At 42.8% G+C, this 72,089-nt stretch overlaps 2 protein-coding genes across 2 annotated transcripts; both read right to left on the bottom strand.

The window, feature by feature from the left end:
• Positions 1–40,498: 40,498 nt before the first annotated feature.
• LOC135170771 (uncharacterized) lies at positions 40,499–42,217 on the bottom strand. Its single transcript, XM_064136829.1, has one exon. The coding sequence runs from the start codon at positions 42,215–42,217 to the stop codon at positions 40,499–40,501; it is 1,719 nt and encodes a 572-aa protein (XP_063992899.1).
• Positions 42,218–42,486: 269 nt separating this feature from the next.
• LOC135170770 (uncharacterized) lies at positions 42,487–45,022 on the bottom strand. The gene is made up of 3 exons (XM_064136828.1): positions 44,546–45,022; positions 44,290–44,496; positions 42,487–44,232 (listed from the first exon to the last, which is right to left on the bottom strand). The coding sequence occupies exons 1-3, from the start codon at positions 45,020–45,022 to the stop codon at positions 42,487–42,489; spliced, it is 2,430 nt and encodes an 809-aa protein (XP_063992898.1).
• Positions 45,023–72,089: the final 27,067 nt, after the last annotated feature.

Here is a 72,089-nt window from a genome sequence, read left to right as displayed (position 1 = left end):
CGGTACTACAAAATGATGCCATGCAGCCATCGACGGTGTCGCACAGCGTCAAAATGCAAAATTTCAAAAAATTTTTTCTCAAAAAAGTGTTTTTCAGCTCCTGAAACGCACGATTTTCACTAAAACGGATAACACTGCAATTATTTCCCGGACAACTCAATGCAGCCGTTTGAAAATTTTCTTTCGGGGGTATTTCGACGAGATGAAGCCGATGGAACAACAATTTTAGATGTGCGATCAACGGTTCTCGAGATAACTTCATTCATATCAGAAAATTTTTCATTGTAATGGCTAAACCTGGATCTAACTCACCCGCAACAGTTCACAGCTGTTTCAAACTTTCTTACTGGGTGTATTTCGACGAGCTGAAGCCGATGGCACCGGAATTTTCCAGGTGCGATCAACGGTTCTTGAGATAACTTCATTCATATCAGAAAATTTTTCATTGTAATGGCTAAACTTGGATCTAACTCACCCGCAACAGGTCACAGCTGTTTCAAACTTTCTTACTAGGTGTATTTCGACGAGCTGAAGCCGATGGCACCGGAATTTTCTAGGTGCGATCGACGGTTCTCGTGATAACTTCATTCATATCCGAAAATTTTTCATTGTAATGTTTAAACTTGGATCTAACTCACCCGCAACAGTTCACAACTGTTTCAAACTTTCTTACTAGGTGTATTTCGACGAGCTGAAGCCGATGGAACAACAATTTTAAATGTGCGATCAACGGTTCTCTAGATAACTTCGTCCATATCAGAAAATTTTTCATTGTAATGGCTAGACTTGGATCTAACTCACCCGTAACAGTTCACAGCTGTTTCAAACTTTCTTAATAGGTGTATTGTAATGAGCTGAGGCCGATGGCACCGGAATTTTCCAGGTGCGATCAACGGTTCTCGAGATAACTTCATTCATATCAGGAGATTTTTCATAGTAAAAGATAAAGTTGGCTGTAACTCACCCGCAAGAGTTGACAGCCGTTGCTAACCATCTTACTAGGTGTATTTCGCCCTACTGAAGCCGATGAAACAGGAATTTTTCAGGTTCGATCGCCGGTTCTTCAGAGAACTTCGACCATAGGGCGAAAGATGTGGATCAAAAAACAGCGTGAGATCGGTATAAAAAATGCGTGCGGTACTACAAAATGATGCCATGCAGCCATCGACGGTGTCGCACAGCGTCAAAATGCAAAATTTCAAAAAATTTTTTCTCAAAAAAGTGTTTTTCAGCTCCTGAAACGCACGATTTTCACTAAAACGGATAACACTGCAATTATTTCCCGGACAACTCAATGCAGCCGTTTGAAAATTTTCTTTCGGGGGTATTTCGACGAGATGAAGCCGATGGAACAACAATTTTAGATGTGCGATCAACGGTTCTCGAGATTACTTCGTTCATATCAGAAAATTTTTCATAGTAATAGCTAAACTTGGATATAACACCCGCGACAGTTCACAGCTGTTTCAAACTTTCTTACTGGGTGTATTTCCATGAGCTGAAGCCGATGGCACCGGAATTTTCCACGTGCGATCAACGGTTCTCGAGATAACTTCATTCATATCAGAAAATTTTTCATTGTATTGGCTAGACTTGGATCTAACTCACCCGCAACAGTTCACAGCTGTTTCACACTTTCTTACTAGGTGTATTTCGACGAGCTGACGCCGATGGCACCGGAATTTTCCAGGTGCGATCAACGGTTCTCGAGATAACTTCATTCATATCAGGAGATTTTTCATAGTAAAAGATAAAGTTGGCTGTAACTCACCCGCAAGAGTTGACAGCCGTTGCTAACCATCTTACTAGGTGTATTTCGCCCTACTGAAGCCGATGAAACAGGAATTTTTCAGGTTCGATCGCCGGTTCTTCAGAGAACTTCGACCATAGGGCGAAAGATGTGGATCAAAAAACAGCGTCAGATCGGTATAAAAAATGCGTGCGGTACTACAAAATGATGCCATGCAGCCATCGACGGTGTCGCACAGCGTCAAAATGCAAAATTTCAAAAAATTTTTTCTCAAAAAAGTGTTTTTCAGCTCCTGAAACGCACGATTTTCACTAAAACGGATAACACTGCAATTATTTCCCGGACAACTCAATGCAGCCGTTTGAAAATTTTCTTTCGGGGGTATTTCGACGAGATGAAGCCGATGGAACAACAATTTTAGATGTGCGATCAACGGTTCTCGAGATAACTTCATTCATATCAGAAAATTTTTCATTGTAATGGCTAAACTTGGATCTAACTCACCCGCAACAGTTCACAGCTGTTTCAAACTTTCTTACTGGGTGTATTTCGACGAGCTGAAGCCGATGGCACCGGAATTTTCCAGGTGCGATCAACGGTTCTTGAGATAACTTCATTCATATCAGAAAATTTTTCATTGTAATGGCTAAACTTGGATCTAACTCACCCGCAACAGGTCACAGCTGTTTCAAACTTTCTTACTAGGTGTATTTCGACGAGCTGAAGCTGATGGCACCGGAATTTTCTAGGTGCGATCGACGGTTCTCGTGATAACTTCATTCATATCCGAAAATTTTTCATTGTAATGTTTAAACTTGGATCTAACTCACCCGCAACAGTTCACAACTGTTTCAAACTTTCTTACTAGGTGTATTTCGACGAGCTGAAGCCGATGGAACAACAATTTTAAATGTGCGATCAACGGTTCTCTAGATAACTTCGTCCATATCAGAAAATTTTTCATTGTAATGGCTAGACTTGGATCTAACTCACCCGTAACAGTTCACAGCTGTTTCAAACTTTCTTAATAGGTGTATTGTAATGAGCTGAGGCCGATGGCACCGGAATTTTCCAGGTGCGATCAACGGTTCTCGAGATAACTTCATTCATATCAGGAGATTTTTCATAGTAAAAGATAAAGTTGGCTGTAACTCACCCGCAAGAGTTGACAGCCGTTGCTAACCATCTTACTAGGTGTATTTCGCCCTACTGAAGCCGATGAAACAGGAATTTTTCAGGTTCGATCGCCGGTTCTTCAGAGAACTTCGATCATAGGGCGAAAGATGTGGATCAAAAAACAGCGTGAGATCGGTATAAAAAATGCGTGCGGTACTACAAAATGATGCCATGCAGCCATCGACGGTGTCGCACAGCGTCAAAATGCAAAATTTCAAAAAATTTTTTCTCAAAAAAGTGTTTTTCAGCTCCTGAAACGCACGATTTTCACTAAAACGGATAACACTGCAATTATTTCCCGGACAACTCAATGCAGCCGTTTGAAAATTTTCTTTCGGGGGTATTTCGACGAGATGAAGCCGATGGAACAACAATTTTAGATGTGCGATCAACGGTTCTCGAGATTACTTCGTTCATATCAGAAAATTTTTCATAGTAATAGCTAAACTTGGATATAACACCCGCGACAGTTCACAGCTGTTTCAAACTTTCTTACTGGGTGTATTTCCATGAGCTGAAGCCGATGGCACCGGAATTTTCCACGTGCGATCAACGGTTCTCGAGATAACTTCATTCATATCAGAAAATTTTTCATTGTATTGGCTAGACTTGGATCTAACTCACCCGCAACAGTTCACAGCTGTTTCACACTTTCTTACTAGGTGTATTTCGACGAGCTGACGCCGATGGCACCGGAATTTTCCAGGTGCGATCAACGGTTCTCCAGATAACTTCATTCATATCAGGAGATTATTCATAGTAAAAGATAAAGTTGGCTGTAACTCACCCGCAAGAGTTGACAGCCGTTGCTAACCATCTTACTAGGTGTATTTCGCCCTACTGAAGCCGATGAAACAGGAATTTTTCAGGTGCGATCGCCGGTTCTTCAGAGAACTTCGACCATAGGGCGAAAGATGTGGATCAAAAAACAGCGTCAGATCGGTATAAAAAATGCGTGCGGGACTACAAAATGATGCCATGCAGCCATCGACGGTGTCGTACAGCGTCAAAATGCAAAATTTCAAAAAATTTTTTCTCAAAAAAGTGTTTTTCAGCTCCTTAATCGCACGATTTTCACTAAAACGGATAACACTGCAATTATTTCCCGGACAACTCAATGCAGCCGCTTGAAAATTTTCTTTCGGGGGTATTTCGACGAGATGAAGCCGATGGAACATCAATTTTAGATGTGCGATCAACGGTTCTCGAGATAACTTCGTTCATATCAGAAAATTTTTCATAGTAATAGCTAAACTTGGATATAACTCACCCGCGACAGTTCACAGCTGTTTCAAACTTCTTTGCTAGGTGTATTTCGACGAGCTGAAGCCGATGGCACCGGAATTTTCCAGGTGCGATCAACGGTTCTCGAGATAACTTCATTCATATCAGAAAATTTTTCATTGTAATGGCTAAACTTGGATCTAACTCACCCGCAACAGTTCACAGCTAGTTGAGCTTCTTTGCTAGGTGTATTTCGACGAGCTGAAGCCGATGGCACCGGAATTTTCCAGGTGCGATCAACGGTTCTCGAGATAACTGCATTCATATCAGAAAATTTTTCATTGTAATGGCTAAACTTGGATCTAACTCACCCGCAACAGGTCACAGCTGTTTCAAACTTTCTTACTAGGTGTATTTCGACGAGCTGAAGCCGATGGCACCGGAATTTTCTAGGTGCGATCGACGGTTCTCGAGATAACTTCATTCATATCCGAAAATTTTTCATTGTAATGTTTAAACTTGGATCTAACTCACCCGCAACAGTTCACAGCTGTTTCAAACTTTCTTACTAGGTGTATTTCGACGAGCTGAAGCCGATGGAACAACAATTTTAAATGTGCGATCAACGGTTCTCTAGATAACTTCGTCCATATCAGAAAATTTTTCATTGTAATGGCTAGACTTGGATCTAACTCACCCGTAACAGTTCACAGCTGTTTCAAACTTTCTTAATAGGTGTATTGTAATGAGCTGAGGCCGATGGCACCGGAATTTTCCAGGTGCGATCAACGGTTCTCGAGATAACTTCATTCATATCAGGAGATTTTTCATAGTAAAAGATAAAGTTGGCTGTAACTCACCCGCAAGAGTTGACAGCCGTTGCTAACCATCTTACTAGGTGTATTTCGCCCTACTGAAGCCGATGAAACAGGAATTTTTCAGGTTCGATCGCCGGTTCTTCAGAGAACTTCGACCATAGGGCGAAAGATGTGGATCAAAAAACAGCGTGAGATCGGTATAAAAAATGCGTGCGGTACTACAAAATGATGCCATGCAGCCATCGACGGTGTCGCACAGCGTCAAAATGCAAAATTTCAAAAAATTTTTTCTCAAAAAAGTGTTTTTCAGCTCCTGAAACGCACGATTTTCACTAAAACGGATAACACTGCAATTATTTCCCGGACAACTCAATGCAGCCGTTTGAAAATTTTCTTTCGGGGGTATTTCGACGAGATGAAGCCGATGGAACAACAATTTTAGATGTGCGATCAACGGTTCTCGAGATTACTTCGTTCATATCAGAAAATTTTTCATAGTAATAGCTAAACTTGGATATAACACCCGCGACAGTTCACAGCTGTTTCAAACTTTCTTACTGGGTGTATTTCCATGAGCTGAAGCCGATGGCACCGGAATTTTCCACGTGCGATCAACGGTTCTCGAGATAACTTCATTCATATCAGAAAATTTTTCATTGTAATGGCTAAACTTGGATCTAACTCACCCGCAACAGGTCACAGCTGTTTCAAACTTTCTTACTAGGTGTATTTCGACGAGCTGAAGCCGATGGAACAACAATTTTAAATGTGCGATCAACGGTTCTCTAGATAACTTCGTCCATATCAGAAAATTTTTCATTGTAATGGCTAGACTTGGATCTAACTCACCCGTAACAGTTCACAGCTGTTTCAAACTTTCTTAATAGGTGTATTGTAATGAGCTGAGGCCGATGGCACCGGAATTTTCCAGGTGCGATCAACGGTTCTCGAGATAACTTCATTCATATCAGGAGATTTTTCATAGTAAAAGATAAAGTTGGCTGTAACTCACCCGCAAGAGTTGACAGCCGTTGCTAACCATCTTACTAGGTGTATTTCGCCCTACTGAAGCCGATGAAACAGGAATTTTTCAGGTTCGATCGCCGGTTCTTCAGAGAACTTCGACCATAGGGCGAAAGATGTGGATCAAAAAACAGCGTGAGATCGGTATAAAAAATGCGTGCGGTACTACAAAATGATGCCATGCAGCCATCGACGGTGTCGCACAGCGTCAAAATGCAAAATTTCAAAAAATTTTTTCTCAAAAAAGTGTTTTTCAGCTCCTGAAACGCACGATTTTCACTAAAACGGATAACACTGCAATTATTTCCCGGACAACTCAATGCAGCCGTTTGAAAATTTTCTTTCGGGGGTATTTCGACGAGATGAAGCCGATGGAACAACAATTTTAGATGTGCGATCAACGGTTCTCGAGATTACTTCGTTCATATCAGAAAATTTTTCATAGTAATAGCTAAACTTGGATATAACACCCGCGACAGTTCACAGCTGTTTCAAACTTTCTTACTGGGTGTATTTCCATGAGCTGAAGCCGATGGCACCGGAATTTTCCACGTGCGATCAACGGTTCTCGAGATAACTTCATTCATATCAGAAAATTTTTCATTGTATTGGCTAGACTTGGATCTAACTCACCCGCAACAGTTCACAGCTAGTCGAGCTTCTTTGCTAGGTGTATTTCGACGAGCTGAAGCCGATGGCACCGGAATTTTCCAGGTGCGATCAACGGTTCTCGAGATAACTGCATTCATATCAGAAAATTTTTCATTGTAATAGCTAAACTTGGATTTAACTCACCCGCGACAGTTCACAGCTGTTTCAAACTTCTTTGCTAGGTGTATTTCGACGAGCTGAAGCCGATGGCACCGGAATTTTCCAGGTGCGATCAACGGTTCTCGAGATAACTTCATTCATATCAGAAAATTTTTCATTGTAATGGCTAAACTTGGATCTAACTCACCCGCAACAGTTCACAGCTAGTCGAGCTTCTTTGCTAGGTGTATTTCGACGAGCTGAAGCCGATGGCACCGGAATTTTCCAGGTGCGATCAACGGTTCTCGAGATAACTGCATTCATATCAGAAAATTTTTCATTGTAATGGCTAAACTTGGATCTAACTCACCCGCAACAGGTCACAGCTCTTTCAAACTTTCTTACTAGGTGTATTTCGACGAGCTGAAGCCGATGGCACCGGAATTTTCCAGGTGCGATCAACGGTTCTCGAGATAACTTCGTTCATATCAGAAAATTTTTCATAGTAATCTCTAAACTTGGATATAACTCACCCGCGACAGTTCACAGCAGTTTCAAACTTCTTTGCTAGGTGTTTTTCGACGAGCTGAAGCCGATGGCACCGGAATTTTCCAGGTGCGATCAACGGTTCTCGAGATAACTTCGTTCATATCAGAAAATTTTTCATAGTAATCTCTAAACTTGGATATAACTCACCCGCGACAGTTCACAGCAGTTTCAAACTTCTTTGCTAGGTGTTTTTCGACGAGCTGAAGCCGATGGCACCGGAATTTTCCAGGTGCGATCAACGGTTCTCGAGATAACTTCATGCATATCAGAAAATTTTTCATTGTAATGGCTAAACTTGGATCTAACTCACCCGCAACAGTTCACAGCTGTTTCAAACTTTCTTACTAGGTGTATTTCGACGAGCTGAAGCCGATGGAACAACAATTTTAAATGTGCGATCAACGGTTCTCGAGATAACTTCGTCCATATCAGAAAATTTTTCATTGTAATGGCTAGACTTGGATCTAACTCACCCGTAACAGTTCACAGCTGTTTCAAACTTTCTTAATAGGTGTATTGTGATGAGCTGAGGCCGATGGCACCGGAATTTTCCAGGTGCGATCAACGGTTCTCGAGATAACTTCATTCATATCAGGAGATTTTTCATAGTAAAAGATAAAGTTGGCTGTAACTCACCCGCAAGAGTTGACAGCCGTTGCTAACCATCTTACTAGGTGTATTTCGCCCTACTGAAGCCGATGAAACAGGAATTTTTCAGGTTCGATCGCCGGTTCTTCAGAGAACTTCGACCATAGGGCGAAAGATGTGGATCAAAAAACAGCGTGAGATCGGTATAAAAAATGCGTGCGGTACTACAAAATGATGCCATGCAGCCATCGACGGTGTCGCACAGCGTCAAAATGCAAAATTTCAAAAAATTTTTTCTCAAAAAAGTGTTTTTCAGCTCCTGAAACGCACGATTTTCACTAAAACGGATAACACTGCAATTATTTCCCGGACAACTCAATGCAGCCGTTTGAAAATTTTCTTTCGGGGGTATTTCGACGAGATGAAGCCGATGGAACAACAATTTTAGATGTGCGATCAACGGTTCTCGAGATTACTTCGTTCATATCAGAAAATTTTTCATAGTAATAGCTAAACTTGGATATAACACCCGCGACAGTTCACAGCTGTTTCAAACTTTCTTACTGGGTGTATTTCCATGAGCTGAAGCCGATGGCACCGGAATTTTCCACGTGCGATCAACGGTTCTCGAGATAACTTCATTCATATCAGAAAATTTTTCATTGTATTGGCTAGACTTGGATCTAACTCACCCGCAACAGTTCACAGCTGTTTCACACTTTCTTACTAGGTGTATTTCGACGAGCTGACGCCGATGGCACCGGAATTTTCCAGGTGCGATCAACGGTTCTCCAGATAACTTCATTCATATCAGGAGATTATTCATAGTAAAAGATAAAGTTGGCTGTAACTCACCCGCAAGAGTTGACAGCCGTTGCTAACCATCTTACTAGGTGTATTTCGCCCTACTGAAGCCGATGAAACAGGAATTTTTCAGGTGCGATCGCCGGTTCTTCAGAGAACTTCGACCATAGGGCGAAAGATGTGGATCAAAAAACAGCGTCAGATCGGTATAAAAAATGCGTGCGGGACTACAAAATGATGCCATGCAGCCATCGACGGTGTCGTACAGCGTCAAAATGCAAAATTTCAAAAAATTTTTTCTCAAAAAAGTGTTTTTCAGCTCCTTAATCGCACGATTTTCACTAAAACGGATAACACTGCAATTATTTCCCGGACAACTCAATGCAGCCGCTTGAAAATTTTCTTTCGGGGGTATTTCGACGAGATGAAGCCGATGGAACATCAATTTTAGATGTGCGATCAACGGTTCTCGAGATAACTTCGTTCATATCAGAAAATTTTTCATAGTAATAGCTAAACTTGGATATAACTCACCCGCGACAGTTCACAGCTGTTTCAAACTTCTTTGCTAGGTGTATTTCGACGAGCTGAAGCCGATGGCACCGGAATTTTCCAGGTGCGATCAACGGTTCTCGAGATAACTTCATTCATATCAGAAAATTTTTCATTGTAATGGCTAAACTTGGATCTAACTCACCCGCAACAGGTCACAGCTGTTTCAAACTTTCTCACTAGGTGTATTTCGACGAGCTGAAGCCGATGGCACCGGAATTTTCTAGGTGCGATCGACGGTTCTCGAGATAACTTCATTCATATCCGAAAATTTTTCATTGTAATGTTTAAACTTGGATCTAACTCACCCGCAACAGTTCACAGCTGTTTCAAACTTTCTTACTAGGTGTATTTCGACGAGCTGAAGCCGATGGAACAACAATTTTAAATGTGCGATCAACGGTTCTCTAGATAACTTCGTCCATATCAGAAAATTTTTCATTGTAATGGCTAGACTTGGATCTAACTCACCCGTAACAGTTCACGGCTGTTTCAAACTTTCTTAATAGGTGTATTGTAATGAGCTGACGCCGATGGCACCGGAATTTTCCAGGTGCGATCAACTGTTCTCGAGATAACTTCATTCATATCAGGAGATTTTTCATAGTAAAAGATAAAGTTGGCTGTAACTCACCCGCAAGAGTTGACAGCCGTTGCTAACCATCTTACTAGGTGTATTTCGCCCTACTGAAGCCGATGAAACAGGAATTTTTCAGGTTCGATCGCCGGTTCTTCAGAGAACTTCGACCATAGGGCGAAAGATGTGGATCAAAAAACAGCGTCAGATCGGTATAAAAAATGCGTGCGGTACTACAAAATGATGCCATGCAGCCATCGACGGTGTCGCACAGCGTCAAAATGCAAAATTTCAAAAAATTTTTTCTCAAAAAAGTGTTTTTCAGCTCCTGAAACGCACGATTTTCACTAAAACGGATAACACTGCAATTATTTCCCGGACAACTCAATGCAGCCGTTTGAAAATTTTCTTTCGGGGGTATTTCGACGAGATGAAGCCGATGGAACAACAATTTTAGATGTGCGATCAACGGTTCTCGAGATTACTTCGTTCATATCAGAAAATTTTTCATAGTAATCTCTAAACTTGGATATAACTCACCCGCGACAGTTCACAGCAGTTTCAAACTTCTTTGCTAGGTGTTTTTCGACGAGCTGAAGCCGATGGCACCGGAATTTTCCAGGTGCGATCAACGGTTCTCGAGATAACTTCGTTCATATCAGAAAATTTTTCATAGTAATCTCTAAACTTGGATATAACTCACCCGCGACAGTTCACAGCAGTTTCAAACTTCTTTGCTAGGTGTTTTTCGACGAGCTGAAGCCGATGGAACAACAATTTTAAATGTGCGATCAACGGTTCTCGAGATAACTTCGTCCATATCAGAAAATTTTTCATTGTAATGGCTAGACTTGGATCTAACTCACCCGTAACAGTTCACAGCTGTTTCAAACTTTCTTAATAGGTGTATTGTGATGAGCTGACGCCGATGGCACCGGAATTTTCCAGGTGCGATCAACGGTTCTCGAGATAACTTCATTCATATCAGGAGATTTTTCATAGTAAAAGATAAAGTTGGCTGTAACTCACCCGCAAGAGTTGACAGCCGTTGCTAACCATCTTACTAGGTGTATTTCGCCCTACTGAAGCCGATGAAACAGGAATTTTTCAGGTTCGATCGCCGGTTCTTCAGAGAACTTCGACCATAGGGCGAAAGATGTGGATCAAAAAACAGCGTCAGATCGGTATAAAAAATGCGTGCGGTACTACAAAATGATGCCATGCAGCCATCGACGGTGTCGCACAGCGTCAAAATGCAAAATTTCAAAAAATTTTTTCTTAAAAAAGTGTTTTTCAGCTCCTGAAACGCACGATTTTCACTAAAACGGATAACACTGCAATTATTTCCCGGACAACTCAATGCAGCCGTTTGAAAATTTTCTTTCGGGGGTATTTCGACGAGATGAAGCCGATGGAACAACAATTTTAGATGTGCGATCAACGGTTCTCGAGATTACTTCGTTCATATCAGAAAATTTTTCATAGTAATAGCTAAACTTGGATATAACTCACCCGCGACAGTTCACAGCTGTTTCAAACTTTCTTACTGGGTGTATTTCCATGAGCTGAAGCCGCTGGCACCGGAATTTTCCAGGTGCGATCAACGGTTCTCGAGATAACTTCATTCATATCAGAAAATTTTTCATTGTATTGGCTAGACTTGGATCTAACTCACCCGCAACAGTTCACAGCTAGTCGAGCTTCTTTGCTAGGTGTATTTCGACGAGCTGAAGCCGATGGCACCGGAATTTTCCAGGTGCGATCAACGGTTCTCGAGATAACTGCATTCATATCAGAAAATTTTTCATTGTAAAAGCTAAACTTGGATTTAACTCACCCGCGACAGTTCACAGCTGTTTCAAACTTCTTTGCTAGGTGTATTTCGACGAGCTGAAGCCGATGGCACCGGAATTTTCCAGGTGCGATCAACGGTTCTCGAGATAACTTCATTCATATCAGAAAATTTTTCATTGTAATGGCTAAACTTGGATCTAACTCACCCGCAACAGTTCACAGCTAGTCGAGCTTCTTTGCTAGGTGTATTTCGACGAGCTGAAGCCGATGGCACCGGAATTTTCCAGGTGCGATCAACGGTTCTCGAGATAACTGCATTCATATCAGAAAATTTTTCATTGTAATGGCTAAACTTGGATCTAACTCACCCGCAACAGGTCACAGCTCTTTCAAACTTTCTTACTAGGTGTATTTCGACGAGCTGAAGCCGATGGCACCGGAATTTTCCAGGTGCGATCAACGGTTCTCGAGATAACTTCGTTCATATCAGAAAATTTTTCATAGTAATCTCTAAACTTGGATATAACTCACCCGCGACAGTTCACAGCAGTTTCAAACTTCTTTGCTAGGTGTTTTTCGACGAGCTGAAGCCGATGGCACCGGAATTTTCCAGGTGCGATCAACGGTTCTCGAGATAACTTCGTTCATATCAGAAAATTTTTCATAGTAATCTCTAAACTTGGATATAACTCACCCGCGACAGTTCACAGCAGTTTCAAACTTCTTTGCTAGGTGTTTTTCGACGAGCTGAAGCCGATGGCACCGGAATTTTCCAGGTGCGATCAACGGTTCTCGAGATAACTTCATGCATATCAGAAAATTTTTCATTGTAATGGCTAAACTTGGATCTAACTCACCCGCAACAGTTCACAGCTGTTTCAAACTTTCTTACTAGGTGTATTTCGACGAGCTGAAGCCGATGGAACAACAATTTTAAATGTGCGATCAACGGTTCTCGAGATAACTTCGTCCATATCAGAAAATTTTTCATTGTAATGGCTAGACTTGGATCTAACTCACCCGTAACAGTTCACAGCTGTTTCAAACTTTCTTAATAGGTGTATTGTGATGAGCTGAGGCCGATGGCACCGGAATTTTCCAGGTGCGATCAACGGTTCTCGAGATAACTTCATTCATATCAGGAGATTTTTCATAGTAAAAGATAAAGTTGGCTGTAACTCACCCGCAAGAGTTGACAGCCGTTGCTAACCATCTTACTAGGTGTATTTCGCCCTACTGAAGCCGATGAAACAGGAATTTTTCAGGTTCGATCGCCGGTTCTTCAGAGAACTTCGACCATAGGGCGAAAGATGTGGATCAAAAAACAGCGTGAGATCGGTATAAAAAATGCGTGCGGTACTACAAAATGATGCCATGCAGCCATCGACGGTGTCGCACAGCGTCAAAATGCAAAATTTCAAAAAATTTTTTCTCAAAAAAGTGTTTTTCAGCTCCTGAAACGCACGATTTTCACTAAAACGGATAACACTGCAATTATTTCCCGGACAACTCAATGCAGCCGTTTGAAAATTTTCTTTCGGGGGTATTTCGACGAGATGAAGCCGATGGAACAACAATTTTAGATGTGCGATCAACGGTTCTCGAGATTACTTCGTTCATATCAGAAAATTTTTCATAGTAATAGCTAAACTTGGATATAACACCCGCGACAGTTCACAGCTGTTTCAAACTTTCTTACTGGGTGTATTTCCATGAGCTGAAGCCGATGGCACCGGAATTTTCCACGTGCGATCAACGGTTCTCGAGATAACTTCATTCATATCAGAAAATTTTTCATTGTATTGGCTAGACTTGGATCTAACTCACCCGCAACAGTTCACAGCTGTTTCACACTTTCTTACTAGGTGTATTTCGACGAGCTGACGCCGATGGCACCGGAATTTTCCAGGTGCGATCAACGGTTCTCCAGATAACTTCATTCATATCAGGAGATTATTCATAGTAAAAGATAAAGTTGGCTGTAACTCACCCGCAAGAGTTGACAGCCGTTGCTAACCATCTTACTAGGTGTATTTCGCCCTACTGAAGCCGATGAAACAGGAATTTTTCAGGTGCGATCGCCGGTTCTTCAGAGAACTTCGACCATAGGGCGAAAGATGTGGATCAAAAAACAGCGTCAGATCGGTATAAAAAATGCGTGCGGGACTACAAAATGATGCCATGCAGCCATCGACGGTGTCGTACAGCGTCAAAATGCAAAATTTCAAAAAATTTTTTCTCAAAAAAGTGTTTTTCAGCTCCTTAATCGCACGATTTTCACTAAAACGGATAACACTGCAATTATTTCCCGGACAACTCAATGCAGCCGCTTGAAAATTTTCTTTCGGGGGTATTTCGACGAGATGAAGCCGATGGAACATCAATTTTAGATGTGCGATCAACGGTTCTCGAGATAACTTCGTTCATATCAGAAAATTTTTCATAGTAATAGCTAAACTTGGATATAACTCACCCGCGACAGTTCACAGCTGTTTCAAACTTCTTTGCTAGGTGTATTTCGACGAGCTGAAGCCGATGGCACCGGAATTTTCCAGGTGCGATCAACGGTTCTCGAGATAACTTCATTCATATCAGAAAATTTTTCATTGTAATGGCTAAACTTGGATCTAACTCACCCGCAACAGTTCACAGCTAGTCGAGCTTCTTTGCTAGGTGTATTTCGACGAGCTGAAGCCGATGGCACCGGAATTTTCCAGGTGCGATCAACGGTTCTCGAGATAACTGCATTCATATCAGAAAATTTTTCATTGTAATGGCTAAACTTGGATCTAACTCACCCGCAACAGGTCACAGCTGTTTCAAACTTTCTCACTAGGTGTATTTCGACGAGCTGAAGCCGATGGCACCGGAATTTTCTAGGTGCGATCGACGGTTCTCGAGATAACTTCATTCATATCCGAAAATTTTTCATTGTAATGTTTAAACTTGGATCTAACTCACCCGCAACAGTTCACAGCTGTTTCAAACTTTCTTACTAGGTGTATTTCGACGAGCTGAAGCCGATGGAACAACAATTTTAAATGTGCGATCAACGGTTCTCTAGATAACTTCGTCCATATCAGAAAATTTTTCATTGTAATGGCTAGACTTGGATCTAACTCACCCGTAACAGTTCACGGCTGTTTCAAACTTTCTTAATAGGTGTATTGTAATGAGCTGACGCCGATGGCACCGGAATTTTCCAGGTGCGATCAACTGTTCTCGAGATAACTTCATTCATATCAGGAGATTTTTCATAGTAAAAGATAAAGTTGGCTGTAACTCACCCGCAAGAGTTGACAGCCGTTGCTAACCATCTTACTAGGTGTATTTCGCCCTACTGAAGCCGATGAAACAGGAATTTTTCAGGTTCGATCGCCGGTTCTTCAGAGAACTTCGACCATAGGGCGAAAGATGTGGATCAAAAAACAGCGTCAGATCGGTATAAAAAATGCGTGCGGTACTACAAAATGATGCCATGCAGCCATCGACGGTGTCGCACAGCGTCAAAATGCAAAATTTCAAAAAATTTTTTCTCAAAAAAGTGTTTTTCAGCTCCTGAAACGCACGATTTTCACTAAAACGGATAACACTGCAATTATTTCCCGGACAACTCAATGCAGCCGTTTGAAAATTTTCTTTCGGGGGTATTTCGACGAGATGAAGCCGATGGAACAACAATTTTAGATGTGCGATCAACGGTTCTCGAGATTACTTCGTTCATATCAGAAAATTTTTCATAGTAATAGCTAAACTTGGATATAACTCACCTGCGACAGTTCACAGCTGTTTCAAACTTTCTTACTGGGTGTATTTCCATGAGCTGAAGCCGCTGGCACCGGAATTTTCCAGGTGCGATCAACGGTTCTCGAGATAACTTCATTCATATCAGAAAATTTTTCATTGTATTGGCTAGACTTGGATCTAACTCACCCGCAACAGTTCACAGCTGTTTCAAACCTTCTTACTAGGTGTATTTCGACGAGCTGAAGCCGATGGAACAACAATTTTAAATGTGCGATCAACGGTTCTCGAGATAACTTCGTCCATATCAGAAAATTTTTCATTGTAATGGCTAGACTTGGATCTAACTCACCCGTAACAGTTCACAGCTGTTTCAAACTTTCTTAATAGGTGTATTGTGATGAGCTGACGCCGATGGCACCGGAATTTTCCAGGTGCGATCAACGGTTCTCGAGATAACTTCATTCATATCAGGAGATTTTTCATAGTAAAAGATAAAGTTGGCTGTAACTCACCCGCAAGAGTTGACAGCCGTTGCTAACCATCTTACTAGGTGTATTTCGCCCTACTGAAGCCGATGAAACAGGAATTTTTCAGGTTCGATCGCCGGTTCTTCAGAGAACTTCGACCATAGGGCGAAAGATGTGGATCAAAAAACAGCGTCAGATCGGTATAAAAAATGCGTGCGGTACTACAAAATGATGCCATGCAGCCATCGACGGTGTCGCACAGCGTCAAAATGCAAAATTTCAAAAAATTTTTTCTCAAAAAAGTGTTTTTCAGCTCCTGAAACGCACGATTTTCACTAAAACGGATAACACTGCAATTATTTCCCGGACAACTCAATGCAGCCGTTTGAAAATTTTCTTTCGGGGGTATTTCGACGAGATGAAGCCGATGGAACAACAATTTTAGATGTGCGATCAACGGTTCTCGAGATTACTTCGTTCATATCAGAAAATTTTTCATAGTAAAAGATAAAGTTGGCTGTAACTCACCCGCAAGGGTTGACAGCCGTTGCTAAATATCTTACTAGGTGTATGTCGTCCTACTGAAGCCGATGAAACAGGAATTTTTCAGGTGCGATCACCGGTTCTTCAGAAGAGTTCGACCATAGGGCGAAAGATGTGGATCAAAAAACAGCGTCAGATCGGTATAAAAAATGCGTGCGGTACTACAAAATGATGCCATGCAGCCATCGACGGTATCGTACAGCGTCAAAATGCAAGATTTCAAAAAATTTTTTCTCAAAAAAGTGTTTTTCAGCTCCTGAAACGCACGATTTTCACTAAAACGGATAACACTGCAATTATTTCCCGGACAACTCAATGCAGCCGTTGGAAAATTTTCTTTCGGGGGTATTTCGACGAGATGAAGCCGATGGAACAACAATTTTACATGTGCGATCAACGGTTCTCGAGATAACTTCGTTCATATCAGAAAATTTTTCATAGTAATAGCTAAACTTGGATATAACTCACCCGCGACAGTTCACAGCTGTTTCAAACTTCTTTGCTAGGTGTATTTCGACGAGCTGAAGCCGATCGCACCGGAATTTTCCAGGGGCGAACAACGGTTCTTGAGATAACTTCATTCATATCAGAAAATTTTTCATTGTAATGGCTAAACTTGGATCTAACTCACCCGCAACAGTTCACAGCTGTTTCAAACTGTCTTACTAGGTGTATTTCGACGAGCTGAAGCCGATGGCACCGGAATTTTCCAGGTGCGATCAACGATTCTCGAGATAACTTCATTCATATCAGAAAATTTTTCATTGTAATGGCTAAACTTGGATCTAACTCACCCGCAACAGTTCACAGCAGTTTCAAACTTTCTCACTAGGTGTATTTCGACGAGCTGAAGCCGATGGAACAACAATTTTAAATGTGCGATCAACGGTTCTCGAGATAACTTCGTCCATATCAGAAAATTTTTCATTGTATTGGCTAAACTTGGATCTAACTCACCCGCAACAGTTCACAGCTGTTTCAAATTTTCTTACGAGGTGTAGTTCGACGAGCTGAAGCCGATGGGACCGGAATTTTCCATGTGCGTTAAACGGTTCTCGAGATAACTTCATTCATATCAGAAAATTTTTCATTGTAATGGCTAAACTTGGATCTAACTCACCCGCAACAGTTCACAGCTGTTTCAAAGTTTCTTACGAGGTGTATTCCGACGAGCTGAAGCCGATGGCACCGGAATTTTCCAGGTGCGATCAACGGTTCTCGAGATAACTTCATTCATATCAGAAGATTTTTCATAGTAAAAGATAAAGTTGGCTGTAACTCACCCGCCAGAGTTGACAGCCGTTGCTAAACATCTTACTAGGTGTATTTCGTCCTACTGAAGCCGATGAAACAGGAATTTTTCAGGTGCGATCACCGGTTCTTCAGAGAACTTCGACCATAGGGCGAAAGATGTGGATCAAAAAACAGCGTCAGATCGGTATAAAAAATGCGTGCGGTACTACAAAATGATGCCATGCAGCCATCGACGGTGTCGTACAGCGTCAAAATGGAAGATTTCAAAAAATTTTTTCTCAAAAAAGTGTTTTTCAGCTCCTGAAACGCACGATTTTCACTAAAACGGATAACACTGCAGTTATTTCCCGGACAACTCAATGCAGCCGTTTGAAAATTTTCTTTCGGGGGTATTTCGACGAGATGAAGCCGAGGGAACAACAATTTTAGATGTGCGATCAACGGTTCTCGAGATAACTTCATTCATATCAGAAAATTTTTCATTGTAATGGCTAAACTTGGATCTAACTCACCCGCAACAGTTCACAGCTGTTTCAAAGTTTCTTACGAGGTGTATTCCGACGAGCTGAAGCCGATGGCACCGGAATTTTCCAGGTGCGATCAACGGTTCTCGAGATAACTTCATTCATATCAGAAAATTTTTCATTGTAATCGCTAAACTTGGATCTAACTCACCCACAACAGTTCACAGCTGCTTCAAACTTCCTTACTAGATGTATTTCGACGAGCTGAAGCGAGCTTAAATAATTTAGGGCGCCAGCCGATTTTTGACGACGCGGAACGACGAGCCGCAGATAAACCAGACTTTATTCAAGAAAATGATTACTAATTAACCCCCAAGATCCACTAACGACATAACGGAATTCGAAAACCATACTCGGAAATGTGGATTACGAGGGTACGGGACTGCGCGGTTGCTCAGTGGACGAGAAAAACAAGAACAATGAAAACCCATGATCGGAATCGAAATCGAGAGTCTCATCCTTAATTCTAGATGAAGAACAGGCGTAGCCTAATAATGGACAATAAATGGTTTATTCGAATTTGATTAATCATCAGTAATTTATTTTTAATCCTCATAATCTAAAATATGAAATGACAACAATTCAGTCTAGGAGATCCGGACGTTTTAGAATTAAATAATTGAAGGGATCCCTTGCGAATTTATTTAACTATGGAATTTACTCGAAATATTCCTCTCTAGCCAGGTCAAGTGGGTGACGAGTCAGGAATTAGACACGAATCTGAGCGAGGGAGAAGCGGTATAGGTAGCGTTAAACCGAGAGAGAGCGAGATAGGTAGCTTACCGGATTTTTCAGTGCGAGTGCGGTTATGAAAGCATTTCAACAATAGGTAGCTCGCGATATTAATAATTAATTCCCTCGCAACGGAACTGATCCGTAACAGGAACTATTAACGAATTAAGATAGCTGTCGATTAATTTGATGAATTATAATGAACTATGTGAATGAACGCATAACGATACCACTTCGTGGGTTCAAGACTCATTTTTAGTACTTCAAATAACGAGTTTGTCACGTTCAACGTGCGCAATTAATTCGAGTCGCCGATAATTCGTCAAATACACCGTTTGTACCGCCATTTGTGTCATTCACCGATATCGCCCGCTTTCCTGCCCAAATTCGATAGCTACGATTTCTGATTCTAGATAGCGTACTTTTTAGTTAGCGAAGATATTCGAATCCGTCAATTTCTTCTTTTCCGATTTTAAATCTTTATTTGATTTCCTTGTGGGAATTCCAACCATAAATTTTTTTTTTAATCAACGTAGCATGTAAGGAATTTTCAAGAATTCCTTAAAACATCCCGGGATCCAAGGAAAATATCCAGAAGGGGGTGAGTACGTCGAGAGAGAGAGAGAGCAAGAGAGGCTCAGATATAAGTTAGGATAAAGAAAATAGGGAAATTAGAGTAATCGGGAGAATAACTCCCCAGATCATGCGGGTAAAAACCCGAGAATTATAGAGAAAGGGGTAGTAGGAGTTAGGAGGATCGGAAACATTAGGGATGCGGGGACCGAAGGGAATTCCCGGTTATGAGCCAAATTTACCGAGCTACGTGGAATTCCCTGAGGATCACTCCCCCCGTTTAGATTTTTTTGGATCTGTATAGGAGTACGTGAAACTACCGCTCGATTTAGCGATCAAGAGGGAGGGGGGAGATACGTTTTGGGTTTAGGGTGGCAGACCTAGGGGCCTAGAGCAGCCCTAGTAACCCCTAGGATAGCCAAAAGGCTGAATATTAGATAAATAATAAAAAGTTAGATTTTAGGGTAAAATTTAGGGTTCCCACTTTCCTCTGATCCTCGAGAAAACAACCAGAAGGATCTAATCGCGTTCCGCGGACAGAATGTTTAAGGATAAAGAGAAAACTAATAATAAAGAATCATCTCCCGATCCAGAGATGCTAGGAGGGTAGAGTAACCCCATTTGAATTTCGAATGCGGTTGGCGCGCGTGCCTCCGGTTGACACGGAGACGCCAGCGCCATTAGTGCCGAGTGCGACCGCAGCTCGCCCATTGCGATTATTCCATTGTCGGAAAACACGTGTGACGGACGCTAAATATAGAAGTGCAAAACTAAATAACATCTGAGTACATTTGAATAGTGCAAACTCCTCGTAGACGCCACCTCAATTTAAGGAGACACCCTGGAGACCAAAAGCAACAAGTTTGGGTCGAGAAATAAGGTCAGGGAGGTTATCCGTTGGATTTTTGCCGGTCGTCGCCGGTCGACAATAGAACACGTGGGTAACGAGCCACAGGTGAGATTACATCATTCAATAGTTAGGGTACAAGTAAGGGGAATACTGTGATTTTATTTTTGTTAATTCCTCATCTCGGTGCCGTTAAAATTAATTCATATTATTTTTAGAGAATAAGATCTGTGTTTATAGAGATATGCCACTTCCCTGGGCGAGGGGGAAGTGGAGAGAGTTCTTGCCGTCTCCCTAGGGCGAGGGGAGGCGGAGAGGGAATCGCCCAAGACAATGGTGCCAGACGGCACAGATTTTGAGAATAAGTTTCCGTTTTTGATTTTGGACTGGGAAAATAGTAGTAGAGTTTTCGACAGAGAGGAAGAAAGAGTTCGGTTTTGGACTCTGAAGCGTACGGTAGGGATTTTGATAGAAGAAGTGTCGGTTAGGCCACCGAAGGGTACGTATCGTGGTGCGAGTGATCAGTGTTGATCGAGTGCGGGGCGGTTAGCCAGGAAGGGCGATCGCGATGCGTGAGTGATACCCATAAGGAATCATCACGAGAATTTTAATCCTCTGAGATAATTTAGAGGAATTTTGAGAATTATGTTACCTCCCGATGGGTGGAGGAGATTTCCGCGATATCCGTTTCGTTTATAGGGATTTGATAATTATTTAATTGGAAGTAGGGACTTGCTCTGAGCGATTCAGAGAGTAAAACAATTCAAAGGGTTAATTACGCTAAAATTTAGAAATTTCGAGCCTCGTCTTTTGCGTTATCTCTCTCGGCGGACTCATATGTATTTAAAAGAGATTATGAGGTATCACTTATGGTTATTTAAGATTCTTTAAAGATAATAGTTTCTTTCGTTTCTGGTTATGGTTAATTATTAAAATAATGTATTAGATCTAATTGGAATACTACCAAAGGTAATAATTAAATTTATTTGTTCAAAGTTTTAGGGGTTTTGTTATTTTCTTTTGCGGATGAAAGTCCGACGAACCACCTCCATCCGGACTACGCCCTCTCTCCACAACCGACCCCCTGAGCAGCGCGGGTATTCAAGGTCTTCCCATGGATTCGTAAGCAAAGCTATGTGTTTTTAGTTTTGTGAATTTTGGTTTACGTTAAGAGTTAGTTTATTGAGACTCCGGTTTGTCGTCCCCCGGTAAAAGGGACGGCTGGCGCCCAACAAATGTTGCTTGCGAATCCAGGGCAAAGGGCAGTTAACGGGTTTTTCTCAACCCCGAGGAAAAATCTCGTTACAAGCAAAAAGATAGCGTCCCCATGCCCAACCGGAATTCCACACTTTTAACAATTATCAGGTAGCATAGGTAGCGTAGATAACACGAAAAGGTAGCAGAAGAAAGGTAACTGCGTCAATCGCCTTGGCGAGACGCCTCACTCGTCCTCCTTGAACCAAATCTTTTGATTTTTTTAAAACTTAAGGTAACATTTTGGTTCTTAGTAAATAAGGTAGCGTTTCCAGGCGTTTGGAAGGTTCTCGATCCTCCAAATCGCAGGTCCTGTCGTTGGCGTCCTTGATGTGAGGTAGCGACGCAATTTCGAGCCACGCCGGTTAACTCGAGGATTCAGCACTCATTTCCCGCGGTAACACCACTGTCATATATACACTGGTACTTACCCCCTCTGGAGAGTCGCGTTGAGCCGATTTCTCCACTGATTGGGGTGATGCTGGATTCTTCCGGACGATTCTCACCGGGAGTTTCTCCGGAGACGATGTTGAACGTGTCACGGTGTAACAAGGACTCTAATGGCGGAATCTCGTGTCCCCGCTCATACCTGTTGCGTCGCGGTGGGGAATTTTGCGGAATCGCCCATGCGGCGCTGGCGCGGTGGTGGCAACCCGTACTATCCTTCGCGGGACAAGGGCGCGACATATTCCAAACTCTGAAATACTACAGGTTTGTTTCTTTATTATTTTTCTTAGCTTATTATCACTAATCCATATTTTATAATAATTAGCTGATTACCTGGAGTTTTCGAGTAGTTTTTGACTCTGTTCGCAACTCGAATCAGGGAGTTTTCTGTCAAAGGTACTCTCCGGATAGGAGTTAGGACTTTCGCAACGCAAACCGTAACTAAACCGTAAAATTGTAAGTAGTAAGTCGGCACGATTGGCGAATTTATTCCAGGAATCGTCTCCCCTTCACCCCTTTTTCCAGACGTGTTCGAACACGTTTTCCCCATTGTCCTTTGAGGAGGACGTCGCCGCTCTGGGGCCCCCTGGGGTGAGGGTCCCCAAAAAATGTCATTGTTTGACAGGAAGTGGGTGGTGGGTAGGTGGTGAAGGAATGCGAGCAGGTCCCAAAACACTTAAAACCATCCCATTGTTATGCAATGGAATGTCGTTCACGTGTTAAGGGAAACTGGCCCATTATTTTTTTCAGATGGAGAATTGCGCAATGCCCTGGCATGGATGGCGCACTAGATGGATGCTTTTTTTTTTTTACAGGTTTTTAGGGTAATAAATTTTCCCTTCCTATGGAAGACCGTTGGAAAAATTCTCAACGATGTCTCCTTTTTTTTTTTGACTAAGTTTTTCTCTCTTTCCTTTATTGCATGCTTTTTCCTTTCAAAAGTTTTTTTTTATTTAAAGATCAAAAATGTTTTTTGCCTTCCGTCTTTTTTTATACCTGAAAAGATGTTGAGGGTTTTTTTCATAAATAATTAAACACAGGGCCTACATTTAATCTTTTTTTTTATATTTCATAAAAAATCGTAGGATACATTTTACAAATCATTTATATAAAATCATATGTGTATGGTTTTTTTCAATATAAGGGCATTCTGTAAGCCCCTCCCGCGAATTTGTCTAAATAATTAAAACAATTATGGAATAATTCTCCAAATAATTGGTACAAACATGCGAGATTGTCGTGGGGTATTGTACGTCGGAGATCATCGCGAGCCATGAGATACATATCCTCGAAATTTTTGCGTATGCGATGATAAAGATCTTCCGTGGCAGGCATCCTATTATATTCCATATAATTCATAGCAATGCCTATAATTGATCCTACAAGCGATTCCTTATATTCCTTGAGAGGCAATGTCTCCAAGAAATCCAGCCACTGATTAATCCATGCAGCTTTGTTTTTCAATGTAATGATGCTCTGCCCCATCATCATTATGGGAGTTTGATTTGCATCATCATTGCGAACAAAGGTCACGCAGGGATTTTCAAAACTACGGTGGAATTTCACGTTTATGGCCCCAAATTCCTTTGCAGGTACATTGTGGTTGATCTTTGGGTGAAACTTCTCAGGGTCAAAGTAGTCGGTTACGGCATCCAAATCGTTGAAAAAAAGGGTCCATTCTTCTCGTGTCATTGACAATATGGCGCGTTTCGGGCATACGCCCATAAATTGCACAACCGGGACGAATTGACCGAAACACGCAACTTTTAAGCCGACACGAATTTGTTTTGTCTCTGATCTATTCAAAGATATAACTTGAGACAATACCACAATGCTGTTCAGCATCACTGAATCCCTTTTGTTTGGTACTTTCCATGTTGAAAAAATGAATGGATGAAATCGGGACGACTGAATAAAATCCACCGCGAGCACCCGCGTTTTATAGCGCTACGTATGAGAGTGGAGGGGACAGAATCCCCACTAAGCATATGACAGACCTATAACCGTCAAACATTATCCCCCACCGCAGGGAGTTCTGCGGCGGCGGCGTCACACATGCGCCCCACTTTCGCGGTTTTTGTATGTTGCGCGGTACCCCCACTCTTACCATGCAGCCTTCCTATACCGATTTTTTTTGTTAAATCGAGTGACGCGTTTGTTGTCACTCGTTAAAAGGCATTGCAATAGTAAAAATGTCTGAAAACTTTGAAACTTACGCTTTAGAGTCCCTTAAAAAATATCTCGCGGATCGCAAATCGTATGAGGGACGACAAGAGCGTCAATTTCGCCAGAAAAGAGTACGTGTATGTGTTGATAAATATACAGATGATGTTTACCTAGACAGTGAAGATAGTGATGACATGTGTATTCCAGGAAAAGAGCGGGAAATCACGATAGGGTCAGGATTGGAATGCGAAGTGGAAGATTTCCTTGTTGATCCTTCTTGCGTATGTAAATATAAATTCCTTGGTGAGACATGGAATAAAATCCATATCAGATATCGCAGGGATAAATTAACTCTCAAGATGAGAGCATAGACATGTGTACGACATTTAAAGTATGTTACAATGAAGAACCTGCTGAATCTAATAGAGAAATCGAAGCAAATTTTCAAATGAGATATAATCCTCCATCACTGAGAAGCATTGCCATCGCGAATTTATTAAATGAAAGGAAATATGCGAAAAATGCAAATACTTTGGTTGTGGTTACTAAAGCAATTGTGCATAATAGTGATGTTTTATTACATAAAATGTCGAAGTCAAATGGTTTTTTCGACTGCATATAACACACAAGATTATGCAAAGTAGACGTGGGGGAAAAACTCTATTGGTACCACTTTTTTAGGGTGTGTGAGGAAGAATATTATCTCCCTGCGGGGGAGGACACATTGGTCTTCAAGAAGGGAAATGGACCAATCATTGACTTTTCCTTTCAATAGCCAACAAATGCAAAACAAGTGGGGGGGGGCGAAAAAAGGAAAACTCGAGCATCCTTCCTCATCAGGTATTCAAAGCACCCCCCACCAAGGTCAAATTTTCAAAAAAGTGTGGACAACGTAGCCCCTCCTCTAAACTAGGGATGCATCAAGGAACCCAGTGAGATCATTTTACTGCATTTGCGTTTTTTACGTCAAAATGGCATTAAGTCAAGTGGACTCATCTCCAAAATCCAGTTATCAATCAGGTTATCAGCCTGGAACTTTTAAACCTAAAAAATCTAAATGTTGTCCAAACAGCGCGAGTAAAAATGGAATTAAGATCATTAGTGATCGTGTAGGGAAATATAACAGTGATGAGAAAAAATCAATTGAAAAAATAGTGAAAAAAGTGAAACTCCAACAACATGAGATTTCCAAGACAAGTCCTGTCATAGATATTGACTCTGACCTCCAAACGGTTGAAAAGAAGATGAAAAACTCAACCAGACGATTGGGCCATAAATCACCCGGTAGCACTCAAAGTGACTCTAAAATCCTGAAAGCCAATAATAAAAAAACAGGTGAAATCCTGCAAGTGAGTACAGAGGAAAAAAAGTTGTGGATTAATATGTTAGAACAAGATCTTGATGTATTCAATCAAGTGAACTATATTGATAAGAAAAAGGATCTGAAAAAATACAGGCGAAAAACCTTTAAAACTCGCGGAAAAAAAGAAGGCCGACTTTATCGCACGCGAACTAGCTAAGGAAAAACAAAGACAATTTAGAGCTCGCGAATCCGAAAAAACTCGATCCAAGGAGCACACATCGAAGGATATCATTCCTGAGACGATGATGGAATTGGATTCATCGATCGAGATCATTCCCAGCACTCCATCAGTTATCAATTTAATCCTGGAACGCGAGGGTGAAGATGCTCAGCATGGACCATTGAATTTCGCGGCCTCAACCCCTACAAGTAAATATTTAATCAACCAATCATACGAATTTTTAGATTAGATTGACTGAAGCTAATCTTGTATTATTTTTTTTGTTTCAGAACCGCGAAAAACTATCGAGGAAATCGAGGCCGTTCTAGTCGTGTTGGGCGCGAATCTAGAACAAAGGAATCGCGAGGGCGATTATGACGCGCGATGCACTCCAACGCAGCGTCAAAAAGAGCTTGATCAAATTGCGATGCAATTGGATCAAAGCGCTAATGATGATGATGAAGGATTAGCCCTCCGGAGTCTTGATTTTACCCCGTTATCACCCAGTAACCGTTCGGGTTAAAAATTCATTAAACATTTTTGTATTTTTTTTAATAGCTGAAATAAAAGTCATAAATTTTATTGCAAGAGCGATGTCTTGACTTTTTTTATTGCTAGGCAAAACCCAATATTCCCTCTCCTGTCCCCAGCCCTTTTTTTTTGCTCGTAGAAGCTAGGGGAAATTTCTCTCGCTTCTTCTTCCTCGTCGGTCCCCTGAATCCTGTCGTTTATTGTCTCTTTCCTTCTAGTTGTTTAGAGGGTTTGGCGAACAATTTTGACTTTTTCCTCGTCTTTCCTACATATATCCTTACCCTCATCTCCCTCTAACTTACGGGTTAGAGGGTTGAGGGCGAATAGTGGGGCAAAAGTTATATAAACCGTGAGGTTCCACTACTCGCCCTCTTTCACCATTGACATCCTGAGGACAACAGTGTCTTTCTGTTTGTAGTGTTTTTGTGTTTTTTGTTTTTTATTAAAAAAAAAAATCAATATGGTGAAAGTGACATGTGCAGGAGCGTGTCAAGAGGAATACGCATTGAGGGTAAGTGTTTTTTATTTATTTATTTATTTATTTTTTGCATGTTTTCGCGGTTTTTAATTTTCAGTTTTTCGCGTCCGCGGGTTCTTTTTAAATGTTTTTTCACGCGTTTTCATATTGTTTTAATGTCTACCCGTCGCGGGGTATACGTTTCGCGGTTTTAAAATTTAAAATCCGCGTATTTTTTTCATTTTAATTTTTGTTGTTTTAGGTTTTTAATTTTTCGTTCGTTTTAGTTTTTTAATTTTTTAAAATTTGTTCAGATTTAAATCTGAAGACGGAGGGCAATCAGTCTCATCGGCAAAATTCGGTTGACCTCGGGTCACCGACGAGACTGGCTGACCCACTCGTCACATCAGTCTTCGTCTTTCCGTGGAACGATCCATACGTCCAAGTGTTCGGTGTACTTTTGTTCTTAACAATTCGCGGTTCTTTTCATCAGTTATTATATTCGTTAAATCATCGGGGAATTACACCAACGGTGTCTCGGTTATAATTCATTGATAATTGTCATTACCCATTCATATTTTATAATAAAAGCCAAAAAAATCCAATTACCCTTTTAATTATTCTCCCCATAAAAAAATCCCGCCCCCAACCACGTCCATCGGAAAAATCCCTAATTCCATACATTGGTCCTTCGAGCCGGATCGGGGGCCGGAACGGGAGTGTTTGTGAAAAAAACCGGTAAAAATCCATCGGAAAATTCGCCTCGTGCTAATTGAAACGTGCATTAGGGGTTCGCTTGACCATTCCCACGGACTCGGAACGTTCGGGGATTTTCTAAGTGTTGTGCGTGTTAATTGGTTTCGGACAGTTTTCGGACATTGCTCTATCCTGGGGTTTGTTTACGTCGGTAAACCAACACCTCATACAACCCAACCCAAAAACGTCGGTTGTATCGTAGTTCGAGTGCTATCGTGAAAACATTCGGCCCACGAGGTACCCACTACATCCATCCCCACTACGGACCCAACGGACAGCGGTGGCGCACAGTACTTCGACCCCAGCGCGCAGTCGGTAACCCATCGGCCAACCCAAGTTACCATGGAGGATAATCAAGTGGAAGATATTGATTTCTACACTCCGGAGGATAACCCAATTGCCGGAGGCTCCACTACGTCAACGGAAACGATAGTGGAGAAACCACGGGAATCGGATTTAGTCACGGTATTTACAAATCCACCCAAATGAGAGCCTCACGGAACGGCCCACCAACCATCATCAACAAAAAGTGTTGCCCTCATGAGGAGTGAGGCGCAAATCGGCCTGCAAATACGGAGGCAATTGATGCTAAATGGGATCTGCGAGAGATTAACCCAACTGTCGGAGGACGAAGCATCGGAGGCAGTCCTCGAAGCGTATCAATCGCAAGCCAACGCTTCATGGAAGGAGTTCTCAGATTACCACGAGCTCCTTCTCAGCGAAGCCCCACCGGAGATTTTTGATCACCAGTACCACACGGAGGACATTTACAGCCAGGTATCTTCTACCAATTTTAACATCGGCATTATTATCGGACAACTTCGGACCATTCTTGCCAGGCGGAGGCAAAGAACCCAATCCCAAGGTGCCACCGGATCCAGGGATTTTAATTCGCTCACCCGAATTACTATTCCCACATTTGACGGAAAATATCATGATTGGAGAGCATTTGATGACTTGTTCACCAATCTCGTCATCAATCCACCAAGCATCAGCAATGCGGAAAAACTCACTCGGCTGAAGGCAGCTCTTCGGGGTGAGTCAGCCAGCCTCATTTCCCATATTGCCATTTCGAATGACAATTTCGCAACGGCCTGGGAGGCCCTGAGGAATCGCTACGAGAACAAACGGGGTCGCGTAGCCTCCCACCTCAACAGGATCCTGGCCTTGACTCCAGTCAAGGTCAAGACTGCCAAGGCCATCCAAACAATCATTTATACTACCAAGGAAGCCATGCATGCTCTAAAAACCCTCGGAGCCGCAACGGAGCATTGGGACATGATCATCGGTCATTTGATCAGGAGGTTGCTAGATCCGGATACACGGGAGAAGTGGGAGCTTAAGCTCGGAGATTCCAGAGAAATCCCAACTCTGGAGGAATTTCTTAACTTCCTCGCTTCCATCGCTCGAGGGTTGGAAAACCTCGAGGGCGAAACAAGGACTCCATCCAACAAGTCATCGGTCACTTCCACCTCCACCACCACGGCTCGGGTTCATCAGGTGTCGGCGGACACTCCTCAAGCACCTAGCAGTCATCCATCCAGCGGATCATCGGCCAAGGCAAGTGCCACCAGCACCAGGGAAAGTCATTGTCCCTGCAGTCCATCAGTCGGCCATACACTCATCAAGTGTCCCACCTTCGTCCAAATGAAGCCATTGGACACGAGGTCGTACGTTATGAGCAGTCTACGGTGCTTCAACTGCTTTAGAAGCCACAGAGCGGAGAGTTGCCCAGAGATTCAACGGTGCAAGGTTTGTCAGTGCAAACACCACACAATGATCCATGAAGAATCACCCGGAGCTCCAAACGCAGCTCGTTCAGCCACCACCCAGTCAACGAGCTCAGTCCAACGTCGGCTGGAAAAAGCGGCCAGTCAACCACCAACGGCACCAAGGCCACCACCAGACACGGCTAGCACCAGCGGATCGGGTGAATAAAAATTTCATTGTTAATTTTTATATCCACCTTCTCACCTGGATCTTCCTGATAGACTCATCCAAACCACCACCAACGGCACGTAGTACCACGGCGGAATTGATTCGGTCGTCTATCGAGAACCCCTAACAGTTGTGAGACCATCAGCGGCGGGTCACCACTCATCCAAGACGGACAAAACAGCGCACTCAATCCAATCTCCATCGGACTCCAAACCACAGCTGGTGCTCTTGGCAACGGCACGGGCCAGAGCATCCACTCCAGGCGGTTTCTCACAACCAGCGAGAATCCTCATCGATCAGGGCTCAGAGTTGTCATTTATCTCTGAAAGCCTGGTCAAAATGCTCCAACTCCAACGGAAGGCGGCGGTTATCAATCTAATCGGCATCGGCTCCACGGACTCAGGTCGCACAAGAGGCTTAGTGTCTGTTACACTCCACTCCAAGTTTGACAGTCAGTCTGTCAAAATACGGGCCCACATCCTCGGCAAACTCACAGCGAAATTACCCTCTATTTCCTGTGAGTCACCATCCATCGGAGAACTCCAACACCTCCAACTGGCGGATCCAAGTTTTAGAAAATCTGGTCCCATAGACGTCATCATCGGTGCAAATTTCTACGGCCAAATCATCGGAGACCAAGTGATTAAATCCACGGATAATCAACTCGTCGGCCAGAACACCACCTTCGGCTGGATCATTTCGGGATCAGTTTGTTGCTCAGGCTGTTCGACCAAGGTCTCTCTAACTGCAGTACGAGAGACTCCGAACGAGCAACTGCTGGCACTTTTGAAGAAGTTCTGGACCGAGGAGGAATTGCCAGCTCAGAGCAATAACCCCCTCACCGATGAGGAGCTCGAATGCGAGCAACAGTTTCAATCCACCCACACTCGGGATCCAGCGGGAAGGTATGTCGTCAGACTACCCTTCAAATCATCGGCCAATTCCCTTGGGGTCTCAAAACCCAAGGCTTTGCGGCAACTTCACCAGCTCAGCGGCAAACTCCAAAGAGAATATGAAGCTCTTGTACACATGCAGCGAATAGTGGACACCACGGAACCATCTCCAGCATACTATCTGCCACATCACGGAGTGCTACGTCCAGATAGGACAACCACCAAGCTTCGGGTTGTATTCAACGGCTCCAGTCCCACCTCAACTGGTACGTCACTCAACGACATCCTCCATGCTGGCGGGAAACTCCAGGTAGACGCTCCAGACGTGCTTCTCTGGGTGAGAAGACACAGGTACGTCTTCGGCACGGACATTGTAAAAATGTTTCGGCAACTTCCAATTCAAACCACAGACCTTCTCCACCAAACCAGCAACCAAGCGGCTCATCTTATCAGAAATCGCCCATATTTTTGATCCATTGGGCTTCATCTCTCCAGTAACCATCAAAGCTAAAATTATTATGCAGGAATTGTGGCTCATCAAGGTCGGTTGGGATGATCCACTTCCCATGTCCACCATCAGACGCTGGAATCAGTTCAGGGAAGAACTACGCCACGTCAACCTCATCGCAGTTCCTCGGTGGCTTCAACTTGACTCCACGGTCTCCAACCTCCAAGTCCACGGCTTTGCGGATGCCGCCAACCTCGCCATCGGAGCGGTAGTCTATCTTCGGACGGAAAAACCAAGTACGGCTCCAGTCATCTCTCTGGTATGCGCCAAGACACGTGTTGCCCCACTTAAGAGAGTGACTATCCCCAGACTTGAACTAACAGCAGCAGGGCTGTCGACGGAGCTCACCTCCTACGCCATCAAACAGCTGGAGCTAACCCAACCAAGCATCTTCCTCTGGACGGACTCCTCGGTGGGTCTAGCATGGATTAAGTATCATCCATCCCGCTGGAAAGAATACGTTTAAAACCGTCTTCTAAAAATCCAAGAGGCCATACCTAACGGAGAATGAGGCCATAACAGAGGAGAATTGGGACCTGGAGCAGTGGGACTGAGGCCACTGCCCCCCCTTTCCCATTTAATTCTAAATAAAAAAAAATTTTTTAAAAATGTATTCTATTTTTAAGTTTTTTCAAAATAAAAAAAAAATTTTAAACAAAATATTTTCCTTTTTTATTCATATTATTTACTTTAATTTATTCCTCTCAATTTTAAAATTATAAGCATAGGAAAAACCTTTTTCCAAATTGTATTTTAGTTTTAAGTTTAAATATTAAAAAAAAAGTATGTTAGATTTAAGATTATTATTTAAAATAATGTATTTTAGTGTTAAGTTTTTGTTAAATAAAAAGTTTTTGAAATAACCATATGTTGTCCTTCTTTTTAAACATTTCCTCCTTTTAATTTTAAATTATTATTCAATAGGAATTGGGTGGGGAAAAATTTAGCGGGAGACTTTCGAATTGTTATTTATTTATTTATTTATTTTTCTTTATATATAACATACATTTTTCTTACAACTAATTATCATTTTCGAGGGTCGTGGGTTTTTGAAACTTCGTATTTCAATTCGAAATACGAACGGCTAAAAACCCGCCAGTCAAAGCTGACGGTGGCGCCCCGCCCGAGAATCGGTAACCCCTCCCAGAAACGTAGATTCCCAGAATTCCACAGTCTCGGTAAAAACGTAGGTCCACCTCCTGACACCAGGAGGCTCTGCCCAAACGTAAACACTGTAGGGCCCATTTTTAAAATAATGAATATCTAGTGAACAAATAAACTTAAAATTATGGAATTTGGTTATTTATCATCTACTAACGATTCCCTATCCATTGATAATAACTATTCGACTCTACAAATAAATATTGATCGAGTGGCGGAATAACCCTTACTCATTAAACTGTGTAATTAATTATTAAATAATGAAGGCCTACAAAGGTTTTTAGTGCATAACAATATTATACAAAACTACTACAATCAATCTAAATTGATAAAATACTTAATTTTCAAATAAACAGTGCGCGCCAACTAGCAGCGGTTAAATCGCGGTTTTTTAAAACCATAGGGCAGAGTCACAAAACCATCAAGCCGCCGTTTTGGGCCTGTCGCACGGACGATCTTACTCTCAGGTTTCGTGATGACGTCATGATACACTGTCCGCCGAATACCCTGATAGTTGATCTGGTAAGGATCTGCTTTATCGACAACGAGCGCGCGAATCGAGTCGTAATGAATTTGTTTACGCGATTCATAATTCAGTCTAACCCCTTTTATTTTACTAACTTCCGCGATACTGCCGTCCGGTTTTTTTACGCGATAAGTGTAAAATTTAGGCCCCCGAGAGACAAAAGAAGTAATGAAACTTCCTTTTCCGTAGCCCTCTACCTCGTCGGTCAAATCCCCTAGAAAATTCCCTAGCGGTAATTCATTTGATCCATCGCTGACGTAAATTACCGAATCTGTATCATAATATAAAAAACGTTCTTGCTGTTTTTCTAGATAAGAATATAACTTTAGACGCGCGTGAGCGGTTTGTTTAAGCCGCAATAACGACATTAGCATTAGTGGACATTTCCGCGGCTTCGTTTAAATGTTTCCAGGACATGAAGAGAGTATCGTAATCGAAAGGAACAAGTCCTGTTACTTCAATTTCCGGATTAAACATTATATTTGCAAATTCCTCATGTGTTCGAATAATAGCTTTTTTTGTCAAGTTTTCGCTCTCCCCAAATTTACCCCGGAGACAGTTTAAACAAAGTTTTGCTACCGTTCTTAATCCGGCATTCTTTTGAATTTTATCCTTGTCAAGTTGTATACCTTCTCGCGTCTCATATTCAGCAATATATCCATTGTTTGATTCATCATCTACACACTCAGCAGGCCAATCCGAAGCCTCTTGTTTTATCTTCAAAAAAGTGTTAATGTATTCGGCAAATAATCCACCTGTTCGCGTCACAGGATTATAACGCGTAGTTCTCTTATACTCCCAAAGCTCGCTGATTTCTCATATTTTATACCCCATTTCTACGGCTTTACCAAGTTCTGGAGCGACCCAAGTTCTCAAAAATTCGCGATCAGCAGGATCATCATGAGGGCAATTGTCCTGTACAAGATCATCGCAGCATGATCGACAGAGAGGGAACAGTAACTTTCCATGGGCTTTGACTGGCAAAACAGGGTGAAATAATTGACGAGGGGGTAAAACGCGACATTTCACGAGACCTTCTATCCGCGAAATATTGTTATTAGGGCATATAAGCTGGCAATCACGCCCCACATGGACAGTGGGATGGCTAATCGGGAAAATCCCTGTCTTTAAAACGTATGGGTATAACGAACAAACGTCAACATAGCGAATTTTTTAATTATCTTTTACATTATAATGTATTACGGTATTTCCTGTTCGTCCCCCGAAAAATGCCTCGCGTGGATCCAGGGCTATAAACATCTTCTGATCAACGTTTTCTACAAAATTCGCCAACGCACGATCTGTCTTTTTTTGACGAATAAAATCGCAATGCCAGATTTCAACGACTTCATAAGCCGAGTGTCGCAATTCCCGTGTAATCGCCCCTGTTCTCTCATATCGACTCTCTAGTGTATCCTTGTGACTTAACTCTTTATCTCTATTGAATTTCAAACACCGTGGGCATCCGTGCCAATAACATCCGTGGAACTGATAGGCATATTTCTTATTATTATTCGCGGTATCCTCCCAAACGCCACCTAGACGCCGGCCTGATGTTGTTCTGTGCTCACGAGTTCGTCCGGCATGTATTATTCGATGATTCTCGCAATGTTCGCGCCACATGAGCCATTCAATTGCGATTTTCGACTGCGCTTTCCCTAACCGATATCCTCCCTGAGGTATAATGCATATCTGCTTGTCTTTTAAGAAATTTGTTTGAAAAATACGCATGCATGTAGAAGCAATCGTTACACACTCTGTAAAAGGACAGACATTTCCAGCATTCATAATCAGTTTTCGAAATTCGACACAGGCTCGTCTCCAAATTGTAACATCAAGTCTGCAATAATGAAGAATTTCTTTACGAAAATCAAATTCATAATTTTCTTCGACACGGTCATTATACCACGATAAGAATTTTTCACGATCTTGTACACCCATAGTGTCAGCACCGTAATATATTCTATCAGGTATAGGCCCTACGTAGTTTTGATTGTCTTTTGTATTGAAAAAATGTGGAAAATAGCATTTCGCTATATTCCCCAATCCAAAAGCTTTCGGTAAACTTGCAAGAGCCATGTGAAAATAGTTTAAACTATCTATAAATTTATTATCCCCAAAATCCATCAAGATAATGTTTGTTCCGTTAATTATTGCTTTAATTTGGCTGTTAATGCGTTTCATGACGTCTCTCAAAACGAATTGTGAATCATAGCCTTTCGCGTTATGTGCAATACAAACTACTTTTTTATACGTCTTACCCATCGACGTGATGTAATCAACAAATCCTCGCACAGGATCTTCACAACGAAAACATTTTCCCGATGTTTCCAAACGCCACATGGATTTCCGTGATTATCGTTGGCGTTCACAATGTCATCGTCGTTCATATCTGCACAACGATCACACACAGTGTGTGCAACACAAAGATTAGGAACGTGTACGTTGACGTCAGCAGTTCCTTGTAGAAGCTCATCCTGTCTGGTTTCAAAGTCGTAGAAAACAAACGCCACGCGTTTCAAAGTAAATTTTTTCTTGCTCTTTAAGGTGGACATATAGCAGAGACGGGAAATATCTTCGTCCTTTTGACATACGTTGCAATAATCTTTATGACACACATGAATCTGAGTTTTGCGATGATCAATCTTCGTATTACATTGTCCACACAATTTTATGTAGCCACAGACGGTGGGGTTATTTCCGCTGAAAGATCCTGGCTTCTTATGTTGATCGAAGCACAATTGAGCGTGAAATTCTCGATTACAATCGTCACACACTATTTCATCAACAATCGTAGAGTCACACGGAGGATTCTTCAAACACCTATCACAAGTCTTATCACAAACATGTCCTTGCGTAGTGTAAGGTTTGTTACATTGCTCGCAATAATACTTCACGCCAAAGAATGAAGGTAAATTTTGGAGTGGCTCATAGTGGTTCTCTTCTGGATAATACACAATCGGTAAGGTATATCGGACGGCCATCTTTCTGCCAATCAATTCAGGTGTACCATAGTAGAGTACAGGACGATCTTTTCCGTTTCTCATGAGGGAATAAACCTTGATAAGGCATCCTTCTTCAGCCAAGTATCGCTGATATTGAGCAACTCCCTATAGACCACAGCCCTCGTCAGGAGCAATGACTCCTGCCCTTTGAGTTAGTCTTTTGGCCTCCTCACGTTGCATTCTTCCCTTGCATTGCCGGATGGCCTGCCATACCTCGTGGATCTTGCCCTTATCCGCTCTGGTTTTCAATTTTTCTGCATGTGCTTTGGCCACAACAAGTAATCGGGCTAGACACAAGCCATCTTCATTCGAAATATGAAGGATACATTTTCTACTAAGCCCTCTTTTCATGTCGTTTTCCAGAAAACCTTGACCTACCGGGGCTTCAGCCACGTCAAGTTTGATCCAAAACGTATCCGCACATCCGAAACCGTTTGCGCTCTGCGCGATAGAGCTGACAAGATTCCATAGATCTTGAAACTCATATCCTTTGATCGCACGTGGACTTATCCAGGCATTGTCTCTTTGCATATTTGCAAAATTGAATGTAAGGCACATTCGATTCATACCACGTCCTCCAGCCTCAATAATTGTATTATAGACATCACGAAAAGCTTCTTCAACCCAGTCGGCAGGGTCACGACTTTCAAGTAAAGGGTTGATTGCAAACTCCATCACATGTGTGTCGAGTTCGAAACGTGGAAGTCTCTGGCGTGATCGTCGTATTGTGCTTAAGGCCGGCAATAGATTTTCAATCTCTTCTTCGCGGCCATTTTGTTGATCTGCAATTGAGTTTAGTATTTTTCAATAAAAAAATATGCCTAAAATTTTTTCCCGGTATTATAAACGGTATGAAGCTAGATACTTACCATTCTGTTGATCTAGTAAATCTAGATTAAACTCTTCAACAGCTTCCAAAGCCTTGGGGTCACTCACCACATTTTCACCACCACCACATTGAATATCAAAGAGCTCAGAATTGAAATGTTCGAATAAATCTCCATCAAAATTATTTTCAATGGCAAAATCACCGAATAACTCGAGATTAAAATTATTTATCCAATCAAAATCTCCCTGTGGAGGTGTAGTATTTTCTTCGGAAGGATCACTGGGCCCCGCTAAATCGTTTGGGTCCGACATTGTGAATGGTCATTGGACGACTGCAGCTAGTGCGAGAAAATTCGGTCTATATTGGAAAAGTCAGGGATTTTACTATTGGCGCCACAGGGGGGCTACTACACTTCTTCACCTTTTTTACCTGCCCCCGCCTACGCGCATTGTCCTTGCCCTAGCCATAGTAAAGCCCACTTGACTCCCAATACAGGTGCATTACGTCACGCCCCCCACTCTAGCATTTTCAAATCCATATTTTCTGATATCGTAAAATTGGATAAAATGATGAGATTTTAGGCATAATTAATCAGAAGGCAATATGGATACGAGGTGGAAACACCCCTTTACTGCAATGATTTGCGGCCCCACGGGTCGTGGAAAAACATTTTTTGTTAAAAGGTTTTTGAAAGAAATTAAGAAAATGTGCGATACGCCAATTGAAAAAGTGATTTTTAATTACGCTGAGTGGCAGAACGGATATTCGGATTATGATAATACTTTTGTCGAATTTCGTGAAGGCCTACCACGATCTGGAGATTTTGATGAGAATAAGCCAAAATTGGTTGTCGTGAACGATTTGATGTGGGAATCTTCGAATGGTGCAATAGTTGATTTATTTACAAAAGGAAGCCATCATCAAAATCTCAGTGTAATGTTTCTATCTCAAAATTTGTTCCACCAAGGAAAAGGACAGAGCGACATTTCATTGAATACAAATTACATCGTCGTATTTAAAAATCCCAGAGATCCTGCACAAATTGCCCATTTGGCTCGTCAAATATATCCAGAAGATCCAAAATTTCTGCAAGAAGCTTATTTTGATGCAACTTCGGCAGCTCATGGCTATTTGTTGTTAGATTTGAAACAATCGACTCCTGGACACTGTAGGTTTCGTACCAATGTATTCCCCAGTGATCCCCATCATTATGTTTATATTCCGCCGAAGGATCGCAATATAAAAGGAGGAGGGGCATCACGGAGTGTACCAGTCGTTCATGTGTGATGGCAACGAGAAGTCGTTCTGAAAGCGGCTCTGTTCGCAAGTCGCTGGGAGAAAAGAATACAGCCTTATTACACGCTCTCATCTACGCACCACTCAGGCTACGCCGAGTAATAATACAACACGCTAATAAAGATTTAATTCGCGGAATTTGCGAGTGTGCTTTAAATTTATTACACGGAAATATTCCTTTGAAAAATTGCGAGAAATGAAAACTGTGCAAACATAAAAAACTACTGAGAAAACTCGCCGATAAAAAACAAAGTTTAAGTAGCAAGAGAAAAATCATTAATCAGAAAGGTGGTTCAATTTTACCGACGCTCTTGGGTCCTATGATAAGTGCACTTATCTCAGCCATTGTATAAGGATGGAACATGCACGTAAAATGATTCTTGTACCAGAGGACCGTGTGGAGCGTCTAAAAAAAAAAAATTCTTCACATGTTGATGCTCACCATGTTTTAACTGAATTCGCTAAAGAAATTCAGCCATCAGCCCGAACTCCAGGCACTGTTACAAGTAGATTGGATACCCAGCTATTGGAAATTTTAAATTCAAAAAGCCCTAGAGACGATCATGAAAAATGGAAGCTGTATAACGACGTTCTGAGGCGATATTTGTTTTATACAGAACAGAGTCAAACGCCGGTGCTAGAAACGGCGACCCCCGTCGAAACTGAAACCACTGAACGATACGATGCAAAAGCTATTGTTGCTACTGTACCTAAAGTATATCAGCGAAAAGCTGCTGGTATACTAGAATACATTGACGCCATCGACACTGCTAACAGACTCAAATGGAATTCAAAAGGACAAGTGACTTTGGATGGACAAACATTTCCTGGTGTTAATATTGTGGATCTCATACAAGATGTTGTCAGAGCACGGAAAACACATTCAACTAAAGGATGGGAACATTTTGCCGTTTATCTCCGAAGCCTGAACACCCCTCGGGAGTTTCTGGGTAATCCCAAGTTTCATCAGCCTCCACCAGCATTGCCAGACATTAGGAATCGAAAAGAACCTGAAATTTCAGAGGACGAGAATTCTGTAGACGAAGGTAGAAGAAGGAAAAGCTGTAGGCCACTGACTCCTCCTGTACATCGTCCCCGTAAAAACTCGAAAAAACCACGGCTAAGTCCTTCCTACACCCCGAAAACCGACAAAGTTACATCATGGCTTTCGTTTTGAACAATGAAAAACTGTCAAGGACATATTATAACCTTCCAGAACCTGAAGCATACACAGGGGCTCGAAATATTTTGTCAAAACATAAGAAAGAAATACCTGAAAGTGAAATAAAAAATTGGCTTAATGCTCAGAACACTCATACACTTCATAGACCCATTCAGCGTAAATTTCCGCGTCTTCATTGTTGTTGTAAGAAAGTTCTGGATTGGAGGGGATCGGTGTGGGTGGGTTTGAGCGGTCCAAAAAAAGATATTAGATAAATTACACTATACGTCACTTAATTATTCACTTATACCGGTTATCAGTCTTGATAATGTCAGTAATTAATAGATTAAACACCGACTGTAATGGTTGGGCGAGTGTGGTGTTGCTCCGGCGATCATCCAGGCTAAGTAGCGTTCCACTGGGATACTACTTGGATGGGTGACCGCTTAGGCACACCGTTCGCTCGCTCAAAAATTACTGCGCGGAAGGCACCGGTGTGGAGACCCAGTGTACCCTTCGAGTCAGTGTGACGGAAGGGTACACTGGGACCCTGCACTATCGGCCGACTGTACGGTAGAGGTTTTCCATGGTTTCCCTCTACTCCTGTGCAACTGCAGTACCGTTGGGGAAAAAAGTCGGTCCCATGGCACCGCAGGGGAAGGGAAAAACAAAAAGTGTAGGAAGAGAGGAGAAAGGCTAAAGAGAGGCGGGAGGAGATGTAAAACAACGGAAATACGTTGCAACATCAAGGAAATAAACAAATAATAATTAATAATAGATTAAACAATGAGCGGTGCTTTATAATTTAACTATAATTGTTTGAGCGGTCAAGAAAATTTTTTAATAGATATCCAAGAAACGAATAGCACACGTGTTGCTTGTAACGTAGCCCGGAAGCGAGTGGTCGAGCGGAATCACCCGATCGATCAAATTGGTCGATTTCGGGGGTCCTCGTGGTTGGTGGTGGGGCAGCTTCCCTATGCAGGATAGCTAGGACCGGTCCAGGAAGTGGCGCCCCATCACCCAAAAAATGTGAAGTAGGCCCATAGCAACAACGGGGTTGTTGTGGTTTTGCCTGACGGTGAGCAGGCTTAAGTGTTGGTGGTGGAATCCTGTCGATTTCCAGGAATTCCAACATCCTCCCCGGCCGTCAGCAACTCGAGAGTAGCTGTCGATGGGCAAAATGACCTAGAACAGAAATCATGGGGATCAAAAATATTCACGGAGTGTATGCTGGGTGGATCACCCTGTAGCTGTCCGAAGAGCTGATCCTTGGTGTTCTGGCCAAGCCTGGAACCATCCGAGACGTTGGGGGGGTCGTAAATCCCGACCAGTCCGGGTGCCTCCATCCTCACGGTGAACCTCGCCGGTCGTTCCGGGTCGCAAATCCGTCAGGGCTGACGAAGTCCAGGTGAAGAGCCAATGAGCTGACGAGCTGTAGAGCTGATATGGTCCTAGGTCCCTGACGTTGGTACTGGCAGGAGCACGAGCTTCACGATGAGGCGCGTTAACGTCGCCTGAGCGGTCCGGAGCGTGACTACTCGCGTAAGCCCATCCTTGCCAGGGTGTAGAGCGGTCACTCGGGCGAGAGGCCACTTTGATGGAGGAAACCTCTCGTCCGTGAGTAAGACTAAGGAGCCGACGTTGATGACGTGAGTCGGGTGGTGCCACTTGGATATGGCTTGAAGTCGTTGGAGATACCCCGTGGACCATCTCTTCCAGAACCCTTGGAGTTTTCGTTGGATGAGCTGCCATCAGGAGAGTCTAGAGACGTTAAGATTCTCCAATGATGGCTCTGGAAGAGTCGTAGGAGCCTGCCCGATGAGGAAGTGTCCGGGGGTCAGAGCCGAGCAGTCGTCAGGATCATCCGTGAGCGGTTCCAGCGGCCGTGAGTTGAGAACTGCCTCAATTTGGGTGAGCAACGTGGTGAGTTCCTCGAAGGTGAGCAGATCCTCGCCGATTGTCCGGGTGAGATGATATTTCACCGACTTCACTGCCGCCTCCCATTTGCTTCCGAAGTGCGGTGCACTTGGAGGGTTGAAGGACCACTGGGTCCCATCTTGGATGAGGAGCTGGGCGAGCTGCCGAGATTGGGATGATCCTGCTGAGAATAGTCTCCTGAGCTCCTTATCAGCGCCGAGAAAAGTGGTACCGCAGTCGCTAAATAAGGAGTGAGCGATCCCGCGCCTACTGGAGAAACGTCTGTATGCCGCAAGGAATCCATCAGCTGAGAAGGCTGATACTACCTCGAGATGCACGGCTGAGGTGGTCATACAAACAAAGATAGCCAACCAACCCTTGTAGGACTTGTGACCCCGTCCCTTCCATGACCGGAGCGATATGGGGCCGGCGTAATCGACCCCCGTGTTGAGGAAGGCGCGAGCGGGGGTGAGTCGGGCTGGTGGCATCTGTCCCATGAGCTGTTGAGCACGTATCCCACGTTGTCGAGCGCACTTCACGCATTTAAGAATAAAGGAACGTACTGGAGCTCGGCCTCCGAGGATCCAGTAAGTAGTCCTGAGCTGACGAAGGGTGAGCTGTGTCCCGCCGTGAAGTGTGCGTAGGTGAGCTCGGTTTATCAGTAAGTGAGCCAGTTGCGATTCCTTCGGGACGATTGCCTGATTTTTGCTCTCGGGGTCGAGCTGCGCAAACCTGAGCCGCCCGCCTACACGCAGAATCCCTTGACGATCAATGAACGGGGTGAGCTTGGTGAGCGGATGGGACCTGGTGAATTTCTCCCCTCGAGAGATTGTCCATAGTTCCTCCCTGAAATGAGTGGCCTGGGTGAGTTTGATCCACAGGAGCCGTGCCTCTTCCAGCTCGCTGAGCGTGAACGGATAATGGAGTGACGTATTAGGAACCCTCCTAAGCCGAGCGATGAACCTTGAGCAGATCGCTGTGATCCGGAGCAGCCGGTTGAACGAAGAGAACCTATCGATGAGATCCCAGATAGCTATTTGCTGAGCGGCGCCGTAGTAAAGCTGTCCCGGCTTCTCTTCGAGGTCCACATTGAGGTCCCTTTCTAGAACGTGAGTTGGCCAAGATGAGCTGTCCTGTTGCAGCCATGGCGGCCCTGTCCACCACAGCTTATGCGCTACCAACTGTTGCGCTGTGAGACCTCGAGAAGCACAATCTGCTGGATTCTCCTTGCCAGACACCAGCCTCCAATAAGCTGGTTGAGTTAGCTCTTGGATGAGGGCGACACGATTCCTCACGAATTCTTTCCACCGCGATGGGTGGGAGCTGATCCATGTGAGCGTGACTGAGGAATCCGTCCAAAGGTAGGTGGGCGCAGCTCTGAGGTTGAGCTGATCCTGCACGTACCGTATGAGCTTTGCTAGGAGCAGAGCTGCCGTGAGTTCCAGGCGTGGGATGGTCAGCCGTTTGAGCGGGGCTACCTTAGTCTTGGAGCAGACGAGCGTGATACCACCTCCAGGTCGGTGCGGAACCTTAAGGTAAATGACAGCTGCCATCGCCACCTGGGATGCGTCGGGAATCCATGGACTTCCACGTCGAAGCCCTTGAGCAGTCCAAGCCACCGTGGCACGGTGACCTCCGACAACTGGTTGAGTTCATCCCTGAACTGACGCCATCGATGTGCTGTTGTCGGGGAAACTGGATCGTCCCATCCCAGTTTCTCAATCCAGAGCGCCTGTAGTAAGATCTTTGCTCGTACCACCACTGGCGCGAGGAAGCCAAGTGGGTCGAAGAGCTGAGCGGTTTCCGACAGGATGACTCGTTTTTAGATGGAGCTGGTTTCAGGCCGAGCGACGGACAACGTGAAGCTGTCCGTTCCTGGGTGCCATGAAACCCCTAGGATCTTGGTGAGCGAGTCCTCGATCACCTTTTGATCGTGGGACGTGCTGTCCGACCTGAGTGCGCTGAGCAGACCTGCACTGTTGGAGTGCCACTTCGCCAACGGAAAGCCGCCTGATTGACAAAGCTGAGTCACGTGATGAGCGGTCTCGGGTAACTCCTCCTCCGAGTCAGCACCTCCGCAAATATCATCCACATATCGCCCTTTCGCGAGCGGCTCCACGGCGAGTGGATAGTTGCTTCCCTCGTCTTCCACGAGCTGGTTCAAGAAACGTATGGAAAGGAATGGAGCGGACCTAATTCCATACGTGACAGTGGTGAGCTGATATGTGGTGACGTCCCCATTTGCATCGGCCCAAAGTATCTGTTGGAGCGGCCAATCATCCTGATGTACTCCGATTTGACGGAACATCTTGGTGATGTCCGTCATGAAGATGAGCTGATACCGCCGAGTGAAGAGCAGTACATCAGCAATGTCTCTCTGGAGTTTGGCTCCGGTATGCATTATCTCGTTGAGCGTCTGCCCCGAGCTGGTCTTATGGGAGCCGTTGAACACAACTCTGAGCTTCGTCGTCTCGCTGCTGGTCCGGACGACACCGTGGTGAGGGAAGAAATATTCCGGAGAAGTGACAGCCTGAGCGGAGTACGAGCTATCCGGGACCCTCAACCCTCCTGAAGCCGGAGCTTCATGTGCCAAGGTCGTCCCGAGAGCGGTGCACTCCCCCATACGCTGTCGATGAGCTGCCTGAGTGAGCTGTCCGGAGACCCGGCGCATGTGGCCAAGGGCTTCATATTCCCTGAGGAATTCTGCGTAGAGTTGGTGGTATCCCTCATCACGGGAGAACTTCCTGAGCAGTCGGTGAAGGCGAGCGCGGACGCTCGTGAATCCCGAAAGCACTGAAGGCGGAGCCTTGAGCGGTAGCCGGACAATGTAACGTCCGGAGCAGTCCCTGGTGTGCGTCCGCCGGAAGTATTCCTCGCACTGAGCTTCCTCGTCGGTGAGTTGCACCTCTGAGGTCTCAGGAACCTCTTCCTGGACCCAGAACCTGGTGAGTAAGCCGTCGAGGGCCTCATTGGTTACCGCAAGGTGAGCTGTGGCCGTGCGAGCTAACGCAACACCTTCAGTGGGCCCTAAGATGACCCATCCGAGTCGAGTGAGCTGAGCCGATGGTGAATCTGGGTCATAGGTGATGCTTTTTGGCAGGATGAGCTGACCATAGACGTCAGCACCAAGTAGGACGTCAATCGGTGCTGGCGCGAGGAAGTTGGGATCAGCGAGTTGCAACCCTTCAAGATGATCCCATTTGAGCTGTGCGGATGTAAACGTCGGTAACGACGTGGTGAGCTGGCTGAGAGCATAGGCCGTGACTCTCAGCTGAAATGAAGAGTGAGTGGACTGTATGATGAGCGGTACCTTGCCTAGTGCCGGCCCAGATGCCGAATTTCCGATTCCGGAGATGAGCAGTGAAGTCTTGGACCTGGCAAGTCCCAACCGACGCACAATGTGGTCTCCAATGAGAGATATCTCTGATCCTGGGTCGATGAGCAGACGAATGTGGTGAGCGGTCCCATCTGGACACACGAGATTAGCTAAACTCGTGGCCAGAAGTACCCCAGGACGGCAGCCAGAAATTCCGGAATCGAGCAGACGAGCAGAGCAGGAAACGGCAATCTGACCGGATGGCCTTCATTCCGAAGACGTTGAAGGCCTTGGCTCAGAAGTTTTCACGGTAGTCACTCCATCCCCGTAGGTGTACGTGACCATTGGTACGCCAGATGGCCGAGCTGATGGTAGAGCGGCCTGGTCTTGGGCAGTACCTTGAGCGGTCCTAGAAGGTGGCCCGTGACTGGGCTTGGGTGGAGCTGTGGTCGAGGTGGAGTGCAGCGGCGTGTGCTCCACAGAGCTGGCATCTCGTCTGCGATCTGCAGTCCTTGACTGAATGGCGACCGAGACAGTTGTAACAGAGGTAGTACCGTTCAACTACCTCCCGACGAGCTGGCCCCGTGAGCTGACGAAATGATGTGCAGGTAGATAGATAGTGGTCTGCCTGGCACATCGAGCAGGGGTAGGTCATTTTCCCTGATGAAGTGGTCCTGGGAGGTGGCCTTGACTGTTGTGGCGGTGGAGCGGCCCCGTGATGCACCTTGACCGACAAGGGAGGCCTTCGGAAGCTGGCGGTGGAAGGCTTCGTAGCCTGAGCCGTGGAGCGAGCGGTCATATTGATCTCCATGCTCTCCATGGCACGAGCCCTCCCGGTGAGGACCTCCTTGAAGGCCGAAAAGCTGGGGAAGTCGGTGGACGACCCGACTTTCACTTCCCATGCTTCTCGGAGCTTTGAGCTGAGCCGTTGGGACACCACAGAGACCAGGACCTGGTCCGAATCATCCGAGATGGCGATGTTGGAGATGATGCGAGCTGGCTCATCCTTGAGGCTCGTCCTCAAGTAGTGCATCTTGTCCATTTTTGGAATATCTGGGTTTGAGCCGACCAATGAGCTGAACAAATCTCGGAAAGATCGCCATTCCGAGAATACGCCAGAATATTTGGGGAGAGCAATCTCTGGCAGGCACCTTTTAGTCGTTGATGGTTGAGCGGTTCCTCCTGCGGCAGAGCGGCGTGAGCTGGTGGACACCCCCTTCCTGTCGATGAGCTGAGTCAAAATCTCTTTGGCCTCGTGCTAATGCACGATGGTGCGGTCGAAGAGGTGCTCCCGAAAATACTCCAGTTCCAGGACATTTTCAACCTTAGAGCTCCCTCCGACGAGCTTCTCATGGGTAGCCTCGAATTTTTCCCAATAGGTTTCGAGGATGTCCAGCTTGGCATGCAAAGATGTTATGGTGAGCTGGTCTACATCATCGGCGAGCAGCTCCTTGGGTACACGCTCGATGGATGCACCTCTCGATGTATTCAGCCCCATGGTCACTTCGAAGGATGCCATGGCTGACAGCTGATGGGTATAGAGCGGGCCCGGAATCCAAAAAAAAACCCAAGAAAAAACAAATTTAAAGGAAAAGAACCTCCGCGGTAAAAAATTACACCATGGACGTGATTGATCCCGGACGGATCAAAAAAGAAAAATGTTGAAAATACCATTTGAATGAGCAGTGCCGATGGGAAAGATTCCCAAAAAAATTACCAGAAACGTGGTTTTTGATGAACGACGATCCGGAAGAGTACCCAAGATGAGCGGATCCTTACGAGTGAACGGCAGGAGCCGGCCCTCGATGATGGAGGGTCAGCACTGTTGAACGGTAGGAGCGGGCCCTCGATGTGGAGGGTCAGCACTGTCGAACGGTAGGAGCGGGCCCTCGACGGGGTGAGACGACACTATCAAGTGCCGGTGGCGCTCGGCGAGGTTGGGGCGACACTGTCGGACGGCAGGGGCGGGCCCTCGTTGATGGTGGGGCCGCACTGCCAAATGCCGCTACGCTTCCCGCGCCGAGCGGGTTTCCCCCACGTGCACACCCACACAATTTCACAAAAAACAACCCAAAAATGTTCCTCCGATCCGGCTCGAAGGACCAAAAAATTTTGTAAGAAAGTTCTGGATCGGAGGGGATCGGTGTGGGTGGGTTTGAGCGGTCCAAAAAAAAAATATTAGATAAATTACACTACGCGTCACGTATTTATTCACTAATACAGATTATCAGTCTTGATAATGTCAGTAATTAATAGATTAAACAATGAGCGGTGCTTTATAATTTAACTATAATTGTTTGAGCGGTCAAGAAAATTTTTTAATAGATATCCGAGAAACGAATAGCACACGTGTTGCTTGTAACGTAGCCCGGAAACGAGTGGTCGAGCGGAATCACCCGATCGATCAAATTGGTCGATTTCGGGGGTCCTCGTGGTTGGTGGTGGGGCAGCTTCCCTATGCAGAATAGCTAGGAGCGGTCCAGGAAGTGGCGCCCCATCACTCAAAAAATGTGAAGTACGCCCATAGCAACAACGGGGTTGTTGTGGTTTGCCTGACGGTGAGCAGGCTTAAGTGTTGGTGGTAGAATCCTGTCGATTTCCAGGAATTCCAACAATTGTACAGTAACCAACATTGATGATGTGTGGGAGGCTGACCTAGTTGAATTGAGATCATTAAAAACATATAATGATGGGATTTCATATTTACTTTGTAAGGAATCCTGAAGGGATCCCTTCGTCAAGTAAAACTTTTTGGAGGAAAGGAATCTAGCGTCAAGTAAAATTTTCGTGAGTAAGACAAAAGAGAGAGAGAGCTTACCCATTAAAAATTAGGCCTAAGAAATTTAATTGTTTAGGGAATACGATATATACTTTTGCTCTTTGGATTAATTAGTTTTTTTGGAAATAATAGAATCATCGTTTAAGTAAAATTTAAGTTACGTTTTCGAGAATTAGAATTAGGAATTATGTTTATTAAATTTTGCGGATGTTTGGCGCGCCCTGCGGTTTTACAATTTATGATTTTGGTTCAAGGAGAATTATTACGCTTTAGGCCAAGATATTACCGAGCCACGTAATTTATTCCAATTGAAACCTCTCTATTGTTTTCGCGGAAACGTGTAGGTGCAGATGAAATGCTGCCGCTCAGATAAGTGGATTTACGGGGTAGGATGGGTTTTGAGTTTAGTTTTAGGGTGGAAGGCCACGCGAGTAATCACGACCATTACCATCGCGTGGATTGCCAAAAGGTCGAATTACGTTTATGTTTAAGAATTAGAGCGATGGATAACTAGAATGAGATCGCGAAAATATCGTTTGTTTTTAGAAAATTAATTACGTTTCTCCTAACCCCGGAGATCCCGAGAATACGACCGCGGAGATAGAATTTGAGTTACGCGAACATTTGAACTTTCGCGCCGAGACCTGCCAGGCCAACTCTGCGTTGCCATAACGCCCGGAGCGCTACGTTCCCGTCGGTCGCCATGCGCCAACCTGTCGCGTAGCAACAGTTGCTACGCAGACGTCGCCGGCATCACCACGTGTTGTATCAGCATCAATCGAACTACTAGTGAATTTAGTGTTAAATAGTTAATTAGTTGTGCTCGAACCATCGCCAGGAGAACACCAAATCCTCAGGACAATTATTCAAGGACCATTGAAGTCGAATCGACCCGTTGTCCGAGATATAGTCGATCATTGTCTCCCAGCGTGTACACGTCGCAACTGTGAGTTTTGATTTATTGCTAATAATGCTTATTAGAGATTAAATCAATTTATCCTGGATCCTCATCTCAGGGTAGTATTTTGCGGTTTATTTAGTTGATTAATTATTGCTCTGTGCGGTAGAGCCTAAATAACGCCAAAACCATGCAGTTACGTCTTTTACGTTTAACGTCTTTTGTATTGCTTAACAATTGCCTAGCAATTGCAAGCCAGGTCTGGGTGACACAATACCCATGACCTTGATGAGGTCACACCTGTTGTGGAATTTGGGAGAATATTCTCGTATTGAGGAAATACTTTGCGCTAGTCGCCAATATATTTAATTTACGTTACTGCCTTTTTGGAATCTCGAATTCTTTTGTACATTTTTGTGCCTTTGGCCCTTTTGGTTTAATTTTATATATTCCAAAATTACTTTTTACTATGGATTATCCGTATATTCCAAATTAATTTGGAAGAATTTGCAAGTTTTGCCTTTTACCGATATTTATATGAAATATTGTGTCTGCGTTTATCGCCTATGGATTTATTCCATTTTTGTGCCTTTGGCCTTTTGGTTTATTTTATAATCCAAAATCTGAATTTGGATACGCGTTAATCGTGTGGATTATTTGTAGATTATTGTCTTTTACAGATATTTTTCTGGAAAAGCTATGTTTGCGTTTATCGCCTAGAGATTTGTTCTCTTTTTTTGTTTATTGTGCCTTAGGCCATTGCGATTACACTTCGCTAACAAAAAGTGTCTAACGATTCGTCGTTTCGAATACGAGTTTACGTTTGTTTACGTTATGCGCCTCCGCGAGAATCTCGCGCGTATTTCTCTCGCCAAGGTCGCGCCTCCGTATAATGTATATCCCGCGTCCGTCGTTTTAGCTGCTATGTGTTATACTCTCGGAGCCCGTATGTTTTATAGATTATGTTACGTTAGGAATTTTCGTTGTTAATTGCGTTTATGACGCCTTGAAAATTATAATTCGGATTTATTGAATGTATCGAGTATTAGTAATGAGTTCGAAATTATAGACTGTTAGGTTTTCGGGTAAATTAATAATATTTAGCCCGACATTAGGATCGTTATATTTTCTTTTGTTTTATTTGGTTTTGATAAAATTTATTGTAATGGATTAGATGGATTACCATAGTTGAATTTCTCTCTGCGACGATACGATTACGTTCCTTAAGATAAGTGGAATCTTAAGTAATTTATAAGATCTCTCTCTCTCTCACAAAAATTATTGGGTTTCTATCTGTATCATTATTAAAATTTGGAATATTGTAGAAATTTGTATTTTGAGTTATTATTATCGGAAGTTAAAGAATATAATTCCGTAAAGAAATATTAAATATGTGTTGAGTTTTGAATTATGAAATTGATAGCCCAGTAACCAGCACACCCCGAACCACCCCTCTCTCCACAACCTACATCCTGAGCAGCGTGAGCAAATACCACCTTTCCTTGGATCTTTTAGCTTTAAGTTATTGAGTTTATGTTTTAGTTCGAATTTTAGTTCGTTGCCGTGAGTTATCCGCTTCGAGTACGTTTTTCGGTTTGTTGTTCCCGTCGAGACAAAGAACAACTGGCGCCCTTCAGAGCATTTGTTCCGTTTACGGACTGTCAAAGGAAAAGGGCGGGTTAACTGGTCCATTTTTATATGAGTAAAAATTAACCACGTTACAACTTGTAGTTATTGACGTCTTGAGTAAGTTTGCCTGGGTAGAACCATTGAAAGACAAATCAGCATCACAGGTTCTTGAAGCTTTCAAGCGTATAATGGATACAAATAGAGGGCGCGTTCCTGTTTCTATACAAACGGACAAGGGAAAAGAATTTGGGGCCAACAGTGTCCAAAAATTTTTTTCTGATAAAAAAATAAAATTTCGTGTTGCACGTAATCCCGACATAAAAGCTGCAGTTGTGGAGCGCTTCAATCGGACATTGAAGGAACGTATGTGGCGTTACTTCACACATAGTCGAACATATAAGTATACAAATGTTTTGAAACAAATTGTTGAGTCTTATAAGAACGCGCGATATTCTTCAATAAAGATGGCGCCTGCGGCTGTGACTATGGATAATGCACCATACGTATGGCGTAATATACAAAGTCGATTCAAGACGGAGAAACCACGTAAAGAATCCTTTAAATATAAAGTTGGCGACTATGTACGCATCAGTCGAGCGAAAGGTATCTTTGAGAAAGGATATGAAACTAATTGGAGTAAAGAAATATTCAAAATAACGAAAGCTGTTTTCAAGGAATCATTGCCGATATACGAGTTGATGGATTTTGCTGACGAACCAATTGAGGGATTTTTCTACGAACCAGAATTGGTGCTTGTCAATAAACCAACGGACAAGGACGAGTTCATAGTGGAACGTGTCATACGATCCAAGGGAAAAGGAAAAAATAAGCAGGTTCTTGTTCATTGGGAAGGATATCCTGATAAGTTTGATTCTTGGATACCTGCTGCAGAACTGCATGCAATTGGGAAAAAATGAAGAGAATAGAATTTTATATGGTGCTCCCCAGCAACAGTAGCATGAGCCATCATCCTGATAATACAGCATCGAAATTCACCACCCTGCTTCCAAAACAAGTTGAACTGGAAGGAGAATGGGTAGTGGGTCTGAGTGAAATACAATTTCCTTGCAATTTTTTACATATAGGTAATCGAAAAGATGCTTCAATCAATTTCGTTACTAATTCAAACCCCAATAAGAGCAGGCTAAACGCAGCAGAAACATTTTCTCTACCGAGTGCAGTTTTCAAAGATATAACAGATTTAGTCGGGTTCTTGAATAACTTTCCGCCTTTGGGTACTCATATCCGATTTGAATATTTGTCTTAACAAGGTTTTGTGAAAATTGTAAAACACTGCAACTCCAGAAACTGCACTAGTTCAGTTCATGCATTCGACCTTTCCGATAAAGAAGCCGATATGTTGGGATTTGAGAGACGTGTACACAGCTTCACAAACGCCAGGCCCTATTGGCAAGGATCTTTACCAGCAAGTTTGGCCACAAGTTTGCCTGGGAATTTGTTCATCTACAGCGATCTTTGTGTACCCTCCGTAACAGGTGACGTGCAGTCATCTCTGTTACGAGTGGTACCATTCAGCGCTTCTACGTATACCTATGGGACCATGCACTGTACTACGTTTTCCACTCCTCATTATATTTCGTTGATGAGGTATTCATTTCGCGCAATTGAAATAGATATAAGATGCAATCAGGGCGATATGATTCCATTCGGATATGGTCCTTTGAATGTGACACTTCATTTCAAGAGGATTGATTAACTAAAAAATGAGCCCCTACATGGCATATTACGCAAACCAAGCTGGTGGAGGAACAGTGGATAGATATACTAATTTTGGAAGGGTATTCGTTGGAAGTCCTTATCAACGAGGCCATGGAATTGGTGCTTTCCTTGGGGGTCTTTTTCGGCGGATTCTACCCTATCTGGGAAGCGCAGCCCGAGCTGTCGGTAAAGAAGCTCTTAATGCGGGTATTAACGTTGTTGGGGATGTAGGAACAAATGGCAAGCCTTTACAGGTGGCGCTGGAAAACCGATTAGCCGAGTCTGGATTGAAATTGAAAAGGAGGGCCCAGGACAAAATTGGAACCATGATGCGTGGCTCAGGATATAAGAGGAAGCGTAAACGCCTCGCCTCTCATAAGCTCACTGGCCGTGGATCTGCCAAGACATCCAAAACTCGGAAGAATAAAAAGAAGAGACCCGTTGCAAACAAAAAAAGCAAGAAAGTGAAAAAAGTAACGAGACATAAATCAAAACGGAAGACTCGTGATTTGTACGATATTTTCAACTAATCATCATGGCGTTTCTACATTCGCACTCTTCTGAGTGTGTGAAGTCGGAGTTGGACCTTTTTACCATACCACCTACCCAAACAAGTATTGAAAATTCTCAATTTGTTTATTACAATCCTGTGTCTACGCTGTCGGACGATGCCCCAATTGAATTCATCGTACCAGACCATGGAGAAGAATATATTGATTTGGCACACACCATGATCAAAGTTCACGCCAGAATCCTGAAACCCGAGGGCACTGCTGCTCTAGACGACTCTGTTGGTCCTGTGAATAATTTTTTACATTCAATGTTCAACCAAGTGGATGTATATTTCAACCAAAAGGTTGTTACGCCTCCAAATAATCTGTACGCCTATCGAGCATACATTGAAACATTGCTAAACTATGGAACAGATGCCAAGTCCTCCCATCTTGAAATGTCTCTTTGGGCTACGGATAGTTATGGTGCAATGGATTCTACTGCTGTAGCGGCGGGTGATGCGAGAAACAACAATGGGTTAGCCGCACATCAGGCATTTACTAAAGGTGGAAAAACATTTGATCTACTAGGACATTTACATAGTGACGTGTTCAATCAAGATAAGTTTTTGATGAATGGCGTAGCGCTACGCGTTCGTCTTATCCGTGCAAAGGATGACTATTGCCTTATAGACGATACTGCCCAGAATTATACGTTGCATATAGAAGAAGCCTCCTTGATAGTTCGCCGTGTGAAACTCAGCAGTAGTAAGTGGGCACGATTGGCGAATTTTCTTCCAGGAATCGCCCCCCTTCCCCCCTTTTTCCAGACGTGTCCGAACACGTTTTCCCCATTGTCCTTTGAGGAGGACGTCGCCGCGCTGTGGACCCCCTGGGGTGAGAGTCCCCAAAGGAATGTTTTTGTTTGACAGGAAGTGGGCGGTGGGTGGGTGGTAACGGTCACGTGATCCAAACGGGAGGGTGGGTGGAAAATGGGTGGTAAGGGTCACGTGATCCAAACGGGAGAGTGGGTGGAAAATGGGTGGTAAGGGTCACGTGATTCAAAAGGGCGGGAGTGGGGGGAAAGTGGATGGCGTGGGAAATGTGGGTATATATGGGGAAAATGAAATAAATATGTAATACATAATTTATTGAGTATATAAATCATTTATTCAGAAATTATACTTGTATGAGGGGTGGTACATAATATTGGGGATTTAAAAAATAGTGGTAATCAAAATTATTATTATTATTATTAAATTAATGCAAACGGAATATATTTTTTAAAGACCGTTGGTTACAATGCAAACTACCTTTACCAGACAAGTTCTGAAAAGGTTTACTTAAATTTCGACGATTACAATTGTGTTTATGAATAATTTTGTTGAAAATTTTCATAACAATGCGATCGTTACGTTTTGTGTCTGAAGTAAATAGTTTATGAAAGGACTGTAAAGACCGATCATTGAACAACCAGTGAAGCACAACAATGCAGTACTGCCCACAAACATCAGACGATATATCTTGGAGTCTTCTCTGGCTCCATTCATAAACATTGCAATTTCGTTTAAGGCGCTGAGAGATTCTTGTATCGAAGGGTGGCATTCCGAAGCTGTCGAAATAGATTCCTCGCCTATTTGAACCGAGGTAAACGGCAACCCAGTGACTTCCTGCCTGATTGTGGTTGTCGGTGTTGATGATGATAGCACACGGACGGGGCCATGTCCAGGGGACACGGTCGGCAGGGTAGACACCTCCAATGCATGCATCTGTATGCGGTAATACCTCCAGGAGCTCAAGTGTATTCATAGAACGACGGTAATCCGGGAAATTAGCGTGGGCCTCGTTCAGCAGGCTGGATGCAACTAATGCAATCTTATAGTGCGCGCCCATTAAGTAGTCCTCCATTTTCATCCACTGTAGTCGACAATAACCTGCCTTGTGGAATCAATTTCTAGCAAATTGTCATATTCGGCGTACAACAGACAATTTACATTCTGCTCTGTTGCTCTATTGAAGCGAACTTCAATGCGAACACTTCCACTTTTCACCAGATTCCAATGGCCAGCGGAACTTGCAGATAAATCAGGAGTCAGATCGAACGCGAACAAGCAAAATCCATCGGAATAGGCCGGACGAGAGATGCTATTTCCATGGTCGCTGAAATGTGTTCCAGTACCAGCAAATAGGGTGTTGAATGCCTCCACATCTAGGCAGACACCAGAGGTGAAACTTGGCTGCAGAGGTTTTGTAGGTACTTGGCGTCCATCGACATTCAGGCATAAAAAGTTTATCCCAAAATTTTGAAAGTTGAAGGGATTCTTCTTTCTCGATCCGTTGAAACTGACATTGTCAACAAATCCCAGTATGATTCTTTTAGGTAGTTGACCCAAAATGGCATTGTCTATTGTCTCCCCCATAATCCCCCGATGGAGAACAAAAGATTTGACCTCCACCCGTGTCAAAGGATATTTCGCAGTTGTCTTTGCAAGCGTTTTAGCGTGAGCTATCAAAATTCCAGGGCTGAGTTTCACACGGCGAACTATCAAGGAGGTTTCTTCTATATGCACCTTATAATGCAGGGGAGTAGCGTCCATAAGGCAAAAGTCGTCCTTTGCACGGATAAGACGAACGCGTAGCTCTACGCCATTCATCAAAAACTTGTCTTGATTGAACACGTCACAATGTAAATGTCCCAGTAGATCAAATGGTTTTCCACCTTTAGTAAATGCCTGACGTACGGCTAGCCCATCGTTGTTTCTTGCATCACCCGCCGCTACAGCAATAGAATCCATTGCACCATAGCTATCCGTAGCCCAAAGAGACATTCCAAGATGTGAGGACTTTGCATCGGTTCCATAGTTTAGCAATGTTTCAATGTATGCTCTATAAGCGTACAGGTTATTTGGAGGCGTAACAACTTTTTGGTTGAAATATACATCCACTTGGTTAAACATCGAATGTAAAAAGTTATTCACAGGCCCAACAGAGTCGTCTAGACCAGCAGAGCCATCGGGTATCAGGATTCTGGCGCGAACTTTGATCATGGTATGTGCCAAATCAATATATTCTTCTCCATGGCCTGGTACGATGAATTCAATTGGGGCATCGTCCGACAGCGTAGATACAGGATTATAATAAACAAATTGAGAATTTTCAATACTTGTTTGGGTGGGTGGTATGGTAAATAGGTCCAGCTCCGACTTCACACACTCAGAAGAGTGCGAATGTAGAAACGACATGATGATTAGTTGAAAATATCGTACAAATCACGAGTCTTCCGCTTTGATTTATGTCTCGGTACTTTTTTCACTTTCTTGCTTCTTTTGTTTGCAACGGGTCTTTTCTTTTTATTCTTCCGAGTTTTGGATGTCTTGGCAGATCCACGGCCAGTGAGCTTATGAGAGGCGAGGCGTTTACGCTTCCTCTTATATCCTGAGCCACGCATCATGGTCCCAATTTTGTCCTGGGCCCTCCTTTTCAATTTCAGCCCAGACTCGGCTAATCGGTTTTCCAGCGCCACCTTTAAGGGCTTGCCATTTGTCACTACATCCCCAACAACGTTAATACCCGCATTGAGAGCTTCTTTACCGACAGCTCGGGCTGCGCTTCCCAGATAGGGCAGAATGCGTCGAAACAGACCTCCAAGGAAAGCACCAATTCCATGACCTCGTTGATAAGGACTTCCAACGAATATCCTTCCAAAATCATTATATCGGTCCACTGTTCCTCCACCAGCTTGGTTTGCGTAATATGCAATGTACGGGCTCATTTTTTAGTCAATCAATCCTCTTGAAATGAAGTGTCACGTTCAAAGGACCATATCCGAATGTAATCATATCGCCCTGATTGCATCTTATATCTATTTCAATTGCGCGAAATGAATACCTCATCAACGAAATATAATGAGGAGTGGAAAACGTAGTACAGTGCATGGTCCCATAGGTATACGTAGAAGCGCTGAATGGTACCACTCGTAACAGAGATGACTGCACGTCACCTGTTACGGAGGGTACACAAAGATCGCTGTAGATGAACAAATTCGCAGGTAAACCTCTGGCCAAACTTGCTGGTAAAGATCCTTGACAATACGGCCTGGCGTTTGTGAGGCTGTGTATACGTCTCTCAAATCCCAACATATCGGATACTTTATCGGAAAAGTCTATTGCATGAACTGTGCTAGTGCAGTTCCTGGAGGTGCAGTGTTTTACAATTTTCACAAAACCTTGTTGCGCTAAATATTCAAATCGGATATGAGTACTCAAAGACGGAAAAGTATTCATGAACCCCACTAAATCTGTTATATCTTTGAAAACTGCAGTAGGTAGAAAAAATGTTTGCACCGAGTTTGTCTTGGTCTTTTTGTCGATTGAATTACTAACGAAATTGATTGGAGAATCTTTTCTATCACGTATATGTAAAAAATTGCAAGGAAACTGTATTTCACTCAGACCCACTACCCATTCTCCTTCCAGTTCAACTTGTTTTGGAAGCAAGGTCGTGAATTTCGATGCTGTATTATCAGGATGATAGCTCATGCTGCTGTTGCTGGGGAGCACCATATAAAATTCGTTTCTCTTCATTTTTTCCCAATCGCATGCAGTTCTGCAGCAGGTATCCAAGAATCAAACTTATCAGGATATCCTTCCCAATGAACAAGAACCTGCTTATTTTTTCCTTTTCCCTTGGAGCGTATGACACGTTCCACTATGAACTCGTCCTTGTCCGTTGGTTTATTGACAAGCACCAATTCTGGTTCGTAGAAAAATCCCTCAATTGGTTCGTCAGCAAAATCCATCAACTCGTATATCGGCAATGATTGTTTGAAAATGGCTTTCGTTATTTTGAATATTTCTTTACTCCAATTAGTTTCATATCCTTTCTCAAAGATGCCTTTCGTTCGACTGATGCGTACATAATCACCAACTTTATATTTAAAGGATTCTTTACGTGGGTTCTCCGTCTTGAATCGACTTTGTATATTACGCCATACGTATGGTGCATTATCCATAGTCACAGCCGCAGGCGCCATCTTTATTGAAGAATGTCGCGAGTTGTTATAAGACTCGACAATTTGTTTCAAAACATCTGTATACTTATATGTTCGACGATGTGTAAAGTAACGCCACATACGTTCCTTCAATGTGCGATTGAAGCGCTCCACAACTGCAGCTTTTATGTCGGGATTACGTGCAACACGAAATTTTATTTTCTTATCAGAAAAAAATTTTTGGACACTGTTGGCCATAAATTCTTTTCCCTTGTCCGTTTGTATCGAAACAGGAATGCGCCCTCCATTTGTATCCATTATACGTTTGAAAGCTTCAAGAACCTGTGATGCTGATTTATCTTTCAATGGCTCTACCCAGGCAAATTTACTCAAGACATCAATAACTACAAGTAAATATGAAATCCCATCATTATATGTTTTTAATGATCTCAATTCAACTAAGTCAGCCTCCCACACATCATCAATGTTGGTTACTGTATAATGAAGACGCGGAAATTTACGCTTAATGGGTCTATGAAGGGTATAAGTGTTCTGAGCATTAAGCCAATTTTTTATTTCACTTTCAGGTATTTCTTTCTTATATTTTGACAAAATATTTCGAGCCCCTGTATATGCCTCAGGCTCTGGAAGGTTAAAATATGTCCTCGAGAGTTTTTCATTGTTCAAAACGGAAGCCATGATGTAGCTTTGTCGGTTTTCGGGGTGTAGGAAGCACTTAGCCGTGGTCTTTTCGAGTTTTTACGGGGACGATGTACAGGAGGAGTGCGTGGTGTATAGCTTTTCCTTCTTCTATCTTGGTCTACAGAACTCTCGTCCTCTGAAATTTCAGGTTCTCTCCGATTCGTAATGTCTGGCAATGCTGGTGGAGGCTGATGAAACTTGGGATTACCCAGAAACTCCCGAGGGGTGTTCACACTTTGGAGATAAACGGCAAAATGTTCCCATCCTTTAGCTGAATATGTTTTCCGTGCTCTGACAACATCTTGTATGAGATCCACAATATTGACACCAGGAAATGTTTGTCCATCCAAAGTCACTTGTCCTTTTGAGTTCCATTTGAGTCTGTTAGCAGTGTCAATGGCGTCAATGTATTCTAGTATGCCAGCAGCTTTTCGCTGATATACTTTAGGTACAGTAGCAACAATAGCTTTTGGGTCGTAGCGTTCGGTGGTTTCAGTTTCGATGGGGGTCTCCGTTTCTAACACCGGCGTTTTAGTTTGTTCTGTATAAAACAAATATCGCCTCAGAACGTCGTTATACAACTTCCATTTTTCATGGTCATCTCTAGGGCTTTTCGAATTTAAAATTTCCAATAGCTGGGTATCTAATCTGCTTGTAACAGTGCCTGGAGTTTGCGCTGATGGCTGAATTTCTTTAGCCAATTCCGTTAAAACATGGTGAGCATCAACATGTGAAGAATTTTTTTTTTTTAGACGCTCCACACTCTCCTCTGGTACAAGAATCATTTTACGTGCATGTTCCATCCTTATACAATGGCTGAGATAAGTGCGCTTATCAGAGGACCCAATAGCATCGGCAAAATTGAACCACCTTTCTGATTAATGATTTTTTTCTTGCTGCTTAAACTTTGTTTTTTATCGGCAAGTTTTCTCAATAGTTTTTTATGTTTGCACAGTTTGGATTTCTCACAATTTTTCAAAGGAATATTGCCGTGTAACAAATTTAAAGCACACTCGCAAATGCAGCGAATTAAATCTTTATTAGCGTGTTGTATTATTACCCGGCGTAGCCTGGGTGGTGCGTAGATGAGAGCGTGTAATAAGGCTGTATTCTTTTCTCCAAGCGACTTGCGAACAGAGCCGCTTTCAGAACGACTTCTCGTTGCCATCACACATGAACGACTGGTACACTCCGTGATGCCCCTCCTCCTTTTATATTGCGATCCTTCCGCGGAATATAAACATAATGATGGTTCGAAACCTACAGTTTTCAGGAGTCGATTGTTTCAAATCTAACAACAAATAGCCATGAGCTGCCGACGTTGCATCAAAATAGGCTTCTTGCAGAAATGTTGGATCTTCTGGATATATTTGACGAGCCAAATGGGCAATTTGTGCACGATCCCTGGGATTTTTAAATACGACGATGTAATTTGTATTCAATGAAATGTCTCTCTGTCCTTTTCCTTGGTGGAATAAATTTTGTGATAGAAACATTACACTGAGATTTTTATGATGGCTTCCTTTTGTAAATAAATCAACTATTGCACCATTCGAAGATTCCCGCATCAAATCGTCCACGACAACCAATTTTGGCTTATTATCATCAAAATCTCCAGATCTTGGTAGGCCTTCACGAAATTCGACAAACTTATTATCATAATCCGAATATCCATTCTGCCACTCAGCGTAATAAAAGATCACTTTTTCAATTTGTGTATCGCACATTTGCTTAATTTCCTTCAAAAACCTTTTAACAAAAAATGTTTTTCCACAACCCGTGGGACCACAAATCATTGCAGTAAAGAGATGTTTCCACCTCGTGTCCATATTGCCTTCTGATTAATCATGCCTAAAATCTCATCATTTTATACAATTTTACGATATCCGAAAATATGGATTTGAAAATGCTAGAGAGGGGCGTGACGTAATGCACCTGTATTGGGGTCAAGTGGGCTTGCCTATGACTAGGACAAGGACAATGCGCGTAGGCGGGGGCAGGTAAAAAAAGGTGAAGAAGTGCAGTAGCCCCCCTGTGGCGCCAACAGTAAAACCCCGGACTTTTCCCAATATAGGCCGAATTTTCTCGCACTAACTGCAGTCGTCCAAGGGACATTCACAATGTCGGACCCAAACGATTTAGCGAGGCCCAGTGACCCGTCCGAAGAAAATACTAGACCTCCACAGGGAGATTTTGATTGGATAAATAATTTTGATCTTGAGTTATTCGGGGATTTTGTCATTGAAAATAATTTTGATGGAGATTTATTCGAAAATTCTGAGCTCTTTGATATTCAATGTGGTGGTGGTGAAAATGTTGTGAGTGACCCTAGGGCTTTGGAAGCTGTTGAAGAGTTTAATCTAGATTTACTAGATCAACAGAATGGTAAGTATCTAGCTTCATACCTTTTATAATACCGAGAAAAAATTTTAGGCATATTTTTTTATTGAAAAATACTAAACCCAATTTCAGATCAACAAAATGGCCGCGAAGAAAAGATTGAAAATCGATTGCCGGCCTTGAGGACAATACGACGATCACGACAGAGACTTCCACGTTTCAAACTCGACACACATGTGATGGAGTTTGCAATCAACCCTTTACCTGAAAGTCGTGACCCTGCCGACTGGGTTGAAGAAGCTTTTCGTGATGTCTATAATAAAATTATTGAGGCTGGAGGGCGTGGTGTGAATCGAATGTGCCTTACATTCAATTTTGCAAATATGCGAAGAGACAATGCCTGGATAAGTCCACGTGCGATCAAAGGATATGAGTTTCAAGATCTATGGAATCTTGTTAGCTCTATCGCGCAGAGCGCAAACGGTTTCGGATGTGCCGATAAGTTTTGGATCAAACTTCACGTGGCTGAAGCCCCGGTAGGTCAAGGTTTCCTTGAAAACGCCATGAAAAGAGGGTTTAGTAGAAAATGTATCCTTCAGATTTCGAATGAAGATGGCTTGTGTCTAGCCCGATCACTTGTTGTGGCCAAAGCACATGCAGAAAAATTAAAAACCAGAGCGGATAAGGGCAAGATCCACGAGGTATGGCAGGCAATCCGGCAATGCAAGGGAAAAATGCAACGTAAGGAGGCCGAAAGACTAACTCGAAGGGCAGGAGTCATTGCTCCTGACGAAGGCTGTGGTCTACAGGAAGTTGTTCAATATCAGCGATACTTGGCTGAAGAAGGATGCCTTATCAAGGTCTATTCCCTCATGAGAAACGGAAAAGATCGCCCTGTGCTCTACGACGGTACACCTGAATTGATTAGCAGAAAGATGGCCGTCCGATATACCTTACCGATTGTGTATTATCCTGAAGAGAACCACTATGAGCCAATCCAAAATTTACCGTCATTCTTTGGCGTGAAGTATTATTGCGAGCATTGTAACAAACCTTACACTACGCAAGGACATGTTTGTGATAAGACTTGTGATAGGTGTTTGAAGAATCCTCCGTGTGACTCTACGATTGTTGATAAAATAGTGTGTGACGATTGTAATCGAGAGTTTCACGGGCAAGTGTGCTTCGATCAACATAAGAAACCAGGATCTTTCAGCGGAAATAACCCCACCGTCTGTGACTATATAAAATTGTGTGGCCAATGTAATACGAAAATTGATCATCGCAAAATTCAGAATCATGTGTGCCATAAATATTATTGCAACGTATGTCAAAAGGACGAAGATATTTCTCATCTCTGCTATATGCCCACCTTAAAGAGCAAGAAAAAATTGACTTTGAAACGCGTGGCGTTTGTTTTCTACGACTTTGAAACCAGACAGGATGAGCTTCTGCAAGGAACGACTGACGTCAACGTACACGTTCCTAATCTTTGTGTTGCACAAACTGTGTGTGACCGCTGTGCAGATATGACCGATGATGACATTGTGAACGCCAACGATAGTCACGGAAATCCGTGTGGCGTGTGTAAACATCGGGAAAATGTTTTCGATGGTGAGGATCCTGTGCGAGGATTTGTTGATTACATCACGTCGATGGGTAAGACGTATAAAAAAGTAGTTTGTATTGCACATAACGCGAAAGGCTATGATTCACAATTCGTTTTGAGAGACGTCATGAAACGCATTAACAGTCAAATTAAAGCGATAATTAACGGTACAAACATTATCTTGATGGATTTTGGGGATAATAAATTTATAGAGAGTTTAAATTATTTTCACATGGCTCTTGCAAGTTTACCGAGAGCTTTTGGATTGGAGAATATAGCGAAAGGCTATTTTCCACATTTTTTCGATACAAAAGACAATCAAAACTACGTAGGGCCTATACCTGATAGAAAATATTATGGTGCTGACACTATGGGGGTACAAGATCGTGAAAAATTCTTATCGTGGTATAATGATCGCGTCGAAGAAAATTATGAATTTGATTTTCGTAAAGAAATTCTTCCATATTGCAGACTTGATGTCACAATTTTGAGACGAGCCTGTATTGAATTTCGAAAACTGATTATGAATGCTGGAAATGTCTGTCCTTTTACAGAATGTGCAACGATTGCTTCTACATGCATGCGTATTTTTCAAACAAATTTCTTAAAAGACAAGCAGATAGGCATTATACCTCAGGGAGGATATCGGTTAGGGAAAGTGCAGTCGAAAATCGCAATTGAATGGCTCTTGTGGCGCGAACATTGCGAGAATCATCGAATAATACATGCCGGACGAACTCGTGAACACAGAACAGCATCAGGCCTGCGTCTAGACGGTTTTTGGGAGGATACCGCGAATAATAATAAGAAATATGCATATCAGTTCCACGGGTGTTATTGGCACGGATGCCCACGGTGTTTCAAATTCAATAGAGATAAAGAGTTGAGTCACAAGGATACACTAGAGAGTCGATATGAGAGAACAGGGGCGATTACACGGGAATTGCGACACTCGGGTTATGAAGTCGTTGAAATGTGGGAATGCGATTTTATTCGTCAAAAAAAGGCAGATCGTGCGTTGGCGAATTCTGTAGAAAACGTTGATCAGCAAATGTTTATAGCGCTGGATCCGCGCGATGCATTTTTCGGGGGACGAACAGGAAATACCGTAACACATTATGACGTAAAAGATAATGAGAAAATTCGCTATGTTGACGTTTGTTCGTTATACCCATACGTTTTAAAGACAGGGATTTTCCCGATTGGACATCCCACTGTCCACGTGGGGCGTGATTGTCAGCTTATATGCCCTAATAATAATATTTCGCGGATAGAAGGTCTTGTGAAATGTCGCGTTTTACCCCCTCGTCAATTATTTCACCCTGTTTTACCAGTAAAAGCCCATGGAAAGTTACTGTTCCCTCTCTGTCGATCATGCTGCGATGATCTTGTACAAGACAATTGCCCTCATGATGATCCCGCTGATCGCGAATTTTTGGGAACTTGGGTCGCTCCAGAACTTCGTAAAGCCGTAGAAATGGGGTACAAAATATTAGAAATCAGCGAGCTTTGGGAGTATAAGAGTACTACGCGTTATAGTCCTGTGACGCGAACAGGTGGATTATTTGCCGAATACATTAACACTTTTTTGAAAATAAAACAAGAGGCTTCGGATTGGCCTGCTGAGTGTGTAAATGATGAATCAAAGAATAGATATATTGCTGAATATGAGACGCGAGAAGGTATAAAACTTGACAAAGATAAAATTCAAAAGAATGCCGGATTGAGAGCAGTAGCAAAACTTTGTTTAACCTGTCTCTGGGGTAAATTTGGGGAGAGGGAGAACTTGACAAAAGAAGCTATTATTCGAACACATGAGGAATTTGCAAATATAATGTTTAATCCTGAAATTGAAGTAACAGGACTTGTTCCTGTCGATAACGACACGCTCTTCATGTCCCGGAAACATTTAAACGAAGCCGCGGAAATGTCCACTAAGGCTAATGTTGTTATTGCGGCTTATACAACCGCTCACGCACGTCTAAAGTTATATTCTTATCTAGAAAAACAGCAAGAACGTGTTTTATATTATGATACAGATTCGGTAATTTACGTCAGCGATGGATCAAATGAATTACCGCTAGGGAATTTTCTAGGGGATTTGACCGACGAGGTAGAGGGCTACGGAGAAGGAAGTTTCATTACTTCTTTTGTCTCTGGGGGGCCTAAATTTTACACTTATCGCGTAAAAAAACTGGACGGCAGTATCGCGGAAGTTAGTAAAATAAAAGGGGTTAGACTGAATTATGAATCGCGTAAACAAATTCATTACGACTCGATTCGCGCGCTCGTTGTCGATAAAGCAGATCCCTACCAGATCGACTATCATGGTATTCGGCGGACAGTGTATCATGACGTCATCACGAAACCTGAGTAGGCCTGCATTATTTAATAATTAATTAAACAATTTAATGAGTAGGGGCTATTCCTCCACTCGCTTAATATTTATTTGTAGACTCGAATAGTTATTATTAAGGGATAGGAAATCGTTTGTTGATAATTAATATCCAAATTACATATTTTTAAGTTTATTTGTTCACTAGATATTCATTATTTTAAAAATGGGCCCTACAGTGTTTACATTTGCGCAGAGCCTCCTGGTGTCAGGAGGCAGCCCTACGTTTTTACCGACACTGGGGAATTATGGGAATCTACGTTTCTGGGAGGGGTTACCGATTCTAAGGGGGCGCCACCGTCAGCTTTGACTGGCGGGTTTTTAGCCGTTCGTATTTCGAATTGAAATACGAAGTTTAAAAAACCCGCGGCCCGCGAAAATGAAAATTATCTGTAAGAAAAATGTATGTTATAGAATGAAAAATAAATAAATGAATGAATAAAAACTAGAAAAAAGTCTCCCGTTAAATTTTTCCCCACCCAATTCCTATTTAATGATAATTTAAAAATAAAAGAACTAAACATTAAAAAAAGAAACACAACAAATGTTTATTTAAAAAAAAAATTTATTTATTAAAAAAAACTTAAATCTGCACTACATTTTTTTTTTTTATTTTCGTCTTAATAATAATGATCTTAAGGCTAATATAATTTTTTTTTCTTAATATTTAAACTTAAAACTAAGGGAAATAAATTGAGGGAAATAAATAAAAAAAATAGAAAAAAGAAAATATTTATTTAAAAAAAAAAAATTTTATTAAAAAACAAAACTTAAAACTAAAATACAAATTTTTTTTTCCTTAGTTTATTTTCTAATTTAAAACTAAAGGAAATAAGTTAAGGGATTTGAATAAATAAATAGAAAAGAAAATATTTGTTTTAAAAATTTTATTTTAAAAAACTTAAAATTAAAAATACAAAATTTATTAAAAATTTAATTTAATTAAGGGGGGGGGGTCTCAGTCCCACTGTTCAAGGGACCAGTCCTCCTCCGTCAGGTCGGGCTGGATGGGCTCCTCCCCGAAGAGGATCCTCAGGGCCCAGGCATCCTCGACGTCGTATAGGGCGAGCACCTGCTCGCCCTCGGCCTCGAACTGGCGCAACTCGCGCCTCACAGCGCGGACCCACGGCGCTCTCGGGGTGTCCGGCCCAACACCTCCCTCCCAACGGGCTCCGGCCTGAAACAAAAGGAAAATAAAAATACATTAATATGCAATAATTATAGGAAAATAAGGAGGGGAAGGGGTGTATTTTAGGAGAGGACTGATGGAAATGGCAGGAAGGGGTTAAAGGGAATAAAGGGGGTTGAAAAGAGAGAGGGAGAGAGAGAGAGAGAGCGAGACAGACAGACAAAACTCACCATGAAGGCCTCGTCCTCGGCCTCCGCCAACCATTTGGCGGCCCTGGCGTGCAAATCCTGGATGGCGAAAATATTTTCGCCTTCCAGGGTTTCACCCTCTGCGTCCTCCCAGCGCAGCCACGCATTGGCCTCCCGCAGGTAGGCCCGCTTCCTCCGGATGGCCAGCATCTGTAAAATAAAAAAAAAGCACAATGAATTAAAAATTTAGAAAAAAGAGACAAACAGAATGAATTGAAAAAACTAAAACTAAAACAAGCGAAAAATCTAAAAACTAAAACAACAAAAAATAAAACCGAAAAAAATGCGTGGATTGAAAAAAACGCGAAAACGTATACCCCACGAAGGGAAGACGTTAAAATAATATAAAAAACACCAAAATGAACCGCGGACGCGAAAAACTAAAAATTGAAAACCGCGAGAAAAATGCCACACCCCAAAAACCGCGAAACACCACGAAAAACATGCAAAAATATAGAAAAAACTTACCTCGCGGGCGTATTCTTCCTGACACGCTCCTACGCATGTCACCTTCACCATTTTTTAAATTGTTTTTAAACAAAAAACACACAAAAAAAACACTAAAACAGGACAAGACACTAGTCCTCGGGGATGTCGGTGGTGAAAGAGGGCGAATAGTGGGACCTCACGGTTTATATAACTTTTGCCCCACTATTTCGCTCTCAACCCTCTCAACCGTAAGTTAGAGGGAGATGAGGGTAAGGATATATGCGGGAAAGACGAGGAAAAAGTCAAAATTGTTCTCTAAAACCCTCTCAACAACGAGAAGGAAAGAGACAATAAACGAAAGCCTACAGGACGCCGACGAAGAAGAAGCGAGAGAAATTTCTCCTAGCTTCTACGAGAAAAAAAAAGGGCTGGGGAAAGGAGAGGGCATATTGGGTCTTGCCTAACAATAAAAAAAGTCAAGACTCACAGGTAATGCAATAAAATGTATGACTTTTATTTCAGCTATCCAAAAAAATACAAAAATGTTTAATAAATTTTTAAGCCGAACGGTTACTGGGTGATAACGGGGTAAAATCAAGACTCTGGAGGGCCAATCCTTCATCATCATCATCATTGTCGCTTTGATCCAATTGCATCGCAATTTGATCAAGCTCTTTTTGACGCTGCGTTGGAGTGCATCGCACTTCGTAATCATCCTCGCGATTCCTTTGTTCTAGATTCGCGCCCAACGCGACTAGAACGGCCTCGATTTCCTCGATAGTTTTTCGCGGTTCTGAAATGAAAAAAAAATACAAGATTAGCTTAAATCAATCTAATCTCAAAATTCGTATGATTGATTGATTGAATATTTACTTTTCGGGGTTGAGGCCGCGAAGTTCAATGGTCCAAGCTGAGCATCTTCACCTTCGCGTTCCAGGATTAAATTGATAACTGATGGAGTACTGGGAATGATCTCGATCGATGAATCCAATTCCATCATGGTCTCAGGGATGATATCCTTCGATGTGAGGTCCTTGGATCGATTGTTTTCTGATTCGCGAGCTCTAAATTGTGTTTGTTTTTCCTTAGCTAACTCGCGACGTTTTTCGCGAGCGATAAAGTCGGCCTTCTTTTTTTCCGCGAGTTTTAAACGTTTTTCGCGAGCCTGTATTTTTTTCAGATCCTTTTTCTTTTCAATATAGTTCACTTGATTGAATAAATCAAGATCTTGTTCTAGCATATTAATCCACAACTTTTTTTCCTCTGTGCTCACTTGCACGATTTCACTTGTTTTTTTATTGACTTTCAGGATTTTAGAGCCACTTTGAGTGCTACCGGGTGATTTATGGCCCAATCGTCTGGTTGAGTTTTTCTTCTTCTTTTCAACCCTTTGAAGGTCAAAGTCAATATTTATGACAGGACCTGTCTTGGAAATCTCATGTCTTTGGAGTTTCACTTTTTTCACTATTTTTTCAATTGATCTTTTCTCATCACTGTTATATTGCACTACACGATCACTAATTATCTTAATTCCATTTTTATTCGCGTTGGTTCCACAATATTTAGATTTTTTAGGTTTAAAAGTTCCAGGCTGATAACCTGATTGATAACTGGATTTTGGAGATGAGTTCACTTGACTTGATGTCATTTTGACGTAAAAAAAGCAAATGCAGTAAAATGATCTCACTGGGGTCCTTGATGCATCCCTAGTTTAGAGGAGGGGCTAAGTTTTCCACACTTTTTTGAAGATTTGCCCTTGGTGGGGGGTCCTTTGCATACCTGATGGGGAAGGATGGCCCAGTTTTCCTTTTTTTTCGCCCCCCACTTGTTTTGCATGTGTTGGCTATTGAAAGGAAAGGTCAATGATTGGTCCCTTTCCTTTCTTGTAGACCAATGTCTCCTCCCCCGCTGGGAGATAATATTCTTCCTCACACGCCCTAAAAAGGTAGTACCAATAGAGTTTTTCCCCCACTCCTGCTTTGCATAATCTTGTGTGTTCTATGCAGTCGAAAAAACCATTTGACTTCGACATTTTATATAATAATACATCACTATTATGCACAATTGCTTTAGTAACCACAGCCAAAGTTTTTGCATTTTTCGCATATTTCCTTTCATTTAATAAATTCGCGATTGCAATGCTTCTCAAGGATGGAGGATTATATCTCATTTGAAAATTCGATTCGATTTCTTTATTAGATTCTGCAGGTTCTTCATTGTAACATACTTTAAAAGTCGTACACATGTCTATGCCCTCATCTTGAGAGTGTAATTTATCCCTGCGATATCTGATATGGATTTTATTCCATATTTCACCGAGAAATTTATATTTGCATACGCAAGAAGGATCAACAAGGAAATCTTCCACTTCACATTCCAATCCTGACCCTATCGCGATTTTCCGCGCTTTTGCTGGAATGCACATGTCATCACTATCTTCACTGTCTAGGTAATCATCATCTGTATATTTATCAACACATACGCGTACTCTTTTCTGGCGAAATTGAGGCTTTTGTCGTCCCTCATACGATTTGCGACCCGCGAGATATTTTTTAAGGGACTCTAAAGCATAACTTTCAAAGTTTTTAGACATTTTTACTATTGCAATGCCTTTTAACGAATGACAACAAACGCGTCACTCGATTTAACAAAAAAAATCGGTATAGGAAGGTTCCATGGTAAGAGTGGGGGTACCGCGCAACATACAAAAACCGCGAAAGTGGGGCGCATGTGTGACGCCGCCGCCGCAGAACTCCCTGCGGTGGGGGATAATGTGTGACGGTTATAGGTCTGTCATGCGTATAGTGGGGGATTCTGTCCCCTCCACTCTCATACGTAGCGCTATAAAACGCGGGTGCTCGCGGTGGATTTGATTCAGTCGTCCTGATTTCATCCATTCATTTTTTCAACATGGAAAGTACCCAACAAAAGGGATTCAGTGATGCTGAACAGCATGTGGTCTTGTCTCAAGTTATATCTTTGAATAGATCAGAGACAAAACAAATTCGTGTCGGCTTAAAAGTTACGTGTTTCGGTCAATTCGTCCCGGTTGTGCAATTTATGGGCGTACGCCCGAAACGCGCCATATTGTCAATGACACGAGAAGAATGGACCCTTTTTTTCAACGATTTGGATGCTGTAACCGATTACTTTGACCCTGAGAAGTTCCACCCAAAGATCAACCACAATCTATCTGCAAAGGAATTTGGGGCCATAAACGTGAAATTCCACCGCAGTTTTGAAAATCCCTGCGTGACCTTTGTTCGCAATGATGATGCAAATCAGACTCCCATAATGATGATGGGGCAGAGCATCATTACATTGAAAAACAAGGCTGCATGGATTAATCAGTGGCTCGATTTCTTGGAGACATTGCCTCTCAAGGAATATAAGGAATCGCTTGTACAATCAATTAGAGGCATTGCTATGAATTATATGGAATACAATAGAATGCCTGCCACGGAGGATCTTCATCATCGCATACGCGTAAATTTCGAGGAAATTTATCTCACGGCTCGCGATGATCTCCGACGTACAATACCCCACGAAAATCTCAGATATTTATATCAATTATTTGGAGAATTATTCTATAATTGTTTCAATTATTTGGATAAATTCGCGGGAGGGGCTTACAGAATGCCCTCATATTGAAAAAAACCATACACATATGATTTTATATAAATGATATGTAAAATGGAACCTACTATTTTTATGAAATATAAAAAAAGATAAAATGTAAAGCCTATGTTTAATTATTTATTACAAAAACCCTCAACATCTTTTCAGGTATAAAAAAGCCGGAAGGCAAAAAACATTTTTGATCTTTAAATAAAAAAAAAAACCTTTTAAAAGGAAACAACATGCAATAAAAGAGAGAGAGAAAAATTTAGTCAAAAAAAAAAAGGAGACATCGTTGAGAATTTTTCCAACGGTCTTCCATAGAAAGGGAAAATTTATTAGCCTAAAAAAACCTGTAAAAAAAAGCATCCATTTACTGCGCCATTCATGCCAGGGCATTGCGCAATCCTCCATCTAAAAAAAAATAATGGGCCAGTTTCCCTTAACACGTGAACGACATTCCATTGCATAACAATGGAATGCTTTCAGGCGTTTTGGGACCTGCCCGCATTCCTTCGCCACCCACCCACCACCCACTTCCTGTCGAACAATGACATTTTTTGGGGACCCTCACCCCAGGGGGTCCACAGTGCGGCGACGTCCTCCTCAAAGGACAATGGGGAAAACGTGATCGGGCACGTCTGGAAAAAGGGGGGAAGGGGGGCGATTCCTGGAAGAAAATTCGCCAATCGTGCCCACTTACTACTCTCAGCCCTGGAATTTTGATAGCTCACGCTAAAACGCTTGCAAAGACAACTGCGAAATATCCTTTGACACGTGTGGAGGTCAAATCTTTTGTTCTCCATAGGGGGATTATGGGAGAGACAATAGACAATGCGATTTTGGGACAGCTGCCTAAAAGAATCATACTGGGATTTGTTGAAAATGCCAGTTTCAACGGATCGAGGAAGAAGAATCCCTTCAACTTTCAAAATTTTGGGATAAACTTTTTATGCCTGAATGTCGATGGACGTCAAGTACCTACAACACCTCTGCAGCCAAGTTTCATCTCTGGCGTCTGCCTAGATGTGGAGGTATTCAACACCCTATTTGCTGGTACTGGAACACATTTCAGCCACCATGGAAATAGCATCTCTCGTCCGGCCTATTCCGATGGATTTTGCTTGTTCGCGTTCGATCTGACTCCTGATTTATCTGCAAGTTCCCCTGGCCATTGGACTCTGGTGAAAAGTGGAAGTATTCGCATTGAAGTTCGCTTCAATAGAGCAACAGAGCAGAATGTAAATTGTTTGTTGTACGCCGAATATGACAATTTGCTAGAAATTGATTCCACAAGGCAGGTTATTGTCGACTACAGCGGATGAAAATGGAAGACTACTTAATGGACGCGCAGCATAAGATTGCATTAGTTGCATTCAACCTGCTGAACGAGACCCACGCTCATTTCCCGGATTACCGTCGTTCTATGAATACACTTGAGCTCCTGGAGATATTACCGCATACAGATGCATGCATTGGAGGTGTCTACCCTGCCGACCGTGTCCCCTGGACATGGCCCCGGCCCTGTGCTATCATCATCAACACCGACAACCATAATCAGGCAGGAAGTCACTGGGTTGCCGTTTACCTCGGTTCAAATAGGCGAGGAATCTATTTCGACAGCTTCGGAATGCCGCCCTTCGATACAAGAATCGCTCAGCGCCCTAAGCGAAATTGCAATGTTTATGAATGGAGCCAGAAGAGACTCCAAGATATATCGTCTGCTGTTTGTGGGCAGTACTGCATTGTTGTGCTTCACTGGTTGTTCAATGATCGGTCTCTACAGTCCTTTCATAAACTATTTACTTCAAACACAAAACGTAACGATCGCATTGTTATAAAAGTGTTCAACAAAATTATTCAAAAACGCAATTGCAATCGTAGAAATTTAAGTAAACCTTTTCAGAACTTATCTGGTAAAGGTAGTTTGCATTGTAACCAACGGTCTTTAAAAAATATATTCCGTTTGCATTAATTTAATCATAATAATAATAATAATTTTGATTACTACTATTTTTTCAATCCCTAATATTATGTACCACCCCCCATACAAGTATAATTTCTGACTAAATGATTTATATACTCTGTGATGTATTTTCGAAGGCTCGCGGAACCCTTCGTCCATCCGCCCGCCCTCTGGCACCAGAACACCCCTCAAACCAGATCAGAAAAATCCGTTAGGCGCCAGGTCATTAAAACGGAATGACCACCGTACACAAAATACTCCTCCGCTCTCAGCTTCAATAACTCCGGCAGCTCGGTTCGTTGAGATTCAATTAATCAAAAGCTGAAAGGGGGATGCAACTGGGATTTTTTTTTTTAAACAAAAAGAAACAACGCAATTGTCAAAATGACCGCGGATCACAACGTTTAATAAGTAAAAGAAAATAAAGAAAATAATATCGATACAATTAAAAAAAAAAATCAATTAAATAAATCCCCGGAAATCGATGGAGCGTTATCGCACACACAGGTTTAACTTGTACGATAATGTCACTATTGTCCGATTAAAATCAATTAAAACTCTTCTGAAGTCAGCCAGCAAGAAAAATCAAGTCATAGATGTTAAAACAGTCAAATGAGTCATAAATAAATACTGAATGAACAACCGCGTTCCACGACGCAAGTTGCTATGGTCCGAAACAGGAAACACAATTTGAATCAACCAACGGAGTCACAAAACTCCGTTGCTGTCGGAAAAGTCAGAGAAATCAATTAGAATCTAACGTTATAATATTGCCAAAAATAATCCAGTGACTCGGAACAGTAACGCGACAATCGATAAGTCTGCGTGACCTCGAACAACCAAAATTCCAATCAATAAATACACAATAATCCAGAGGTCACGCGACCTTGAAATTATAAAAATCAGACTAGAATTCGATGGCGAGTGATTGATGAGTTTGCGACACAAATCATCACACAGAAGTCGCAAGACTCATCCCCGACAGTTAATTAACGAAACTCCAATAAAACTAACTTTAAAACAATCTGCCGAGCGAGAGAGATAGCTCAAAAATCGCTGAGAGAAGTGGCTAGAGATCCCTGGACAGAAGAATTCAACTAACGGTCCGTAGGACCCAGGTGTACAGAACACTGACAAAACCGGGATCTCTGCCCACAATCTTTACAC

Source organism: Diachasmimorpha longicaudata, chromosome 18 (genome assembly GCF_034640455.1).
Source record: "Diachasmimorpha longicaudata isolate KC_UGA_2023 chromosome 18, iyDiaLong2, whole genome shotgun sequence".
NCBI classification, from domain to species: Eukaryota; Metazoa; Arthropoda; class Insecta; order Hymenoptera; family Braconidae; genus Diachasmimorpha; species Diachasmimorpha longicaudata.
The sequence above is the reverse complement of the archived record's forward strand: the minus strand, read 5'-3'. Positions and strand labels throughout refer to the sequence as shown.

Coding starts and splice junctions, on each gene's coding strand:
- LOC135170771 (XM_064136829.1), bottom strand. CDS start 42,217: ATGGCAGCTGTCATTTACCTTAAGGTTCCGCACCGACCTGGAGGTGGT.
- LOC135170770 (XM_064136828.1), bottom strand. CDS start 45,022: ATGGACAAGATGCACTACTTGAGGACGAGCCTCAAGGATGAGCCAGCT. Junction 44,497..44,545: donor CGGGGCCAGCTCGTCGGGAG/GTAGTTGAACGG, acceptor GTCGCCATTCAG/TCAAGGACTGCAGATCGCAG. Junction 44,233..44,289: donor ACGGGGATGGAGTGACTACC/GTGAAAACTTCT, acceptor CCATCCGGTCAG/ATTGCCGTTTCCTGCTCTGC.